This window comes from Spea bombifrons, chromosome 4 (assembly GCF_027358695.1).
Source record: "Spea bombifrons isolate aSpeBom1 chromosome 4, aSpeBom1.2.pri, whole genome shotgun sequence".
Classification (NCBI taxonomy): domain Eukaryota; kingdom Metazoa; phylum Chordata; class Amphibia; order Anura; family Pelobatidae; genus Spea; species Spea bombifrons.
The window spans coordinates 69,665,896-69,730,369 of record NC_071090.1 but is presented as its reverse complement, the minus strand read 5'-3'; the positions used below and the strand labels follow the sequence as shown (position 1 = coordinate 69,730,369).

Below are 64,474 nucleotides of genomic sequence, written 5' to 3'. Positions count from 1 at the left end.
TTCTTAATCATATTTTGCTTTAGCAATAGCTTATTTTTTTTTTCCTTCAATTTTTTTCCTTTGCTTCTAGGTAAGAGAGGGGAATTCTACACTGCAAACAATCCTTCTAAATTCATTTTTGTTTCCTGTAATTCAAACTTTTTTTTTTTTAATGGTATTACATAACTATATATAAACCTCTTCATGAATTAAAAGTCTAATACATGTAGAAATGTTTTATAGAAATACCAAAACCCTAGATTAATTTTCTGTAATATGGCTGTCTGACAGTGCTGGCAGCTGTCGCTGGGATTTTTTAGGGGTCTTTTTTTCACTTGACGATTTAACTAGTTTTAAAATATTCTTTGCACAGAGAAATATGGTTGGCTAACACAGGAAAAACAGTGCAACACGCACAAATAACCAATGTGATTTTCAGCCCCCTCCCAGTTACCAAATGTATGATCTCAATCATGAGATCCCTTTGACGTTGAGGCCTCATCCATGTAAATTAGTAAACCGGAACGTTAAAATCCCTTACATTCGATATTACTAGTCTGACACCAAAGGGTTTTCCAAAACTTCAATTTAAATGACAAAGCCAGCATTCCCTACAGCTAGACAGCAGAAATGCCACACGGCGAATACTGGTTTTATCTTCCACAGCATGATGTAAATTTACATGAAAACTTGTCGTGTTAAAGCTTTTAAGAGGTGAAAATTTTATTGTAAAATATCTGAAGTGCAATATTCTATGTCAATGTTCATGCATGGTACATGCATTGTATAACTGTCAATGTTTTTTTTTTTATTTTTTTTTTTAATTTTCCATTAAACTGAAATTAAATTTATTTCAAGGTCAAAAGTTTTTTTGTTTTTTTCTTTGTTTGCCTGTGAGTTTTAAGTGTAGAACTGTTTCTCATTCACATAGTTTTCAGTGAGTGAGATATTCTTCCCACCAGTCACAAAGTTCTTTTAATATGCCTTCTTCTTTAGGATGGCTGCCGGACAGTAGACTTTCCTTTTTAATGCAGATGCCTCAGTTACTTTCTTACCTGAAGTAATAGTACTAATAGGTGAATTATCTCATTTAAACTTTGGTGCTGGGTTAAATACTTCAAAGTATCACCTCTGCTGCACCCATCTAAATGTGTACAATATCAGAGTACTAGAGAGAGTGTTTTCTGTTTTTGTTGCTACAGTATACTGGGCTTTATATTTGTTGCATGTTCCTTTTAGCATGTGTAGTGTCGTGTCCACAAGGAAAGTGTAATGGAGGATAAAATATAACAGTGATTATGGTGCAAAGTTTTACTAGTAGCATAACCATAATTGATTTGATATGGCAGTAAACCAGGTCGTTTGTTTGATGCCAGAGTAGCATCCTGCCGGGCGTTGGGTACGTACCCAACTTTCCCAGATTCCTCTAGGGTTGGATAATTTATAAGGTTCTAAATGTTTTCAAGATAAAACAGGAGATGATTAAGAACACTAACTTCTACTTAAGGCTGCCACAGGACTGGGATCAAATAAACAAGTCGGTGGTAAAAAGCATAGTTCATAGCCAAAAAATAACTGTTTGGAGGCAATGCTTTGGCCAGAACCCTTTTATCCAGAAACAGTGGCCTCCTTTCATCTGGTTCAGGAGCATTGGGGATTTTTTGGTATGGGATATCTTAAGACCCAAATTGTTTCAATAATCTTGAGGGTCTTTATGAAATCCTGGAGATGGGGTGATAGTGGTCATTTTCGATTGGTTTATATTCTTCTTTATAACCATATGCTAAAGTTCACATGTAGGTAACAAGAGGCTCTTACATAAATTGCCATTCCATTGAGGTCAGAGCTGATGGAGGCCATCGTTGGACCACATTGGTGCTCGACTCGCTTATGAATATTCCGGAGGGTGTTATTCCTAAAGCTTAACTGGCCACCTACAAGGCCAAATCATTAGAGATACATTCACTTCAGTCTTTTTGGGTAGGAGTCTATTAGCATAGCACATCTTGACATGGCAATATTTGCCTTTTCTTCTTTGCAAAAATGCTCCAAATCCGTCTCCTGTGCACAGCCCTCTTCAGATCATCCAACAGATGTTCAATTGGATTCAGCTCTGATTAATCAGTCACTTTAAATGCAGGTGTGTAATGACTCCTATTTAACATGAGTTTGAATGTGATTGGTTAATTCTGAACACCAGGTTATGAGTTTTTTGGTCTCTCCCCCTCAAAGACTTCATTTTTGCAATTTAATTGTTCACGTTATAGGCCACATTAAAAGTTGACAATTTATCTGTCTCATTCTTTATCACAAGACCCTGGCATTTTAACAGAGGTATGTAGACTTTTTATATTCACTGTATATATTAATAGGAGTTACTCTGCAATGTATAGTGGTGGGAGTTATGCTGTACCATATCTGTTTGGTAAATACTTAAATTTAGTTTATTCCACTTTTACAGTTGACAGTTAAAAATTTGTACAATATTCCTGCCAACACCTGACGGGTACAAAAAACAAAATACTGTCTGCGCTTCTCACCCTAATAAAGTTGGCAACAAATATATAAACATAATATACATGAGAGGTTTTGGTTATATGAATTGGCCAAAGCATAATTAAGCTCACCCGCCACGTCAAGGCACACTCAATAGGGTGAGAACCTACTCTCACCTCCTACATAGGGGGCACACAAAGCAGTTTATACTGCTACCAAAACCAGATTAATGTGTTGGGGGAGGTGCAATTAAACCTTAATTATGCTTTGGCCAATTCATATAACCAAAACCTCTCATTTATATTATGTTTATATATTTGTTGCCAACTTTATTAGGGTGAGAAGCGCAGACAGTATTTTGTTTTTTTGTATACATTGTACAGCCAACACACTGTATTTGCAGCATGCTCACACTGTTTGGTAGGCCTCATATTATACATTTGTATTATTTGAGCCCGAGACTAGCTTAGCGCACCGACATTTTTTCTTTTCCCTGTTAACACCTGACGGGTGCAAAATTGTGTATCATTTCTGTGACCAGTGGGGTCCATAGCAGACAGCTGGGCCCTTAATACTGAAAGAAACAGACTAGAAATACATAGCATGTCCAAGAGGGCACATTATCAGGGCAATCATCTGTACAAAAAGGTCATGGAGCTACTACCAGATGGGACAGAATTCCAAGGTACTTACTATATTATATCCTTGGTTCCAGCAACAGACCAAAATATCAGACCCGTGTTGGATCCCCAATTTTTAAGTCCTTTTGTGGCAAAGGAACATTTTCAAATGGAATTGCTCACCTGTTCAGATTGTCGACAAGGACGGTTAGATGACACTTTTAGATCTAATAGTTGCTAATCTGCTCACACCAATTAGAGTGTGCAATAGATTGCTGCGTCTGGTGATTCAGACAAAAGGCGGTGCGCAAAACCACTGTGACGGGACCGACCTGTACCCCGACTGGGTACGCCCGCCGAACGTTGCTTCCTTCGCCCCATGGCCACCGGGGCACCAGAGATTAACCCCTTCACTGTCTGTGGCTAGCCGAAACTGAGCTACACAGGGTGGCTATCGTCCTGAAAAGGACAATACGCGATCATAGCAGAGAACACAGCTCTTCAGGAACCTCGGCCGTACTGTAGTATACCGAAGTATAGCAATACAGCACCCTACCGCCCTAATAAGGGCAGCACCGAGGCTTACCTCAATAACAAGACAGGACTCTTAGTGAGGTAAAACAGGAACTCTCTATTTGGGAACACAGGGGTATTTAAGCAGTACAAGGGATTGAGTTACGTCCAATAGACACACAAGGGAATTGCGTCCAATAGACACAAGGGAATTACATCCTGCCCTCCTTTGCATTTGACTGAGTATTAGCACTCAGCCCAGTAGGGGGTCTCTACTGTAGTCTGTGTAAGGAGGGAGGGGGCAGGACATGTGGCACCTGGACAGGGTAGCAAACAAGGGGAACAAAAGCACACACCATAATTACAACATATACTGGGAAATGCAGGTATCACAAACAATAACTATTACAGACGGTACCGATTAACCCGGGGGCCGTCACAACCACCACTTCAGGGCCCTATCTTTTGGCTTTTCCTCAGCACCTATGGGTTTACCAAGCCTCTGCTTTGCAGGAAGGAATTTTTATTATCCTTTATCTATATGACCTGTTCCTTAAGGCAGATTCCAAAGAAAGATTGCAGAAACATTTTGCAATAGTCATAAGCTCCCTACAATGGCATGGCTGAATAATAAATTATGCCAAGTCCCACAAGAGAAATTCAATTTTTGGGAATGTGTATCAATTCCTCAAGCATGAAAACATGTAATATTTGAAAGCAATGACCTAGCAAATCAGGCAACCTCCAAACCACCTATATGAATGCCCAGAGTTCATAGTATAGGGATTAGAGAAGCAGAGCATTAGTTGGCTAGATAGGTCAGTGGCTGTTTCAGGACTTTGCACATTTGTATTTTCCCACAGGACCTTTCCTTGGCGGTTTCTGAATGCAGTGGCTGCTAGCTCCTGGGTTCAGGACTGTATCAAGCCGTGACCTGCAAATGCCACTGGCAGGCTAACCCGCTAACATACTAATTCTGGCATGGCTATTGCCAATGCAAGTGTTTCACAGAAGTGCTAAACCTACCCGACACTTGAAAGTTGTGTTAGTCCACAAAACCTGTTATCTCATAGTATTTATTTACACAAAACAGCAGAAATAGTTTCAGGATATAGTTTATTTTTTTTTTATGGTGCATTTACAAAATAAGAAAGCAAACGCACAAAAATGTTAGATTTCAAATGTGTTTAATATTAGTAATAAACCCTTTCAACAGTCTGTCCACAAAACACATGAAAATAACATTTGTATATAAAAAAAACAAAAAAAACCTAATGATCGAAATCACTCAAGTGCTCATACTTTATTGAACACCTCGTGATAAGTTACAGTTTGAAAACATGTTTAAATGCATACGTCATAATTAAACATTTGTGGAACACAGTGACCATCTGTTCAAGGCATATTCTAAAGCAACGACCCAGCAAGTGATTTCATTATCGCAGATCAGGCAACCTGCAAACCTTTTATACCATCAGCTTTATGCATTTGCCACTCATATGAAAGATACACAAGAAACAAATAAAAACACACAAACAGGTTTACATGGTATATCTGAAAGCCTGGATATTTTGTCTTGCTTCGTACTGGCATCCATCCCTGTCCTTGCCAACAGGGTAGTAATGTCCAGTGGTTTACAGAGGCACAGATTTCACCCTGCCACTAGAGAGAAGGATGCGGGGGTTGTAGAGCTCATTACAATGTGATGTCTGGCCCCATCTCCACCTCGTAAAATCACAGGGTTTTGCAATTAATCATTTATGAAAACCTTCCAAAACACAGATCTCATCTTTAAACAAACAAGAAGATTGTGCTGTATTCTGTTGGAAGAAAATCCTACATACTGCTGCCCATTACTCACATGGAAGGAACAAACTTAGATGGTCTACTCCAAGATGATGAATCAGCATCCAACAGGAGAGGGAGCAAAGAAATACATGGCAAGCAGTATGAAGTAAACAATGACCAGGGCAGTGCCTACAAGAAGCAAAAGGTAGCACAGTTAGACTTCCGGTTACAATGCAGTGGCCCAGACAGACATTAAACTGGCCCTCATCCACACTATGGCAACTCTAAAGCAATTCGGGGGCAAAGTACAGAATTCAGAACAAGCAGAAGTAGTATTGCTTCCCTCCTTATGAAAGTATTGGATCATCCTACTGCCGTTTCACTCATGTGCATATTGTGTTGGCAGTGTCTTAAATGGACTCTGTCATAACATAGCACCATCTGAACAGGTTCTCTAGAGTGTTTTGCGCTCTCATAATGCATTACAGCAGCACTGGTGAAGGGACAATTGCTAGTACATAACAGACAACTCTTGACAGAACGGGCAAGGTTTGTTATCAATCATGTTCTACATCAACATATAGATCTATATGTATGTTTTCAAACTTAAAGCTAAAAAATGCTCAGATTTAATGTAAGGATGATTTACTTTACTAAAAGCCTGGCGGTTTTTCCACTTGTCTACTAAAGTGGTAGAGGGTAATGCAAAATGAGAATTTAAATATGCCGTACATGGGATGGGCATAAGAGTATACTGTATGGAAGATGAGACCAAGGACTGATTAAAATCAGAATCATAACAGGGAAAAAAAAGCCAAGTTACATGGGCTGAATGGTTCTTATCCATGTTTATTATTGAAGTCTCACTGTAAATATGATTAATGTATGTATCCTATTATACTGAAAAAGCACTCTAGGTTCTCCGGCAGGAGGCCTTACCTTGGAAGTAGTCACACTTTCCGTCCATGAAGATGTAGTTCATTAGGATCACACTAAACATGCTTGCCCACAGGTGGAGGTCACTGAATATCAAAGTGAATCCTGTGGGCTAGAGGAAAGGAAAACAAAAAAAATATATGAAAGCTTTCCTTTGGGACTAAGAAAGAAACCCTAAGAAAGGAACAGGTTCCTTGCAATTAGGACATCCGCAAGGGAATAATCCAATAAATAAAATTAGATCAGTTCCAACAATACATACAAGAATAAATGCCAGATGAAAAATCTTACATTAAATACGTACTCAATTACCCATGAATTTATTTGTACTTTTCTTTATATACAATGCAGAATTTTCTGTTGCTTAGCCTGTCCAATGTAAGAGTGAGCTGTGGGACCAATGTCCCACGGCTCGCATACGTGTCAGTTCTTGCCAATTCTATAGCTTCCTAGTATCTGTTATGTAAGATGAGATAAATCTCGCATTGGCCAGGATTTTTGCATAGCCCAGTTTGAGCCAAGGAACTCAATTGGAGATTTGTGAAGGTGATCAAGTCAGAATGAACTCTTTGTTGGGCCATTGAGGACAGGAATATAACACCACTGACATGGAAGATGAACAGATTTATATAAAGCTGTATATGCTGTGGGTTGCATGCATCAGCAGACAGACAAGCGTACTTACGTAGAACACAGAAAACAGGACCAGGATGGGTATCTGAAGCATACACACTTGTACTGCAATGCAGCTTCCAATTTCTATACTGAAGAAACAAAAAAGGCTGAAATGGCTTAGTCTGAAAACCATAAAAAGTCAAATAATTTTGATATATTTAATATTCAAACAGAATGCTACATGATTGTTGTTAACATTTTCTCCTATTTTTCTCTATCTTGTTGCGATCTGAGTGGAAATTTTACACCAGCTAGATAACAGATGTGATCTTGCTCTACAAAAGCATCTTGAAAGATACGATCTCTACAACCCGTTTTTTTATAACTACATTTTTAAGGTTCCTATTGCATGTGCTTTTAGTTTACACATTTAATTTAGTGAAGAGATCTGTGCCTTAATGTTGCGTAAACCAAACATTTAAATATACCATGGCAAACATTCCCTTCTGACACCAGTTATAATCAAACCACAATCAATGAAGGGCCAGAGGTAGACTGCCACTGAGCTTATAAAACCCACACCAGGGCTGAGCGCTCACTCATTAGAAATGGGTCCTCACATGCACACTAAAGGAAACGGCATGGATTCACTGCTGGAAAGGGAGAAAGCGCCCTTCAGATATGGGATTCAAGTCCATTACCCGATTGCCATGAGTGAGTGAGTGAACGTACACACACACACACACACACAGACAGACTTCTTCCTGTCACCTATCCATTTGCTTTACTAGTTTGAATCAGTTTGTAGGCCATTGAATTTCTTCAATATGTTAGCAGTGGATTTTTCAATATTGACGTCACAACTAGTGGGAATTGCGTTTTTGCAATTGACACAAAGCAGACTGACTATACATTACTCCAGTCACCTTATAAGCACCTCTGCTTGAAGACTTTGTATAGGTACTACTTTCCCTCAGAACGTTACAATTACACAAGATTTACCTTGTCCAAGGGTTATGGTCATAGAAGTCAGGAAATAAATGATCATGCCTTTGTAATACATATGATATTTAACATTGAATTATTACATTTACCGAGGAATTAGGTGATTATTTTGCTGTATACCAGTCTGCACTCATCTCAAGTGATACCAGTTTTGTTTATATAGTGTTCAAATGCACACAGAGTGGGAGAAAAGGCAGTCCGACGACACCACTCAATGTCAAAAGTCTCATGCCATTACTACTTACCTTAAGCTTAAATTGTTGAGGAGAGCAAACTGGATCCCATTGATAATCTCTGGGAGCTCTGGGATCAATGCAAGAACAGTCACTCCAATGAAATACTGCATCAAAGAAGGAAAGGCTGTATAAGATCTCATACATGATGTAGACAGAGAATAATAGATAAGGACTGTCTGCTCTTTAAAGAAAGCTAGCAAAAGATTTTTTAATGCTCAGTGAAGAGAAAGTTGTCTCACTTGTAAGGTACACAGCATATGTGTATGCTGTGCTGGAAAATGCACTTACTTGAGACACAGTGGCTCCAGACAGAATTGGGCTGATGTGTTCTGTGGCCAGATCTGCACAAGCAGACATTAGTAGGGTAGAGCCAATCAGTACGACCATTGCTCGCCATCGAGACCAGTGAACCACAGCATCATGGTGATGGCCGGGAACTATGGGGTAAAAAACAAGAACAAGCCAAACTTCCCTTGTTATCAGTGAAAACGTTTGTTTTCACTGAAGAGCAAACATGCCGTAGGGACCTCCTTCTCCTCTGTAGACGATCACTGGTGCAACACTACATTACTGGTTCTGACAATCTGTACCTGTGGAATACTACTAAACTATATAAGGTTCTACTGCATATATGCAGGTGGGCAATAAAGGCTCTATAAAACAGGTTATCAAGCAAAAGCAGGTCCCCTGTACTACACCGCTTAGAACTGTGTGATTACCCGAATCCACACTTATTTGAAAGTTATTTGAATTATTCAGTTCAGTTACCAGCTGAAAACCTAAACCAAATTTAGGGTTCTATACCTGCCTGCCGAGGACTAGCCCCCATGTGAGTAACAAGACCTTGGGTGCTACATATACAGTTTTATTAATTTATACAGAAATACCACTGTTAAAGCAACAGGTTAGCTTAGTTTCTTGTGCAGCTCTCCCACCCTTGTAACACATTGTCTCCTAAGCCTGGAAGTGTCTTCACCTCACATTCATGCGCCAGAGTTTTGCTGTCAAAGAGGGAGCTGAGTAGTGAACTTAGTCTGTCTGGGGCAAGTGGGAAGGATCAGCTCACTGGTAAGTGAACAAGGTAAAAATAAAGATACAGATTATCTTGATTTTTACCTTATGCTGCAAGGTGTTATTGACCTGCTGGTTTCTGCCTGCGAACCTTTAGCAGAGACACACAAGCTGCTGCAGTACATTTTCCTGCCTATAATAATATATATGCTCGATGTGCCGACAGCAGAGGTTGTTTACGCGCATCGACGCACCCGGTGAACACCTGCACGATGCGCTTAGACAATCTCCCGTGCCGGCACCAGAAGTTGTCTACGCGTATTGCGTAGGTGTCTCCTGCCGGCCCCGCAAGACACACGGGAGTCTGCTTTGGTAAGTCGTGGAGGGGGGCACAGTGGCAGCGTATCTCGGGGGGGGGGATGAGGGCAGAGTGGCAGTATATATCGGGTGGAGGGCAGAATCGCAGTATATATCGGGTGGAGGGCAGAGTGGCAGCATATCTCGGGGGGGGATGAGGGCAGAGTGGCAGTATATATAGGGTGGAGGGCAGAGTGGCAGCATATCTCAGGGGGGGGAATGAGGGCAGAGTGGCAGTATATATAGGGTAGAGGGCAGAGTGGCAGCATATCTCGGGGGGGGGGCAGAGTGGCAGCATATCTATTCTACTTTTTATTTTATACTACGAAAATTTTTTCCTTAGAAAAGCACCTAACTTTTAGGGTGCGGCCTATATTTGGGTGCGACCTATAACCGAGCCAATACGGTATGTACACTTTTTAAGGAGATTTATTTTGCGGTTTGGATTTCAGTTCCACATTTAGGTAAAATGATACTCGCTCTGCATATCCCTTTTGTGGCGGCATTTTCACATTCATAAACTAAACAAAAAACAACCACCAGTATGTGTAAATGCAGTAAAGTGTTCTTCTGATAGTGTCTGTCAACGTTGCGAGTTGTATTCATGTGTGTGTCTGCCTCTGAGTGCCGTGTTCCTATACATGGTGTGAGTGCTGTGAAATGCAAGTACTGTTTTGATCTTGTGTCTGGGTTGTGCTCATATGGGAGTAATGCTAGTTGTGTTCGTGTGTGTGTGTGTGTGTGTGTGTGTGTGTGTGTGTGTGTGTGTGTGTGTTCTTGTATTTGCCCATTTCTGATTTTTGTGACAGCTGTGAGTTGTTTGAGAGGTCATTATTTTATTTGTTTTATAAATCTGTAAGCCCACCCACACCCAAGACTTTGAAAGGTATAACCATTTATTTCTCACATTCTGTAGTAAATGGGATTTTGAATGATAGTTTTAGATTTAACTTTGGTCTCTTTTGGTCTCAAAAGTTGGGTGCGAGACACAAAGGGCCCTTTTTGTATTACTGCCCCAAGACCCAAAGCTCCTTAATCTGGCTTTGCTGGTTAGTTATAGGGGAAGGGGTGCTGAAGAAATGCTGCACCCAGGCCCACTAACCCTAAGCATGCTCTTAAAAGGTGTTCTTATGAGAGGATCATAAGATGGGGCAATGGGGCCCAGGCTTTAGCTCTTCACCAGGCTCGAGATTTGATTGAGGTCCTAGCTGCCCGGTCAGTCACGTGATAAATACCAACATCGAGAGAACCATCCACAATTTTTATAAGATCTTCCGTGTACTTACCATGACAGTCACTGATGTGAATATCGTATATGTGAGAGTGGGTCTTAAGGGTGAAGATGAGCCCTATAATATATGCAGCAGGCAGAAGGAGCGACACTGTGTACACCAATGGCCTGCAACAATAAGAGAAAGCAAATCAAGCGTCATATCTAAGGGTGTTTTGTATGGTTCACATGTTACATGTCACAGTCAGGGCCGGCCTTAAGGGTGTGCGACCGCACAGGGCGCCATGGTAGCAGGGGCGCCTGCCCAGGACTTAACTTAAAACATCGTTTTTTTTTTTTAAATTTAACATCATTCATGTTAAATAAAGTTTAAAAAAAAACAAAAAACGATGCTTTAATCTAAGTCCTGGGCAGGGGCGCCGAGTGGTTGCTCGTGAAGTTCTCAGCAACCGCTCAGCGCTCCTTACTCTCCGTGACTCAGTCGCGGTGCCGGCATCTCATGTTGAGCGCCGGCACCGCGGCAGAGCGAGAAGACGGATGCCTCCCGCTCTCACCGCAGGACTCCGGCAACAAGGTAAGTGTGTGGGGGGGTATAGTTTGAAGGGGCAGGGGGGGTGTAGTTTGAAGGGGCAGGGGGGGTAGTTTGAAGGGGCAGAGGGGAGGGGTAGTTTGAGGGGTTTGCACAGGATCATGAATTTCAGATTTTTGTTTGCCGGCACGGGAGGTTGTCTAAGCGTATTGTGCAGACGTTCACCGGCAGTGGCGATGAGCGTAAACGGCCTCCGCTGCCGGCACCAGAAGTCGAATACGCGTTATGCGTAGATGTCCCCAGATGGCCCCGCAAGACCCCGTGGAATCTGTCCGGTAAGTCTGGCGGGGGAGGGGCAGAATTTATTTTCTTAAAGAAAAAAAAAAAAAACAAAAAAAAAAAAAAAACCACCTAACTTTTAGGGTGCGGCCTATATTCGAGCCATATATACGGTATATAATTATTTATTATACACAGTGCAGCCATTAACAAAGCCATGTACAAGGAATTTACCGATTGAAAGCAAAATACTCACTTAACATCATTGTAGAAGGCAGTGCTGTTGCTTCCCATCTGAAATAAAATGATAGACACCGTTCGGTCATTACCTAAATTAAAAAGGATTGTATTCTTTATTTACACCAGGTTATCATATATTCTATAAAATTAAATCCTGTATATAGGGAGAAGCCATGTTTTAAAAAGTACACCTTATGATGTTGTAGATTTTCTGGTGTGCTTGGGATCATTGTCCTGTTGCATGACCCAATTGCGGGCAAGCTTTAGCAGCCGTGCTGCCATGTTCTTGGGGAGAATAGGCGTTCTCTTGTCAACACTTCCAAACAAACCAATCTTGTTCAGTCTTGTTTTCCTAATTGTAGTATACTGTAATTGTCATGAAGTTTAACATTTAACATAATGTGGCCTGTAGAGCGAGGGGTTTTATTTAGTTTTTTTGTTTTGTTTTCTTACACAATTTCTCTGAGCATTGCATAGTCTTGGGGTGAATTTGCTGGGAAGATTGGCAACTGTATTGAATGTTTTCAACTTTTGAATAATCTTTCTCACTGTAGAATGATGGACTTTACATTTTTTGTAAATGGCCTTATAACCCTTCCCAGATTGATGGGCAGAAACAATTGCTTCTAAGATCATTGATGACTTTTCTCCTTGGCATTGTGTTAAAAACACACCTGAATGCTCCAGACCAGCAAACTGCTAAAGCGTCGGGTATTATAGGAGGTGGTCCCGCTTGCCGATGACCCATTAATCAAGAGCATTTGGTTAGCAGCACCAGTCTGCTACTTAGCATCTTAATTACTATGGAAGCAGTAAGGGTGTACTTCGTTTTCCATACATGGCTTCTCCATTTTGGCTTTATTTTTCTTGAATAACTCATGACACTCTATTATGTCATGTGTCATTCATCATCCATAAAATCCAAAGACTGTGTACTTTTTCACACAACTGTATAATGAGATAAGTCTGAGATTCACAAGTTTAGTAGTAGTTTGGCGTCTTGTTATTCGTGAATCCGGTGTGATGAGAATCAGATTCTCAATGTGTAGCTTCAATATTTGTTAAACAGAGAATGCTTTGCAGAAACCAGTCAGCCTCACAATTCACATGCTCTGATAGTTCCAATTAAAAACAATTTCAAAAGATGTACTATAAATTACTAATGGGCTATAATTATTATATACTATATATACTATATATATATACTATATATTATATACTATAATTATATATACTATTCATTAATGAATGTTGCCTGTATCATATTATCTATATATATATATATATATATATATATATATATATATATATATAGATAATATGATACAGGCAACATTCATTAATGAATAGTCCACTCAGAATTCTAAGGTGAGATACTAAAGGAGCTATCAATGTATGTTGCCAAGATATCTTTTGTTAGACCACAAAATTGGTGAAAATACCCAAGGTGACAACTCTGATTTCACCCAAGAATTCAAAATTTAACAAGCAGTTAAAAGAGAATTAATGTTAGGTACACTTTTCCTGCATGCATAAGTCACCAGTGCTAAGATGTACAGTCCATTTTACTCACATACAATGTAAATTACCTTTATAGTGTCCCATAAGTACATGTTACACAGCTGTATACACAATTATGTTGAGTGTTAAACCTAAAAACGTGTCCAGGACAAACCTTGGGCGGTAGGAATCCAAAAAGCCCATGTACAATGGTATACTGTTCTCTACAGATAATACCTTTCTGACTTCTGACCTAAATGTGAAATACATTTGCCCACCTCTGAAAGAACAAATGTGCCACACTCTCAATACAGAAACACAAAAAGAAGAACAGTGTTTCCTAGAAAATCAGTGCAAACAAAACATTCACAAGACGAGAAACCTATTAAAACAAATCACCAGACAGACCTCTTCCAAGTCAAATAGCTCTATCATGATTTCTAGTGAATAAAACCACTTACCACATCAGTTTGGCAGTTCTGGCAAATATATCTCTCTGAGACATTATGGCCGAAGTTCATACACTCTCCACAGATCATTTTCCCATATACTTTGGAGAACAATGTAGGAGCAAAAACACCTGATGGATGGATCATGTAAATGTTACAGCAATGGATCTGTTTTATCAATAACTGAAGTATACATAAATAAAGGTTAACCTATCAAGCACTTTCAAGCTAAATTAACAAGACAAAGAGGGAATACATTTGGAGCTCCTCTTTGATTAGCCAAGCTACTAATCCACAGCAAAATAATTTCCTGATAGGAAAATGAAAGGGTCAGCTTTGTGAAATGGGAAAGACAAAAACATGCTACCAAATAGAAAAGAGTTATTGCAGGCACATAACCTGCTATTAGAAAATGTAGAATGCAATCTACCATTTACAAGGGCTACTGGGGCATATTTCTGTTTGTTTTTTTAATAAACCTAAAACATAATACATATAAATGTAAACCTGGATGACATTTAGATATATTAAACAAATGCAGTACAATAAAATAAAAATAATAAAAGTTAAGATTATTTTTTCACTTTTGATGTTTCAAGAAGTGAAGTAAAGATATGTTTACTATTCTGATTTCATCCAGTGGTCAAGATCAATGAAAGACCATACACCAAAAGAAAACAAATTCAGGTATCAGCCTCATTTAAATTTTTGCTTGCTTCATTCATCTAAATGCAAAAGGTTAACGGACATCAAATGGATTACTTAATCCTTAGTCTTTTTTTTTCTAATGAAATAATCTTTATTTTAATCTACAGATCCACCGTATAATGGTATACATTACAATTATATAGTAAATTGGGATGACAAATATAAGGATTTTAAGATAGAACTATTTACATGAGAATGAATTCACATAATGTGTCCAAGAACTAAAGGAACATACATTCATCATATGCAAACTTACAGCGCAACATAGTCATTGTGATGCCATCACAGGTCATCTGCGAATATCCTAAGAATCAAGAATGTGTGGAGGATAGTATCCCATTGGGAGATATACATTGATTTATAATAAATTTGTCCACTTTTACTTTTTTTCGATACATTACAAATTTAGACCGATGCATAGAAAAAAAAAAAATGTATCCGTGTCTGCTTGATATTTGATTAACTATTTAGGATATTGAGGGAATAGTGGCTGGCTATGGAGATCTTGAATGCTGCGAGAATATTCACAGCCAGGGCAGACTAAAACCATTTCCCGGTAATTCATTAAAAATACAGTTATTTCCCTTTCAAAAACAGAACTAAATATATTTACAAATCTAGTTTATAGGATGTATATGCTGACATTCATCGATGTCGTACATAGTGCCCTTCACTCTATTACAATCGCCAACATAAATTAGAGGAAGAATGACAAAACCTATGCATATGGGACCGTATCCATGTAGGACTTTATGAAAACTATCTTCCTAGTTGTTAAATCATGAGTTAAGCCATGTATCAACCTAAAGAGTTTACCTAAATCATTCTCTCATTTTTCAAATGTCAAAGTAGTATTTACACCAAGGTTGATTGCAGTAAAGACATACGTTTGGATATAAGTTTTAATATCCAGGGGACCTGGATCCTCCTGGCATTTCTGGAGGCAGAGTGGCACATAGGGGGTCAAGAGGCATATCATGGAACACAGTGGCATATAGGGGATATGAGGCATTTCTGGGACAGAGTGGCAAGCCTGGGAGCAGATGTGCATAACTGGAGGGGCAGGTTGGTTAAATAAAAGGAAATTAAAACAAAATCTTTCTCAATCATAGCTTTTATTTAAAAAAAAAAAAAAAGATAGTTTACATGAATTAACATTTACTGGTAAAACTTTTTTCCTATAGGGTCGTCTTATATTCAGGCTCTCTTTTTTTCCACTAAATTAATATTCAGATTTGGGGGGGGGGTCATCCTATAATTGAGCAAATACGGTATATAGGCGTTTTTGGTCGCTTCCCTCCAAGGTAGGACAACATTAAGACTGGGGAGGGGGGGAGAGAAAGTGAACAAGAATGAGAGTGTAAGTGAGGGCGAATGTACCTGAATTAAAAATGCCCCTGCACATGGTAACATTGTGTAACTTTTAAAGGACAAGGTAACCTAAGCTAGCTTGTCTAATATCTCTTCTCAATATACTTACACTCTGCTTCGATCTCCTTGAGCCCCGCACACGTATAGAACTTTATTCAACTTGGTCAGTTAAATGGAATAGTTCTAATGGACCACATTAATTTTCCCAAACCAAGGGCCTTTCAAAGCTTGGACCATATTAATTCAAACCTGCTTAACTCTGTATATTTGTATTCTCAAATCAGAAATTAAATACAAATAGTTAAGCCACCAAGTCTGCTATAGGTCAAACATAATTTTAATACCTAAATAATGTATTACTTTATTTGAGCAGTTAAATTGGTAGGATGTTCTAAGAGAGCTAAGATGACCCAGAGATACGTGAATATTACCTGGGTTTTGTTAAAATCAACTAATAACTTGAATTAAGTTCAAATTAACTAATAATAAAGTAGAGATTGTGTATTAGAATAGAAAGTGAAATCCATATCCAAAGGGATGGTGGGAATTCCAAATACCATGCAAGTGTTTTTTTTTTTTTTTAAATAAAATTTACAATTTTGGATCAATATTCTTCCGCTTTGAAAAAGACTTCGCTAAAGTGTCAACTATATAATTCAACTTGCATATAAGAAATATATCCCCCTTTCACATCAGCTTCACGGTACATATAATCAAATCCGAGTGTGCATAACGACGGCTACACCCCATTTCTTACCTTCAATGGCAAGTTATTTAATATTGGATATTTTCGATATCTCCAGTAGAGTGGTCCCTTAAGATCCAGATGAGTCTCCTGGACAAAGCAAACATGTATCCTGATGGGTAGCAACATATCGTATAGAGAAGCTCTTTTTTTGTGGAGAATTCAGCCCCTGTGTATTAATCGTAGCCTATTTTATCTTCATGGATATTTATAACTATCCTCATGTTTCTCCAAATACTACTACATATCAACAATGATCCATATCAACGACCCATGATGGCATACACAATCCACAACACGCACAAACTATCCATATTTGAGAATATTACAAAGATAGATCTGCCAGGAATCAACCAGAGCTAAACCAGGTGTCAGTTCTGCCAGGGACCAGCGAAATAAAAAGCAAAAAAAATTAAATTCACCAAAGTGAAAGAAAATCCTGGTGCTACTTAAATATATTGGACAAATGCAGTACATAATAAAGCACACAATTTAAACAATGATAAAAGTGAGTTAAGAGGGTTTTTTTCCTTTAATGTTTCATGAAGTGAAAGTAAAGAGATGTTCACTATTCTGATTTCATCCAGTACTCAAGATTGATGAATGCACCGAATGGAAACAAATCCATGTATTAGACTCATTTAAATTAAAGTTTTTGTTGACTTCATCTAAACGCAAAAGGCCAATGATCACCAAACTGATTACTTTATTCCTTATCGTCATTTTTTCCCTACTATAGACCCACTCAACACCAAAAGAGGTTTCTGCTATTCAGGAATATCATTTAGCACTCAATGCTTATGGCCAACTAAAAAGGTGCCTTGATCTCACTTGGCATTGGCCTATAACTTTTACCTACCCTTCACATACAAGCTGTATTGAGTATATTCTTACCTCCCACAGATATGAAGAGCAGTGCAGAACCTACTCCAGCTGACCTGCTGTTAAACCTCTGCTCCTGGTGTTTGATTCCACCAATGACCATGCACAAGCCCTACAAGAAAAACACTGCTACGATCTCATACAAATATGTAGTCATGGACTTTTGCAACTATAATAGCATTCGAAAGCAGAGCAACTGAATATGCTTAAAAAGGGCATTTCAAAATTCATTGTAACTATTATGGATGCTTGCATCTAAAAGTATATTTAACAGCTCAAGTTAGATCAGAATAAGCATCTCAAAAAATGGTACATTATGGTGAGATACCGTAAGCAGATGCAGGGCCACGCAAGAAATGCAAGAACAGTTATTACCCTCTGTGGACACTGGTCGGCACAGCTCTTTCACCAAGCCATACAGATCATGTTAGAGCAATGATAGCCTTGCAGGCATTAGCCTCATTTATAAAAGGGATGGACAGGGCTAGGAAGCTAGTTACCATGAGTAACGAGGATTCTACTGCTTAAAGCACAATCTGCGGAGCAGATGACTTGGGGACAAGGACTGGGATATAAAAATAATGACTTACTGGAACAAAGAGGACACACCCCAGTAAAGTGCCCGTGAGGGCCGACTTCACTACTTCTTCGTAGCACTTGTTCTCCTCCCGAGCTCCTTTTATTAATGCTGTGATATAAAAGGTGAGCTCGATGATGGAACCAAAGGTAGCATTTACCACAGCACCTAAAGCAAAGTTACTCTGAGCTGAAATACTGCCAAAGTCAGCAAAGTTGCAGAGGAAAGAGAGAAAGACAAATCAGTTAAACTACATAACAGCAACTTTACTACAAAAGTATCGTTATTGGAGAGACGGGCAAGTATACATTGTGTCATCGTGACACCAGGTAGTGCGTCTGGATATTTAATTTGAGTCATTTACTAAAGGTTTCAAATGGCTTTGCTGCAGATCTTATAAAAAGGTATCTATAACCATTGCTAGTAAAGTGGCTCTAGTGACTGATCATCTAAAATTTGCTTGCAAAAAAATGCATAAATCTAAATTCTTGGTTCAGATGGTCCTTGTGGTTTCACCTGTAGTAGGACCATCATGCTATTCTGCTAGATTGCTCACGTGTGTTTATGGAAAGGGACCAAGCATTTCTTTATTACCTCAGCCATATAGAAAGACTAGGCACAACTAATTCATTGAAGATAGTTATAAACTAGCATTATGAACTTGTGCATGTGAAGTACTCCTTCTTCCACCACCACCACACAAAAAAATGCCAATACTATACAACTTCCACATCCATCTAAAGGACAGGAGGAAGGTTTTACACGCCCCGTGAGCAGGGGCATTTGGCAACAGTCTGCACACGTCTGAAGCGTGCAATATATACCATTAAGGTATATTAACCGATATTTCTAGAGGGCAACAAAGTCCTCGAGCCTGTAAGACTTACCTTGCAATCGCCATACCAATATAGTATGACAGAGGCATTATGGAGAGCAGAGATAGTGTGAACTTCACAGGAGAGCTTGTGTAATGGTTGTGGTCGTCTGCATATCCCAGGGCCAGTGACACAATGACCAACACTATTAGATCTAAGTGGTATGAGGCTAAGGATGAGTTCTTCACTTAAGTAAATAATCATGTTTTAGCTTTAAACGAGGGGAAAGCACAGAAAATACATTTCTTAATAAATGGGGTAAGAGAAGCACTTCAAAAATAAAACAATATATATCTATAAAGAAAAATAAATTATCAGATCTAAGACAATAATGCAGGGAGGGGGGAAAAATACCTGCCATACATTTCTTAAAGCTACCAGCATTTACTTTTTGCACACAGAGAAAACTGAAAAACCTCTGATCTGGGACATCATTTTCATGATAGAGGAACACATAAAAGCCATTTATAACTGGTAACTAGTTCCTACTATGTAAAAGGGAAATGAGAAGTACATGCCAACCAGATTACACTGAATGTAAAATGAAAAGGATACTGACAGCAAACACATTGAGCCCATCCACCGTGTACTTGTAGTAATAAAGGTTTACGGCATGATAGCAGCATAGAACAACCTCCGCCTCATAGGTCTCTTCCATCTAACACAATGCAGATAAAGTTATAGATGTTAATAGCAGATAATGCCACACCACACACAAAGCTATTATATTCCACATAATGCTGCGGTTCAGAAGTAAAGATCACAAAAGGCCAACCTTGCTTGCGCTACGTAGGTGAACATGTTCAGGAGGCATCAGCAATACTTTGGACATAGTTCTGGCATTCATCTTGGAGATGGGGATGAAGAAAACCAGGATCCATGAGATAAGGCAGACTAGTCCGTGGGCTATGGCAAGCAAGGGAAATCCCAGCATAAGCCAGATGTAAGTGCTAATTCGCCACTGGAAGAAAGATGGAGGCAAAGAAGGTTACAAAGTAAGCCTGCATGAACTACTCACTATATATATATATATATTGGTTAGCTAGATTACCTATTGTTTTAGTAAAGAAAGATACCCGCAACCATCAGTAGCATCATTTGTTACTAACATAAGTCATAAAATTTGCCATTAATTACAAAAAAAAAAGTGGCCAGGAAGGATAACATTGTTTAAAGGGAATACAGCACCATTATTTCTGATAATTCCTTATTGCATTGTTTAATCTAAGCAACAAAAAGTCACACTGTATTTCAATTATTGATCTACCTGCTACTATTTTTCCCTTCTATCAAGCAAAGTTACAAGAGGCAAAACCTGTCAAGGGCCCTGCTCACTGGAGCTTACAATCTAAAGAGTTAAATCCATTCGCCTTCAAAACATGTCACTTATTGAGTGGTGAGGCAATGTGGTAGGGGTAAATAGGGTCTTACCCAGTAGGCAACCTCTGAGGGTTGGAAATCAGTATGGAGTCTCTCACATCCAATAAGGGGTGTTTTCTCCATTTCATCCACCTCTGGTATAGCTTCACATTTTGAGAATCGCACGCAGCACTTTTTGGTATGTATGATGCCACTCTTGCAAAATAAGACAGAAATTCAACAACATATGCCCGCTCTGCTCTGGAAGCCAAGAGTGGCAGACATGCAGAAGATAGTCGCTCATTTCAAGTAGTGAGGTCGCTTAACATTTTACTAAATAAGAAATATGTTAGTGGTCTTACAGTTATAGAACAAGATGTAGAGTGATATGTGATAAGTCTTATTAGAGGCCTTGACCGCTTGCAAAAAGGAAAATAAACATAAAACCTAACCCTAACCTTTAAGATCACTTTTCCAAATGGCCAAATGAAATACCCAGACAGCTTCCAGCAAAGAATTCCTGCAACAACGAGGAGGAGAACAATATTTTTATTGGGGGGCATAATACACAAAAGATAGTTCACTAATCTGTACATCCTAGCTTTTCAGCTACCTATACGTCCTACCTATTAATTCTATAAAATAGCTTAATGGGCATCGCAAACAATGGTTACACTGGTAGCGAAAGTCCCGATCTAGCACCTTCTTGAAATTATTTTTGTGTCTCAGTGTGTCTCATCAAGGTTCGTCTATTGTCAGATTTGCTTGCTTGGGATATGAAACAGACACCATCTATCAGAGCTTGCATGACTATGCTTTGCATGCATGATGTGCGCGAAGAAAAAAAAATTAATCTGCTCCACTAACCGTATAAAATCTACCAGAAAACATGAGACCAAAGACAACATTTGTCTTGTAAATATCTTTTCATGCCAACCATTGCTGTACCTGCCCACTGCTCTTAAATATTGGTTCAAGCTTCATTTTGGTTAGCAGCGAGACGCGTGAAGTTGCCAATGCTAGCCACACTCTAAGGGGGAACAGCTTTTACACTGAACAAAGACACGTATAGTGCTTACTGTACAAAATAATTTAGTGATGTCATACCTAGCAAGGCCATGCATAGACACATTATGTACTTAACAAGTATATGGAAAAATATTTTGCCACCCTGACTTACCATATGGAGCTCCCAGTATAGACAAGAACATAAGGACAGATACCAAGAAATACAGAAGGGCAACCCACCATCCAAAGGCTAGGAGATAAAGGACGTTCCCTATTGTTATACCAGACTCTATAGAGGGAGAAATAAAATCGTTAATATTTAAACTGGTAGGATAAGGGCAAAAGAGGTATCTGAAATGATTATGCATTATAACGTTTGCGCTTTTGTTGATGAGATACATGGTAAAACTGTTATATGTCATTAGAAATTGATCCCTACCAACTGTGCTTTTCACCACATTTAACTCGGAATACAGCTCCTTTACTATATCAGACCGATCTTCCCATGGCCGCTCTGTCACATGACTCTTCCATTTCTTGAAGCCAAACTGGTGAAAACACAAAAAGGTACTAATAATTACATTCCATTTATAGAGTCGCGCCAGATAATACTGATACTTTTACAATGGAGGGAAAGTGAAAGTTAATAACATGCACACATTAGGACATACTGGTATAGATGACAAATGTTGGCCTGAGCTTACAGACAATCCTTTGTGAAAAGAGACATGGACAGCCATACCCGACAACTGACTTAAAAGCAATTATCAACTTTGCAGTTTAACAGGTTTACAATACAATCATTTATAATGTGCTGCAAGATCCCAAATGTATGACGTTCAATTTGCTATGGCCAAAGGGCCGGCAGATGTTATCTCCTTTGAACATTACTAGTACTGTATTTTCATACAAAGCAATATATTTTTGTTACTGCACATTTGAGATACAATACAGAATACTGAATTGTCTTAATGGATAGAGATTACTAGTAGCACTGCTATCCTGAACAGCATTTGAGTAATGTTTAGTAAAGTCGCAGACAAATTTTTCTTGACAAGTCTTTGGATCCCAAGATGCACTGTAATGTCTGACAAACCACAAGCAGGAATCCCCATACATTTACTACTGGAGCCGTCATACTGCCAAGAAAATAGATTTAAACCCCCCAAAGATTTACTTTGTGGAAGACAGTACATCAAAAGAATATGATTGACGAGTTTGAGTATTCGGAGGATATAGAAGAGTGGTTGGAGTCTTGATAGGATGAACAGAGCTTCTGTGACAACTTGGATAGACAACTGGCTTGCCTTCTAGCATGAAGAAAAACACCGACTTAACTGTACATCAACACAAGGAAAGAATAAAATGCCAATTACCTTGTAATTGTTTGACAGTTTTAGTGCCTCTACTTCATTTTCAGCGGTGATAGTGGTTTTAACTAAGCAGACATCGCAAGGCTGAACTTCCCCAGAATGATGAGGACAGCAGCTTGGGGTAGATGATACCACTATAAAACAATACCACAATTTCACATTAAGATTTCTGAAAAATATTTTGGGGTAAAGCCTTTTTTGCACATGTAATCTGCGCAGAGACCTCTCTCTTTCTTTCTATACATGTATGGGGGCAGAAATTTGGGCATTTTTGCCTCATTCTTATGAATCCTGAACATGGCTTGGAGTTCACCTGGCAGATGTTACTTCCACAGAAACACACATTTAAAAAGGTGAAATACGAGAATAATCTCCATGCATCCAACATCTGAATTCGGCACGGCATCCAATTGAGGTGGTGTTTGGGGCAGTTCTTTCTTTTTATGGGTAAAGCCTATGCAACAGTTGCTGTCAGGGGAAATTTGAAGGAAATACTGTGATACTTTCCTGCCATTATCACCAAAATAATTTCAGCAGATTTAGAGAATCAGCAGTTGATCTGCATACCTTCTCTGGGCACAATAAAATAAACTACTTGTAACATTGCGGTAATTACCGTTAGCGTGAAATGTGTAGATTCTTTTTATCAACCTCTTTTTGCTCAGGAGCAGGAAGAACTAACACAAAGGTAAAGTGTCTCTTGTGGAAAATCATAATAGAGAAAATTGATATAGCACAAGAGAAAATGGAGTTGTTTGTCAAAGTTCACTATGCCAGAGAAATAAAAAACAGAACATCCGTTAGATCAGCAGCTAATCTAATAGTTTCTCCCTCTAGGTGCAAGCTTACCTGGCAAAAGCCTTGGCGTGAGCAAACTGTGTTGATGAGATCCAGAATGTGTGTCCCCAAAATCTGCTTGGATAGTTACACCACAGTGGCGGTCACAGAGGGATCCCCTTCTGTGGTGAATGTCAGGCCTGTGCTCAAATTCTCGAGGGAAATCTGGAGTATCGAGAGAGATATCAAGTGAAACGATTACCTCCGGTGTGTTAAATAAAAAAATAAAAATAAAAGAAGATTAGCGGAGTCTATTCAAGGTTTTCGGTAAAGGAGGGTTTTCAGTTAAATCACATTTCTTACAGTTTTACAATAGTATGTATTAAAATAAATAAAAACCTTCACACGTAAGACCAACAAGAAGCGTTATTGGTCAATTTGACTTTAAATATGAGAGATACTTCAAAAAGGTTATATAGAATTGGGAAAGAAGAATAGCAAGGCATCATGAATGGAGATTGGAACCTTCCCCATGATTAAAACTTAACCTTTATTTCTTTATTGAGTTAGGAGTTAGTTTAGATATTTACGGTAAGTTTTAATCTCGGGGAAGGGCCCCATCTCCAATTCTTACAGTTTTGGTGGAGGGGTAGGATGAATAGACTCATATAGAGTTTTGTGTATCATAAAACTCTCTCCTATCTCGCCATGGCATACTCTGGATAGACTATATATCATATATTCACACACTCCACACATATGTAGGTGTTGCACGACCATACCCCATCCCCATATCAGTAATTAAGCATGAATGTACCATTTTGGCAGCATTTCCTTGTAACTATGAACGGTAAAGTAAGGGTGTGCATGTGTCCATTTCTTGGACAAAGTTTGATGGGTTGCCCTCAGGGTGTAGCCAGGGGTATAGCTTTATAGTTAACAAAAACGGTTTTGTATTTTGTTTAGTTACATCTAAACTTTTGGGTCACTCTTCCCTGAATTTGGACAAATACCAGATGAATACGTTTCATGAAATACAATTTCACGTCTAGATCACAAGGTAGACAGTGACAATTCATTCATGCAGAAAAATGACGGCTTTTTATATTACAACAAGTCAAAAGCAACAGGCCAAAGCATTTAATCTATTGGTTCTGCAACAGATAGCCACATCACATGAAGAAGAACAAGCTCCATCATGCGCTCTTCCATATCTTCACACTATTCAGACAATAGAATCGAAATTAAATGATTAATGTATAATTAGACCACCTTCCGGAGCATTCCCTAACAAGATGCAGAGCAAACTGGTGATAACTATATATCAAGTCAAGTCGCATCCCTGAATTAAGGACACCCATACAAAATCTTTTAGGCAAGTTGTCCCACTTTGTTTGCGAAAACAAGTAGCAGGAACCTCAAGAACCTTCAAGATACAAAAAAAAACTAAATGGATAATCGGTAAAGAAAAAGCTCAGGGGGGTAAACGTGAAGATTACAAGCTATGACAAAAGGCAGCTTAAAAGCCACAGAACAGTCCAATGTTACTTGTTTCATTGGGCTGTTCTGTGGCTTTTAAGCTGTCCTATATTATGGTGACTTATAGGGTTTACAGTAACTTAATGATTTATACTGAGCCATTAAAATATTTATGTATCTATTATATAACGTCTGTTTCTCCGGAACACCATACATTAGAAAACCTTAAACTTTTTATTCTGAAGGTATACTAAATATGTGAAAAATGGAAGAACGCAAGGTTTTATTTAAAAAATGACACAATGTTGCAAAGTAAAGAACATGCAGAGTTTCAGACACTATGAAAACGCACTCATCCTAGTTGAAGATCCAGTTTTGCTACTGCAAATGAAACATTATGACTATGGTTTTCTGAATTCATAACAAACGTAATGAGCCCTTTGTTTAGTAAATAATAGGAGCGAAGTACCAGCGGAGGTAGTGGAGAAATCAGCAGACAAGCTGATGAATGATGAGGGCACCAGTACAAACGGCATTGTTTGAGCCAGAAGAATGTCACACAGTGTAGAAATGGGACGGTTTGGGTTATTATTATTATTTATGGTTTTATATAGCGCCATCAAATTCCGTAGCGATGTACAATGGTTAATGGAGAATAGTCACCACTACGACATTAACCTTCATTTAATTTACGGCTATTCTTTGTGTTCTGCTTTTAACTTGTTTATTGTTTTGGAAATATTTGGAATAAAAGCGTAGCTGAGATCTATTGCACAATTTGCATTATTTATGGTTTATTATACAGACAGGAGGCTGTTTAGAATGGGTTTCTCTCGGTGATGGCACCAACCAAATATTACTGTAGTATTACTTCCTATTTTAACAAGTCCATTTCCGCAGATAAAGCAGATGTGGTACCAACGTTTATACGATGGAAAAAAGAGAAACACCTACTCATCGACACTGATAACGATGCATATGTACAAGGAATAAGAAAAGCGAACCTATGTAGAAACTTAGGTGTTTTCTGATACATGTAAGGGGCCACCTCTTAATCGCTTCACACCCGGCGTGATTTATACCTGCGACACAAGATGCCACCCATTACGCTTCTGCTCCCAAGCCAGGCTGGAGGCTGCATCCAGCACTTTCAATGGAAGAGGTGGGCACCGGCACATATAGCAACGATACTGACTCCCAAGCAACCATTACATGCTATATACAATAAGAGTAAATTATATATTATACACACACATCTCATTGTAAAGCCATCACAAATGATAGAACATGAATCGATTACTAATCCTTTCACTTATCATACAAACCTCACAAAGTTAAATAACAGGAGTTTTAAGAGCAGCTAGAAAACATTCATACACGGAACGAGCTTAATGGATGCAATCAAATAACGCACAGCAACAGTTAATGGTAAAACGAATCAGACTGCACGTTTGGATGCTTAGGAAATGCATTTTGTTTATATTTTAATGAATAACTTTGCATTAGACTCATTTTATAGGTTGTGTTTGAGTCATATCCAAATCCGTACTTATATTAAGCACATGTTCATTTAATATATCCGTTTGGTCGAAAAGCTGCTCACTTTAATAAACAGGTGTATGCTTACCGAAAGCGTCATGCGTGTACCTCCTGCGCCGGGTATACTCCACATCCAGAGACATCTCAGCTACGAGACTTCTATTCCGTTAGCATCTCAATCCCAATTGCTTTTACCTTACACAAGCTGCCCGCCACATGACAGGGCTTTAAGACGATGTAGCAGGAGCACGCATGCGCAAAGCTAAACTGCGCGCTGCATGACGGGGGTTGTAGTTTTTTCCGTGCAGGTTTGCTGCATGTGTGGCGAAGACACCGCTAACTACCTTTGTAAGCGTTGTATTACTTTGATCAAGCTATAATGATGCTTTATGGAATATTATGACATGGAATACAACTAGTTTGCTTTTTATAGCACACGATGTGCCATTGTGTTTTTATGAAATCCCCTTAATTACTGTATATTATGTGCTTCCCCGTACAAATTAATTTACATTTCATTTTACATATAAATTAGTCCGCCCTTGCTTGTACTCTTTTCTTTGACAGTGACGCTTGACTGGGGCCTTCGATCCCTAAATAAGACGAAAAAATATATATTTCCCCTATAAAGAGCTATATAATAGTGATAAAGATTAAGAGTGACGTAGCTTCTGGCTGCTGTGGACATATTTCATAAGCTGTATACATTGTCCTCCAGGCCAGCATGGCTCTGGCAACAACTATTTCCCCATGGGCTAGTGACTAGTCCAAAATAATTCAAACAGCGGCGGCCCAGCCCGCTCACGGGTGCAGGAGCACAGTGGGGTCACGTAATGCGATGTTACGTGACCCCCCCCCCCCCGTAATATCTAGATGGGCCGTTACTGGATAGAGCAGATGGTACCTAGGTGCTGTGATTTACAAGATACATCGCAGTTTGTGAGCAGCTGACGGGAGAGGCTCTGGACAAGGTCATATTGTACAGATGTTAGGCAACGTGTGATGATAGAGTGAGGATGTTTTAATGCGGTTGTTCGCGCATTATCAGGAATGGGGGCACTTGGCTATATCCGCCCCCCAGGCCAAAATGGTCCAGCTCTCACCTGATTGTTGAGATGGCATAGCCATGCCTTTGCTTGCTTCAGTTGCTAGTGTTGCAAAACATTGTGTCCAGTGTCACTTTAGGTGAACTTGTATTGGATATCAGCTGCCTCTGCTTACTTCTTGATGATCCCAACCATGATTGCTGGGCTAACCATCTGAGACTCAGATCTAGATTTTCCAAGCATAACTATCAGCACCTGGCGACACCCTGTCACAGTCCTAGGTATATACACACATGAACACAGCCTCTTCTTCAAGATGCACTTCATTGATACAAAAACATGTGATTAAAAAATATATTAACCGAGCTTTTTTTAACAAAAAAAACCAAAACACTGGTTGGGGATTTGGTGCCAGAGATGGCTGGGTTGATCTAGTGTATGATATAGATCTTCTACAACCAGTTACACAATCCAGATGACAAATGCTGGCCTACAAGAACATCTGCTAAGGATAACCCACATCAGTTCTGACTGACTGGTTTGATGTCACTTCAGACAATGATTAGAAGTTTAAAAGCCAGGATACCCAACTGTTATTAAAGCTGCTTCTACGTTAACTCTGTGAAAGTACAAGCTTACTTGTGAAGATTTAGCAAGGCATGCCTGGAAATCACCAGTATATTCAAGTCCAGCTCCCATTACATAAGCAAAAACTGAATACACACATTTTAATGCACAGAGAACACAAAACAAGTTCTATTGTTTTTGTTAAAAACATCTACATTTCCCAGCACTTAATTTTAACCCCATTACACATTTTTGTTTGTTCACATTGTGTTGATGGCATAACTTGTTTGCTCTTCAAAGAACATGTATACAATAAAGGTGAGGTTTGTCAATACAAAGACCGAAAGAAAAATGACTGTTTAAAAAAAAAAAGTGTTTATTTTAGGTACCACTTGATACAAGCCCCTAAACTCTCATCTTGAGAGGGAAACATTGCAATAAAAAATGCCACTAGCAACAAGTCAACAAACATTGACATTGCTAATTTTTAAGATAACTTTTTTTTTTTTTTTTTAGAAAAAAATCCATTCCCTGGAAACATATTACATATATGATATGGCAGAGATAAATAAAACCTGTAAAAAACCATTTGCCCGCAGCACTAAGTGTATGAATCCGTCTTATAAGTTTAAATACAGTTAAATGTATCAGATGTTGAAGTTGGATTTTGTGGCATGATTAAATACCAGGCAAACCGAATGATATCAATTACACGGAGTGATAAATACAAATAATTGAGCACGTCTTTGTGGAAATTGTTATGCATTGATGAAATGGCAATTAGAAGATAAACTGATGCTCGAGAAGACAGCATGTAGGGATTACTTTAAAATTTGTGATTATATTCATCCATTATAAGTTAGGAGTAGAGTCACAAAAGCTTTAAAGATCTCAGGTGTCTTCTACAGATACACTACCGTTCACAAGTTTGGGGTCATTTAGCGCTTTCATGGAAAACAAGGTCATTTTAAACTGGTATTAGCGAACACAATGTGCCGTTGGAACGCAGGAGTGACGGTTGCTGATAAAGGCCTTCTGTACGACAATGAAGATACTCCATAAAAAAAAAAAAAGCCGTTTCTGGATACAATAGTTATTTAGAACATTAATGTCTACAATGTATTTCTGATCTATTTGATGTTATTTTAATAATTAAAAAAAACGTTGAGTGAACCCCAAACTTTTGAGCAGTAGCGTAAGTGCCAGTCTTGAAAGTTTGTTATTGCATGAATATGTTGACCCTAGAACGCAATATCTTCTACAAGTTCAAACCAATAACAAGGGGAAAAAAAAACACAACCACAAACATAACTTTGAATGAAAGCACAGTTGCAGTTAGTGAAGTATCTTCCGCCAAATGAGTTACGAAGCAATTTTCTGGCATTAAAATTATCTGGGTGCAATGGAGGCCTTGGATCGATAACACATTTGAGGTCAAAATGTGACTTTTACAAAAAAAAAAAAAAAAAAGTATGCTCTGTGCCATTTTTTCCTCAAACTGCTGGTGGCTATACAACATAATGGCCTCGGAAATGTATTCTTCTGGCTTGTCCATAGCACAGGTTATCTAATTGTGAAGAAGTTCTCCAAACAAATTTGAAATTAGAAAAAGTCTTTAAAACTACTCATGAGAAACATGTATTTCTCCCAAAATGTCTCTCCAGATCTCCCACATTAAGAAGAAAAAAAAAAATTGTACACAAGGACAAAACCAAAACTCCACTTTAGTGGAGGGGGCAAATAATTTTTCATCTATTCTCAACCAAATGTCAGGTACGTCTATTGTCCGTATTCACCAAATATCCATAAAATGTTTACTCCCGATAAACCAAGATTGACTCTCCTAAAAGAAAAAAAAAAGCCATTGGTAAACATATTACGGATTATAATACGACAAGAACTTTTTTCCGAGTTTAACCATAATTGCACCCCTTTTTCATGTTAAGTCTACTCACGCATATTAAGCAGATAGAGATTTCCTATGATTCTATTTTGTATGAATAACCATACAAACCCAACATCAAAACCCAACTGACACTCAGAAACATCCACCCCACCAGTACAGCATCAGCCCCCGTTCATAGATTTTTATGTTTTCAAGGGAAATATTCCTCTCTAAACACTAAGCAAAGGACATTAAGGTACATCCTATCATTGTAAGGCGGTTGATATACATCCCTAATAATGGTATTTTTCTTTACATACGATTTTATAAAGGCTTTTGAAATTGTTCAAAAAATCAAGGCCTGTGACAGAGCAATAAAAAAACAAAACAAAAAACATTACAAAGAGCTTAATTTTTTGTATTTCTTAACAGATACAGAAGTCTGGTAATCCCAAATTAAAATAGATGCCAAAAGGAAATGTTTAATAAAATATCCTGCTCCACTTACCCAAGCATCCCGGATTCTTTAGTCTTTATGATGTACAGGAACATTAGTAAGGTATGGAAGAGGTTGTTTCTTCCCTAGAACATGCAAAAAAACAAAAAACCCAAACATTTAATCAGACACACCAGAACCAATTTCAATATGTTTCTACCAATCCCTATTCTTGTTTAGACTGTAAGCCGCTGTAAACAGGGTTTAGCCATTCCCACTTACGCAACTGCACACAAAATCTTCTCATTATCAAATATATTCACCTCAAAATGTATTTGCACTAGGGCTGAAACAACGAATCGATAAAATCGATAATAATCGATAACGGAAATCGTTGTCGACGATTTCCGTTATCGATTAATCGAGTGATCGATTCGTTGTTGGAGCACTCGGCTCCTTTTACTTACCTCCGCGAGCGTTCCCCGCTTCTGCTACACGCTCTGCAGTCTCCGCCTTCTAGCTACGTGACGGATGTGACGCGTTCCGGAGGTAAGTATTCTTCATGTCTATGTGCACAGATCGCACAGAGCCACTCGCACAGAGCGAATCGCTCTGTGCGAATGGAGCCACTCGCACAGAGCGGTTCGCTCTGTGCGAGTGGCTCCATTCGCACAGAGCGGTTCGCTCTGTGCGAGTGGCTCCATTCGCACAGAGCGGTTCGCTCTGTGCGAGTGGCTCCATTCGCACAGAGCGATTCGCGGGGGTGGGGGTCCACGGTGGGGTGGGGGTGGGGTTTCAGGGGATGCAGGGTGTGAGTGTGGGTGCAGGGCAGAGTGGGGGTGGGGGTGCAGGGAAGAGTGGGGGTGGGGGGTGCAGGGCAGAGTGGGGGTGGGGGGTGCAGGGCAGGAGACTGGGTGCAGGGCAGAGTGGGGGTGGGGATGCAGGGTGTGAGTGTGGGTGCAGGGCAGAGTGGGAGACTGGGTGCAGGGCAGAGTGGGGGTGGGGATGCAGGGCAGGGTGTGAGTGTGGGTGCAGGGCAGAGTGTAAGTGTGGGGGCAGGGCAGAATGTGGGGGCAGGGCTGGGTGCAGGGCAGAGTTGGAGACTGGGTGCAGGGGCACAGTGCAAAGTGCTGGGTGCAAAGTGCCAGTGCTGGGTACAAAGTGCCAGGGCTGGCTGCAAAGTGCCAGGGCTGGCTGCAAAGTGCCAGGGCTGGCTGCAAAGTGCCAGGGCTGGCTGCAAAGTGCCAGGGCTGGGTGCAACGTGCAAAGTGCTGGTGCAAAGTGCTGAGTGCTGGGTGCAAAGTGCTTGCTGGGTGCAAAGTGCCAGGGCTGGGGCAAAGTGCTGGGTGCAAAGTGCCAGGGCTGGGGCAAAGTGCTGGGTGCAAAGTGCTGAGTGCTGGGTACAAAGTGCTGGGTACAAAGTGCTGGGTGCAAAGTGCCAGGGCTGGGTGCAAAGTGCTGAGTGCTGGGTGCAAAGTGCTTGCTGGGTGCAAAGTGCCAGGGCTGGGGCAAAGTGCTGGGTGCAAAGTTCTGGGACAAAGTGCTGGGTGCAAAGTGCCAGGGCTGGGGCAAAGTTTCTTGAACAGTAATAGTCCACCTCTTTTCAGAATGTTTGGGGTTATTTTGTTTCATAAATAGTGTTTGGGTTCTTGTACTTTGAAAATATTGTTTTTTATTACATCATAACAAAATAAGAATGTTAATGTAAATTTTAAGTTGTTTTTTAACATCCAGTTCATTAAATTATTTTAAATAAACGAAAAATTTGCATATTGTTTTTTTTTATCCGATTAATCGATTAATCGAAAAAATAATCGGCCAACTAATCGATTATTAAAATAATCGTTAGTTGCAGCCCTAATTTGCACAAATGGTTTGAGAATAATACGGCCTCATATACATAAATAATAATTTGATTACCTTTGGCAAGTTGTAAATGTGCTTTAGATACACTAGCTCGTAATGCGGAGGAGTGACGCTGCTCTGATAGATGCAAAACACATTTTCCTTTGAGGTATCTGATGCAAAAAAGAGAAGAAAAAAAGTAGACAAATCATGCCTGTTATCACTTGGTACTAATGCAAATATTTATAAAAACAAACTCCCTATCACGCCGCAAAAGGTCAAAGCTAACTAAAAAGTAACAAACACTATTTGCTCAGAGATGTCCTCATCTCATTTAGTAAATGTACCAAATACACGGGGTCCACGTAGGTGACAGTACACAGCATATCGCTAGGTAGGTACACAATATGGGTGTTACAGCTCCCTAAAAACCCACCTTTTCCGAGAAGTGGGCAACCCTTGCTCCTAGCACTCTCAGCCATCAACCTTATCAAGCCATCTGAATGACCACAACTTCTACAGATCATCCGGGACCCCATCAACTCATCCCCATCCAAGCAGTCCTCTCCTATTGTCTCACTTCCCACTCAACCACCGACTAGATTGTTATCTTGCAAGAGCAGGGCTCTCTTCTCCTTTTGTACCAGCTTGTTATTGCGTGTGCAATTTAAAAATTATTCCACTGATTGTAACAGCGCTATGGAATCTGTTGGCGCTATATAAATAAATGTAATGGGTTCCATAACTTTACCAAAGACACAAAATAAGCATAAAATACACACCTTCCCAAGAAACATTTTTCTGTTTTTGATACTTACAGTTTAGGTAACTCCTATCACCCTGGTTTAGGGTCACGGTAGTGGTAGTCCACAAGCATGCTTTTTTTGTTGTTGTTTTTTTTTATTATATGGGGTAGACACTTACAAAAAATGTACCCTGCATGTAAGCAGGGATTAGACAATTTACTCTGTACACTGAGAAGGTGATCCAACCGGTCAGTCGCCAGCCTGGATGGACTTTCCAAATACCAATTGCTTCTTACAGAGATCAGAGTGTTTGCTTTACAAAGATGCCATCAATGCTAGATTTATATATTTCTTAAAATACATAAAACGTCTGGTGATTACAGCATGACAGCGAATACTATTAGATATGCAAGTGGCCCTCTGAGCCAACAACGCAAAGCACATTTCTGATATGTGGTATAATAAACTTTTGTGTTCCTTTCCCTTGGAGTTTAGATTCCCTGGCAGTAATATGCTCAGTTTTGTTCATATAGTAAATACGTGGTAGGCAGAGCAAAAGCTAGAGCTCAAGTACAATGGCTTTCAGTTAGAAAAAAACGCAAGTGTTATGGAAAGGGTGGGGTGAGGTCTCAAAAAATAGCATGACTATTCCTTTAATATCAAAGTAGGTTTTAATACATAAAGTTTGATAACAAACATCACTGTCCATGAACAGGATAAAATTTGTTAATGAAACACACAAACCTGGCTTATCAGGTGTCTGGACAAAATGCTGTGAAGTGAAGGTTTTTCCATCAGGATACTTGGGATGAGGAGGCAACCTGGAATCTAGGTATGTGCAGAACATATGCATGATGATCTGTAAAAGACAGCAGACAAAAGATCTGTCTGAGAGCTGGGCAGCATGTGTGCTTTACATTGTAATGAAAACAAAACAGTCACTAGTCAAATACATTCTCTGAAGATATCTATATAAATTTTTGTTAATTTACTTAATATCCAAGATCATTTTTAGATTACCGATATGTAGATATTGCAAAACACATTTCACAACTGCAAGGAATCCATTAAAACAAATACAGCTATAATCACTATATACTCAGAACAACAAATTGGATTACTCCATATGTATAAATTAGACCTGGTCCAAGAGGTTTGCATTTGCCTTTATAGTTAATACTAGAGCTGAAACAACGAATCGATAAAATCGATAATAATCGATAACGGAAATCATCGATAACGATTTCCGTTATCGATTAATCGAGTGATCAATTCGTTGTTGGAGCACTCGGCTCCTTTTACTTACCTCCGCGAGCGTTCCCCGCTTCTGCTACATGCTCTGCAGTCTCCGCCTTCTAGCTACGTGACGGATGTGACGCGTTCCGGAGGTAAGTATTCTGCACAGATCGCACAGAGCGAATCGCTCTGTGCGAATGGAGCCACTCGCACAGAGCGATTCGCACAGAGCGGTTCGCTCTGTGCGAGTGGCTCCATTCGCACAGAGCGATTCGCTCTGTGCGAGTGGCTCCATTCGCACAGAGCGGTTCGCTCTGTGCGAGTGGCTCCATTCGCACAGAGCGGTTCGCTCTGTGCGAGTGGCTCCATTCGCACAGAGCGGTTCGCTCTGTGCGAGTGGCTCCATTCGCACAGAGCGGTTCGCTCTGTGCGAGTGGCTCCATTCGCACAGAGCGGTTCGCTCTGTGCGAGTGGCTCCATTCGCACAGAGCGGTTCGCTCTGTGCGAGTGGCTCCATTCGCACAGAGCGGTTCGTGAGTGTGGGTGCAGGGCAGAGTGGGGGTGGGGGTGCAGGGCGGGGTGGGGGTGCAGGGCAGAGTGGGGGTGGGGGTGCAGGGCAGGAGACTGGGTGCAGGGCAGAGTGGGGGTGGGGATGCAGGGTGTGAGTGTGGGTGCAGAGCAGAGTGGGAGACTGGGTGCAGGGCAGAGTGGGGGTGGGGATGCAGGGCAGGGTGTGAGTGTGGGTGCAGGGCAGAGTGGGTGCAGGGCAGAGTGTGAGTGTGGGGGCAGGGCAGAATGTGGGGGCAGGGCTGGGTGCAGGGCAGAGTTAGAGACTGGGTGCAGGGGCACAGTGCAAAGTGCTGGGTGCAAAGTGCCAGTGCTGGGTGCAAAGTGCCAGGGCTGGGTGCAAAGTGCCAGGGCTGGGTGCAAAGTGCTGGGTGCAAAGTGCCAGGGCTGGGTGCAAAGTGCAAAGTGCTGGTGCAAAGTGCTGAATGCTGGGTGCAAAGTGCTGGATGCAAAGTGCCAGGGCTGGGGCAAAGTGCTGGGTGCAAAGTGCTGGGTGCAAAGTGCTGGGTGCAAAGTGCTGGGTGCAAAGTGCTGGGTGCAAAGTGCTGGGGCAAAGTTTCTTGAACAGTAATAGTCCACCTCTTTTCAGAATGTTTGGGGTTTTTTTGTTTCATAAATATTGTGTTTGGGTTCTTGTACTTTGAAAATATTGTTTTTTATTACATCATAACAAAATAAGAATGTTAATGTAAATTTTAAGTTGTTTTTTAACATCCAGTTCATTAAATTCTTTTAAATAAACGAAAAATTTGCATATTGTTTTTTTTATCCGATTAATCGATTAATCGAAAAAATAATCGGCCGATTAATCGATTATTAAAATAATCGTTAGTTGCAGCCCTAGTTAATACACACACAGCTTGCTGTCCAGGGGTGCCCACTATGTAGGAGGTGAGAGTAGGTTCTCACCCTATTGAGAGTGTGCCTTGACGTGGCGGGTGAGCTTAATTATGCTTTGGCCAATTCATATAACCAAAACCTCTCATTTATATTATGTTTATATATTTGTTGCCAACTTTATTAGAGTGAGAAGCGCAGACAGTTTGTTTTTTTGTATTGTCATCAGGAAAGCTGCCAGATTCAAGAAAATATAAGATGCAAAAAAGTTCTAACTTTAAATGGATAATTGGATAATGGAGATGTACTTCAATATGAAAATCACTTTAGGTCTACAAATGCTCAGTTTTTCTTTCTTTCTAATAATGGGTATTTTCTGGGTGGCACAACATACCGCTGAGTCAGTGGGAAGATCCGTGTCCCATTTACGACCTTTAAAGTCTCCTCCTGAATTCCATCGAAAGGCGCTCATACACCCTCCATGGGACAGTTCTGCAAGAAAGTAAATAACGCTTGTAAGAAAAAATAAAAATCATCTACGAATATATCTTCTATCTGTATTAAAGACTCACACGATTTTTGACACATTTGCATGGTCAAAGAAATAGAAACATCCCACAGTTTTCCAATTCATCTAGTAAACCAAGTGTTATATATTCATTTTGAATGAAAAATTCAACAATGTTTTGGAATCAGGTTTCAAAACAAAAACAAGATTAGCGTGTTCCCACTAACTAGTCTAACATATTAAAGCATTAATACAATTTTCAATCTCACAATAAAACAAAAACCAAAACAACCTTTAATGCGTTCAAAGAGGTACTCTTGATTTGGAGTGATGTCCAGATATTGCACAATGATATTAAATGAGGGAATAAGTGGAGCTTTTAAAAGAGCTGCTTGCTTCAAACTGCCGATGCTAGATTCTAAAAAAGCCAAGAGCACAGATACATTAATATTTTAGTTCACGGTTTAACATAAAAAAAGACTACTAAAAGTTAATGAAGCAACACTCCTGACGAACAAAAAAAAAAAATAAAATAAAAAAAAAAAATCACAATCACATATTTTTTCTGGGCTTAATATACTTTTTTTCAAATATCCAATACTCCTTACAAGCATTATTACTTTTTTGAAAGGCTTGCTCATGTTTAAATAGGTTATCCTTTCAAAGATATCACAGTAAAATCATATTGGTGCATACTGCACTGGCAACCTGTGCCAGGTACACCCCAACATTATAGAAACTATACACCTTTATCAGGGGAAAGTACATAGGGGAGTATCTCCTGCCCCAGGTTATAAAGATACGCACTAATCAATGTAAAAATAATTTAGGTCACATTTTGTGTTGCTGTGTGTTTCATTGTCTATAAAGATAAAACAAAACAAGCATATCAAGAACAAAGTTGTTTGGATTCCAAAAAGCATTTTTTCAGTACCTTTCCCTCTGTAAGCAAACATAAAATTTTACAGCAAAAAGGACCATTCAGCCCGTCTAGTATACACGTTTATTTCTGATCCTACTCAGTCTTTGATCTTGTCTTATATCCAGGATAGCTTTATGCCTATTCCATGCACGTTTTAATCCTCTTACTGTATTACCCTCTACAGCTTATAACAGGCTGTTGCCACTTGTATGCATGCCAACATTTCATACCAGTATTACACACAACTTGCCAAGTGGAATTTAACAGTTTTGTGGTTTAGGATGACTATGCTTCCATTTACCTCCGATTTGCAACTCTGGGCAACCTAGTCTTCTCATTTGTATGTTCACGGATTCCATCTCTTGAACCAAAGGAACTAAAATAGTTTCATTAACCCACTACAAAAAGAAATAAGAAGAGTTTTATACTGGGTTAAAGTGATTTTTGAAAGTTGACAATAGTAAAAGTCAGTCTATAGAAAATACAAGACACTAAATATTTTCAAAACCTATGAAAGAAAAAGCAAAACAAACTTGCCAAAGAACTTTTACTAATATCAATCACTTACAAGAAATCAGATATTTACACGTGTATTTGAAAGTATCTGTCCAGGAGAGAGACCATCTAAAAATATATATTGCAAAATAAGGGAGAAGGGCGACTAATATTAAAAAATTACAGCTACATCTGTACCATCTTTTCTTCACTGAACCGCTCCGTTTGAATGGCAGGAGCTGGGTCAGCTCACACTATTGACAAAACTAATGGGATAAGGAGCTGGCTGCAAATATCAAAACATAATTTGAAATCAGGTAAGTGCCATTCAGCTATTATCTACCTTCTTTTGATATGTAAAGATCATTTTTGTTTCCCCCCCGATATCCCATTCATGCTTAAATGCCCTCACCGTATCAACCAATTTAATAAAATTGTACTGGTGCCTCTACATACTGGAACAGAGCCACAGGATATGGCTGCTTTCAAAATAACTACATATATATATATTTCACACACACACACACATCTATACATACACTAAAACACTTTCACCTTGACATAAGAAAAAAGTGAGCTACCACACATTAAGTGTGATTTATCATCACACAGGAAACATTCTGCATGGATTTAATGCAATGTACACCTACATTTCGGAATTTTGCAGTCCACGAATCCATGTGCTCCAACAGCTGCCGATTCATTGTGACTCTCGCCCAAACCTGCAGTTTAAAAGATATTTTAACATCTAGACTGCCACCTATAAGAATGCAGCAGAAGCTCCCCTAACGAGGGAGCCAAAGATGACAGACGTATGGTAATTCTCAGATACGAGGCAGTTCAAGTTGCTGTAACGGCTTTAGGCAATATACTAAATACACACATAGGACCAACATCCATTGCGCACGCACAGACAAAAATAAATAAATCAGATGTTTACATTTTATAATAAAATGTTGTGTATGCAATCAATATACACATTTGTGTATTAATTAGCAAGCAAACTTGAGGCGCACAATATTATACATTTGCAGATTATTCCATCAATATGTCAAATGTCAGCCGGAATAATAATAATAAAAAAAAGCATGTTTATTAGTGAATGAGTAAGTTATACCTCTTCTGCTGCTTGTTTGGAGCTTAGGTCTACTTCATCCTTGTGGGCTGATGGAGCCTGGGAACGGCAGGCCAGCTGGTACTGGAACTTCCTGAGTGTGTGTGCATAATCCCCTATAGACCGACTGTAATTCCAAAATGTTGGACTGTTTGCTGGTGAAGTAGAATCAGGACTCCCTACATAAAGCATAGGTAGGTTAGGTTAAAACTCAAAAACAAGGTATCTTGAAATAAGAAATATTGAAATAAACGAAGCGTGGTGAAGGCTTGTACCATTGGATTTCATCAAATTATCCCATTGCCATATCACAGAAAAAAGTGCCAATTTGCTAGACAGTGTATAGCTGAAAAGAGAGGTATATTTCATCATCTGTAGTTCTGTCCCGTATAATTAAGTCACATTATAATTAACTTGCCCTCTACAGGAAGAATATAATGCCCCCAAACAGCCTTACCCAGAAAGATTGCATATTATAGTACTTTACGAATATGTTTGGCTGAACCCATCTCTCGCACAGAAAATACCAGGGGCACATCCATATAAGGAAGTCTACATAATTCCCCTTCACGCATTTGCAAGTAGGACACCATGATAGCTGAAAGTGCCCTTTAAAGTATCCCTTCCATTAAAGTGCATATAATGGTGGAGTGTCCCTTTAGCAAGGAAAAATGATATATTCATATTTTTCCAGGGCAAGTATAGGTCTCTATGATATTACTTTGGCGTACAAGTTCATAATATAGGCCATGGGTCTTCCAACCTGTGGCAGGACTACAGGTTGGATGCCCCTGATATAGGTGCACCTGGAGAAAACTGGAGCAATCGCACCCTGGGTATCTATGAAGCCAGCACTAACCTGCTGACAAGGCTTAAACCAGTAATGGTGAATGAAACACAGTAAACCAACGTAGCTGTAAAATCTAGCTTAATACCTATCTGAGTGCGCTGCAGCTTTTCCTCTTCAATTCGTAGAAACGTGCCCAGTATCTTAAGATCTGTCATATAGTCATCCTGTCTTGTAGGTGAGCTGTAGGCAGATGGTGAAGAACGGTATCGAGACCTCAGCCCACTACTATCCACTGGGCCAAGACTGCTTGGATACTGTGGTGAACCAGGAGTCGGACTGAAACTTTGCATCTAAAATCATTTTGCAAAGAAAAGGTAAAATGAGGTTCCATGAAGACTAACCAAGATTTAACCGTTTGAGAGGAAAAAATACATTTTACATCATTCTACTGCAGCATATGGTAAGACTTGTGGAATTTATAGGAGCTTTGATGTGTTGCCGACTAGGTCAAAATAAAATTATATTTTACAGTTAAACAATCAAATACCCATAGGAAAATGGATATGTAAATATACATGCAGCGCCTACTATTTACTACAACTTAACTTAGTATATTAACACTTAACCACTTTAATAGTACGTAGAAATAAGAATGGTTTTCTTCCCAATTAGATACAGTATATTAGAGACTGAAGAGATCATTGAAATTTCATACAGGCCATCCCCCCAAAAGGGATTTAATGTATCTTCCATTTACTAAATAGGCCAAAGCCATTGTAAGTGCTAATATTTTGGTCTACAAAGTTCCAGTTATACGATAGAATATACAAAAAACTACTGAAGAAAAAAAACTAAAGTTAAAAGGTTTCTTTATTCCTCTATGTTAACACTTGAATGTTGTGTATTTCTACATTATCCCAAGCACTTAGACATTGAGAAAGTATACAGTTTAAGAGGGAACAAGATCTACATTTATAAAGTTATTAACATTAAACTAACGTAATGAATTCACACTTTACCTGCTAGAAGAATGAGGGAGCTTAAAATATACACAATAACTGGCATTTTGGCAAAAGGCTAGATACTCACCTTAGAGAAGCTGCTGCTTGGCGAATACGCTATAGCTGAATTAAAAGAACTCCCACTGCTTGGTAATAAGGCCTGCATTTGAGGGCTGTATCCACTCATGCAGCTGCTGGAGAACTTTGGACTGGCACTGGGTGACCTGGATGGACTATAGCTCAACACGCTCTGCCCTTGCATACTGGGTGACGGAGTAGACGTTGAAACATTGCTTTTTACAACATCTTGAGGAGGAGTGGATTGTACACCTGAAACAAGACCACATTTTTACAGTTCTCACATAATAGGTCTTTTTCAATTATATATTTTATTAAGCCCACACTGTGGATACATATACAATTTAAGCAGCAAGTTCAATGGTTCATCCACTGTAATATGTTTTAATGATTTCTCGAACTAGAGACGCTGACAGTGCCTTACACAGCAGAAATACTGTTGTCACATTCAAAAAGAAATCTGAACAAGTTTAGAATTACAGGTGATTTAAAAATTTACGAGACGTGTCTGTGGTACTTTTATGATACCTAAAAGATGGATTTTGTTTCCTAATAAAAAAGGGAAACAGTTTGAAATGGTTTGGCCATTGACACTATCGACACCTGATTATAAGCCTCATCGGTCAGACAAAAATACATGCACCGATCTCTCACTCCCAGATACAAAAAGCCAAAATGAGTATTCAGGTACATGGTAAATATAGCATTTTTATGTTGAACTATTTAGCATTCCTATAATATTAATGACATTTAGTCTATTGCTAAAACAGACTGCCATGAATTGCTGACTTTTGGGTTTTCAATGTACTTACAGGTGTTTGGTACTCCAAGAAGCTTTTGCTGAAATGGACTCAGAGCAAGGCTTGGTGAAGTCATTGTGTATTTGAAATATCGCCAAAAATCAAACAGTGCATTTATACTAAAGAGAAATGCAAAGGCTAATTCTGGAACACAAAAAAGGGAGGGAATGTTAAATCATCTGAAGTATAAAAGTTAGTACAAAAACACAAATGCATACTATAAAACACTCAAACATACAGACATGAAAGACAATATAAAAACGTTTTCTTTTCAGGTGTAATGATAATTAATCTGTGGATAACTTACCAATATACCATAAGGGCCAGTCTGGAATGTTATAGTACGTACTTATCATTTTACCAGTCCTGCAGATGGGGGGAAAAATACAAAAAAATATGTAGTTTGTAATTATTTTATGGAGGAATCAAAACACTCTTAAATGGACATTTCAGCCATCATACACATTCTAATAAATGTGATAGCTGAGGGGTCTCTTTAAAAACTCTACATGTGGTCCCCATTGTAATTGCATAAGGTAAACTCTGCCTATGCCCATTTCCCATGCTTAAGATGTGTCGACTACACACATCTCTTGACACAAACACACACATGATATACTTAGCGCTAAGCAGTGGTGACCCTCAGAAAAAGCTTCCATTGATTTCAAGGACCAAAAATGCTTTTTTTTTATCTTTTAACCCCTTGGCTGCTAAGCCATTTCCCACCCTGGTGCTAAGCTGGTTTTTGGCATTTTGGTGCATCTCTCGTTTAAACGCGTTTAGAAGTACACTTCTTGGGAATAAACTTTACAAACCATATATTGTTTTTTTCAGCACACCCAGCAGATTCCAAATATACATTTTTATATGTGTATGTCTCATTAGGCTTGCAAAATAAAGCCAAAAATGGGAAAAGTATTTTTTCACTTCCGACTCAATAAAAACTAGTTTGTAATTTTATTTTTCTAAACTCTAATATCAAAACCTGTGTTGCTAAATATTTGTAGTAGGTAACCGGTCTAAAATAAACAGAAATTGAGAACAGTAGACCGTGTTTTTCTAATATTTTATAACTAAAAGTTAAATTTACCAGACTATCACAAAAGACATCTTTAAATTTAATGCGTGGCTGCCGTCAATTAAACAGCTCTAGCTGCCCGGGATGTTTAAATATGCCAACAAAACTATATATTTTTAGAAACTACACCGCCAGCTGCAGCAAATGAGGTCTTATTTGTATCTGTATCACAAATCTGATGTGCACAACAAATAAGTGAATATCACGCTTATAAAAATAAAAATTAAAAGCGACAAGTTCATTTATGTCTTGCGCACTCCAGTCTTGTGCTACTAATACATCCAGCCCCTCGTTTGATGCGCCAAGGGGTGTAGTTTAATATAATATCGTATTGGCTCGGATATAGGCCGCACCCGATATATATACTGCCACTCTGCCCTCCACCCGATATATATACTGCCACTCTGCCCTCCACCCGATATATATACTACCACTCTGCCCTCCACCCGATATATATACTGCCACTCTGCCCCCCAAGATGTGCCCCCCCCACGACTTACCAAAGACGACTCCCGTGTGTCTTGTGGGGCCGGCAGGGGACACCTACGCAATACGCGTAGACAACTTCCGGTGCCGGCACGGGAGATTGTCTAAGCGCATGGTGTAGACGTTCACCGGCTGCAGCGATGTGCGTAAACGACCTCCGCTGCCGGCACCTCTGCACGATGTGCTTTAACAATCTCCCTTGCCGGGACTCCCCCTCGTGGGAATTCCCGGCAAGGGAGATTGTTAAAGCACACCGAGCAGACGTGCCAGCAGCGGAGGTCGTTCACGCTCATCGTCGCAGCCGGTAAACGTCTGCAGGATGCGCTTAGACAATCTCCCGTGCCGGCAGGTGTATGAGCGTATCAGAGAATAGGATGCAGGTCCCCTGCACCGTTGCGGGGGATCTGTATCCTAAACCTGCTGCCTGCCTGGGGCCCGGAACTGCATGTCCCGGGCGTCGGGCGCTAGACCCCGAATATATATTCGAGCCAAAACGGTATATAGGTGTGTGTGTGTATATGTGTATATATACATATATATATACTTTATGTACCATAATTTAACTTTCCAGCTGTCTAGAGCTGTCTAAATGCAGCCATCACCCCTAAATGTTAAAAGACAATTTTGTTAACAAGATTCTCAAATCTGCCATATCTGAAGTTAAAGTGGTCTAGACATCTGGGAAGTTAAATTAGGGTACATAAAGTACACATTTCAAGAAACTACACCCCTTGGAGCTTCAAATGAGGGGTTACATGTATTTCCAGGACAAAAGTTGAGTGCACAAATAATGATGGAATATGTCGCTTTGGCTAGAAAATATGTTTTTTCTTACCATAGCCACATGTTCATTTGAGTCTTGCGCACTCCAGGTTTGTACTAGAAACACATGCAGCCCCTCATTTGATGTGTCAAGGTGTGTAGTTTTTGCAAACGTGTACTTTTTGTGCCATAATTTAACTTCTTATGTGAGCAGTAATGCCACATCAAGGCTTCAACCCTAATTACTGACCATTCACACGCCTTTCATATCTCCATTCACACGCAGAAGCACACACCATACTTTCCATACATTCACTCACTGAAGCACACACCATTCTTTCCCCTTACGATCCCAAATAAATGATGGTAAAGGGATAAAAAAAAAAAAAAAAAAAATCACTTTTACAGCAAAAATAAGTTAAACTAGTTTATGTTTAGATAATTTAATTTGGGGGTCTCTAGGCAATTTTGATCTTTATTTATCTTCCTTTAGAGACCCCCAAATAATTTTTTTTACTTTTTTTTTTTGTACATTTTTATTTTTTATTCTTTTTTAACAAGCATTAAAGGCCTTTCCAATGGTATATGTTGAGGGTCTGTAGCTGCTTAGATGCCTGAGATACAGGCATCTAAGCAGCATGCCCCCATACCGCTTTAACTGACAATTGTCAGTTATTAATAAAGTTGCGCAGTGACATCATCACGTCATTTCGCGTGCCGTCACCGGCCGGATCGGGTGGACCCGGTGATGCCCTTCAGCGTGAGGGGCAGATGGTGATGGGGGTCCACAGACCTCCATCAAGGTAGGGTAGTGCTAGCAACGGCATGGTGCCGTCGTTGGCACCTGACTGGGACTGCACCATGCCGTTGTTAGCAGTCAAGAGGTTAAAGAATGCTTATTAAAAGACTAATAAGCATTCTTTGATGAGGCGTAAGGAACATTCAAGTGTCCCTTTTAGCAGTCACTTCTTACAGAGCTAAAATAAATAATGAACTTTGACACAATTATTATTTTTACAAATAAACTCACATTTCTGAGTAAACCATCCCTGCCAATGACACATTCAGCAGACCCCAGGCCAAAATCACTCTCTTGTCATTTGCTTCTTTCCTCATCTTGATGGTTTGATCAATGAAGGACATGTTAGGATTCTGCTCTTCTGACTTCATTTCTAAAACAGAAATAGGGAGAAAAGTCACAAAAGAAAACATAGAGGACCACGTATTTCAGCCCTTATTACTTATACTATCCCTCCTAAAACACGCCAACATTCTGTTCTATGTACGCGTGCTTACCCATCGCTCATTTAAAAACATACTCTGATCACGCACTCTATAGCACGCCTGAGACTCAAGTTTCAGTGTCAGAAAGAATGTCCAAACTATACAAGGGCTCACTATTAGTAGCATTAACATTGAGTGACTGCTCCAGCAGGCCCTGCTGCTCTAAATTACACACTACCTGCTTTATGTATAAGCAGAACTCATGGCGCAAAGTAATAAAAGCGATAACTGCTCCATATAAACCAAGATAATGTTTCTCACGACTGGTGCAGAAGTGAAGTGAGATCGTGTCAGATATCCAATTGGTCACCATGGTGATTGCACATGGACATCTAGTTGCACTGCTGTATAAGCAAGCCGAGGCACCAGAGCTACATGATAAACATGCCGACAACATTTTGGGGAATTCACACACAAGTATTTAATAAAACAAAATAAAAATACCTGGCCACAGATGAAATAAAACGCAGTGACAGGGAAATTACTTAAAGGTTATAGTAACTCTACCATTGCCGAGCCCTGTGAGGCAGTTTCTGCTTTTCTGTGGCCCCCAATATCCCCAGCCTCAATTCACGTCCGGTCTAGACACGCGCCAACGGCTTTCACCAGCACGGAAATGCCTCTTTCCTACTTCCGGGAGCGTTTCAAGCCTCGCTCTGACAGACCGCTCATAAATGCAGGCAGGTGACCAGGCGGGTCGCTGTTTCCACATGATATTGCTGTATGTACTAGTTTCTAGCTCTGCTCAAGGGAAGAAGAAGAAGAAGAAGAAGAAGAAGAAGAAGAAGAAGAAGAAGAAGAAGAAGAAGAAGAAGAAGAAGAAGAAGAAGAAGAAGAAGAAGAAGAAGAAGAAGAAGAAGAAGAAGAAGAAGAAGAAGAAGAAGAAGAAGAAGAAGAAGAAGAAGAAGAAGAAGAAGAAGAAGAAGAAGAAGAAGGAGGAGGAGGAGGAGGAGGAGGAAGGAAGAAGGAAGAAGGAAGAAGCTGTCTGGGTGTGATGGGAGTGAGGTGTAATGTGTAATGGCTGGGTGTAATGGGCCTGATTCGTGATGCCTGTGTGTGATAGGAGTGAGTTGTGATGTGTGGTGGCTGGGTGTGATAAGAGTGAATTGTGATGTGTGGTGGCTGGGTGTGATAAGAGTGAGTTGTGCTGTGTGGGGCTCTCTGCCGGCGACCAATAGAGGCGCTATAAAAATAAAATATGTTCATTATTATTATTATCATACATATACACACACTAGATAAAAATATGCGATATATAAATGTGTTTTTCTATTATATTTTAAGACAGTTTATATAGTAATAGGTTATATATCAGTAAAGTAATATACGGCCTGGCAGCCCCACACAAACTGCACGCCTGTGGCTTTCAACACGTCAGGGTCCTGGAAGCCCCAGTTGCTGGATCCGGAGATACGATAATAACCGGGATTAACGGGTCTCCTGTTGGTGATCGGTAACCCCGATCAATAATCATGCAACTGGGTGAGCTTCATAACCCCCAAACAAGTGCTGTGGGTTTCAACTACTATCAGGCTCAGCCAGGAACCTGACATTGATTAATATGTATGTGTCCTCTATACTATATATATATACATATATACTAACACATGATAGTGACAACTCCTATCAGCCTCAGCCAGGAACCTGACATAATATGTATGTATATAATTATATACACTTTTTTATGAGCTGGACATGCGCGGCTCCCTTTCAGCGGCAGGGTTGGGGATAAATCCGTTTATATGTTTTGCGTGTTTTTTCCGCATTGCCAACGCCCATTTACATTATTATTTACATTACATTATACAATTATTAATAATATTTTAAATAATCAATAATTATGTTTAATAGTAATATGTTAATTATTTTTACACATTTCAATTATTATTTATTATAGTAACATATTTAATAATAATAACAACAATTAAATCATTATCCTAATAAAATTGCCAATATATCAAATGGCTGGAAGAACGTTGAACAAAAATGTGTTAGAATTTTGTTGTAAATGTAATAATTTACTAAATAATAATAATATTTAGTAAATCATTACATTCACAACAGACTTTTATTGTGAAATATGTCATTGTTTTCTTCTTTAAAAAAATAAATAAAATATACAGAAACAATAAAAAATGATCCGCATCCAATAAAATAACACAATTTACTGCATTGATGTGGGGGGAGGGGACTACCTTACATGATTCCCAATGCCCATGAGGGACTGTGGGGCAGTTACACGGGGCTGGTGAGAGGTATGCAGCCTGTTTCATTGGCTAGGATTTTCTGTGTGTAAATGTCTTGGAACAGGTAAGGGCTTCAGTGAGATCGGCGTGTAGTGGATTCCTGGACCTTCACCTGGTAACCCCGTCTTCCGGTTGGCATCAAAGTATTCCCTGCTGGGATCTGACGCCGTGACGAAGGAGAACCAGGAGGTGGACGTCGGTGGCCACCCACCTCCATTCTCAGTCTTCTACGGCAGCTCTGGCAAGAAGATCGGCCCAGAAGTGGTGGGGAACATCATGGAGATGTATTCTTCCTGGCTGGAACAAACTCGCAATTTCACCCACGCCAGCTGCAACCCAAAAGCCAGTGTCGGGGCTTCATACAACGGGAAATCGCCCTCAGAGCTAAGGAATGGGATTCGGGGGGCGTAGGGACAACACTGGCTTTGTGGAGTGGCCTACTGAAACTTGGACGACGGGGCTCTCTGTCCTGTTGGAGAATACACAGTCCTCCCGGGTCTGGATTGTACTTTCCCTGGGTGAGTTTCGGGCTGTGACCCCCAATGAGGGTGAGGGCCACCTGTGCTGACTCTATATTCCAGTTCTCGTAGATATCACGTGACTAAATGCATGAAACACTAAGTTATTATGTGACACGAAAGAAGGTACTGATAGGCTATTGCCATAGAAGATGAAAACAATGTGATCAGACCTTCAGTGTCAGATATGTAATATATGATCGACCAACTGCTTTGGTGGTAGATGACATGGGGTTCAAACTGGGCTGGGGGAGGGGGCTGGCTAGCGATGGGGATGGGTGGAACTGAGCCCAGCAGGTGCATGGCCAGACCCAGGAGGGATGTGGTTGGGGAGAGGAACACCGCCCACCTTACCTAAAGAGCCAACCAAAGATTTCATATTCTCCCCCTGCTCCCCATATAGATAGTGAGAAGAAGGGAGAGGGGGTAGATAGCAAGAAATGGGGGAGAGGGGGTAGATGGTGAGAATATTGAAATAAAGAGTGAGATTGAGTGAGAGAAAAAATGAATTCGTGTGTGGATAAATTCTGTGAATGAGGGAGAGAATTAATTGATTTGAAAGGCAAAGATGGCACAAGCAGGGTGCTTGAGCCTTGGGGACCAAGATGGCGCAGGCAGGATGTTTATGGGACAAGGATGGCATAGGACGGACTGTCTGGGGACAAAGTTGTCTTAAGTGTGTTATCTAGGTGCTGGTCAGGTTCTATGTGGGCAGTGTGGACTCCAGGGCTGGCTTTGGGGTGTACAACCTGTGATCTGTGCCTGTTATTTAGGGGGGTTTATCTAAACCTTTATTGCTGAGTTCTGCAGTGTTGTTTTCATGTGTTTATTTCATCTATACCATCAGTGCTGAGTTTACATGTGATTTCCAGTTGATCGATACCTGCCATGCTGGGCTTGTATGCTCTGTATCTATACCTGCAATGCTATGTTTCCATACATTATTATTGTATACCTGCAAATACAGGATTTGTTTGTCTGATTCTATGCCTTCAGTGTTGAGTTTGCATGTGAATTTCAATTAATCTAAACATCCAAAGCTGTGTTTGTGTGTTAATGTGTTGATCTATCCCTGCTATGCGATGTTTCCATAAATTATTTATGTACGTAGTTGTCTAGATTTCTATGTCTTATTCAGTTGATCTATACATGCAAGTGCTGTTTTATGTGTTGTTTATTTGATCTATACCTATTTTGTGGTACAGGAGCAGAGGGAGAGATTGCATGCTAGGGAGTGTGGAGCGAGGCCCAAAGAATTGCTTGCTTAGGGTCCAATTTTTTTATATAAAATGTGTTGGCAGCAGGGTCTAATATTTATATATTGACAGCAGGGGCTAATATTAATAAATATCGGCAACATGGGCTAATATTAAAGAAACTGCACAGTTCAGCTGTTATTTTGAAGTCATATTTCAATCATAGTCTTTACTTCAAAGAGATAAAAGACATATTATGTAGTTAAAAATGCATGTCTAACGCACATATATATATATATGCACACACACACCTCTGCATGTGATCTCATGGGCATCATACTGTGTCCCTGAATGGCAGAAATAAAATGTGGTCACTCTAGTCTGTATGTGTAAACGTGTGTGGGTTACAAGGTGAAGGGACAAGGGCCCGCTGTAGCCACTTGGCTTTAAATGTATACACATACATCGGATGTGACACTTTTTGTTACATTGTTGTGCGTCTTTTTCATTGACTCTTTTAGACGCTGTCTTGGTTTATACATTTTCACTCATTTTTAAATCTGTTATGCTTTTCGAAACAACCCACTATAAACATTTGTATCATTTTTTTAAGCGATAAAGAATAAAAAATAAATAATAATATTGTCAAGTCATTTGTATAGCTCCATCATAATCCACAACGCTGTACAACGAGTAAAGCGCACATAACAAGTAGTGCATCACTTACAGAGACAAAAGGCGAGGACGGCCACAATCTACAAGGAAACCAGCAGACCTTAAAAAGTGTAGTTTTTTTTAAAGGGGTGTGTGTGTGTGGGGGGTAATTTTCAGTTTCGGCCAAGTGAATGCTGAATTTTCAGTTTCAGTCCAGAATTTTCATTTCGGTGCATCTCTACTATATACTAAGCAAGACACTGGAGTGGTAGGCCTACATGACATCAATGTTTGGCTTACTATATAGTGATAGGGGTTATGCTGCTTTATTGTCAATGTCTGGCTCAATGTATACTGATAGATGTTACGCTGTACCACCGTCAATGTGTGCCTCAGAATATATATTAAGAGGTGTTATGCTGTACCACCTGTATATACTGTATACAGTAATAACCCTCAGCGCTGTATAAAGTAATAACCCTCAGCGCTGTATACAGTAATATAACCCCCAGGGCTGTATACAGTAATATACCCACAGAGCGTTATACAGTTATATAATCCCCAGGATTGTATTCAGTAATATAACCCCCAGCACTGTATACAATAATAACCCCTGTGCTGTATACAATAATAACCTTTCAGCGCTGTATACCGTAATATAACATATATAGTAATAAGTGTTATGCTGTACCACCTGTATATGCTGTATACAGTAATAACCCTCAGCGCTGTATACAGTAATAACCCCCCAGGTTATTATATTCGGGGTTTAGCGCAGGAATGCGCAATTCAAATCGCCCGACGCCCGGGACATGCAGTTCCGGGCGCCAGGCAGGCAGCAGGGTTAGGATACAGATCCCCCGCAGCGGTGCAGGGGACCTGGATTCTACTCTCCGATAAGCTCAGACAGCCTCCCCTGCCAGCACTTCCCACGGGGGGAGTGCCGGCACAGGAGATTGTCTAAGCCCATCGCGCAGACGTTCTCCGGCTGCAGCTGGTGAAGGTCCGCACGATGTGTTTTACCTCTGCCCCCCCGGCTTACCAGAGCAGACTGCCAGGTGTCTTGCGGGGCCGGCGGGGGACATCTACGCAATACGCGTATACAACTTCCGGTGCCGGCACTTCCGCTGAGTGCCGGCACCGGAAGTTGTATACACGTATTACGTAGATGTCCCCCGCCGGGCCCCACAAGACACCCGGGAGTCTGCTCTGGTAAGTCGAGGGGGACGGGGGCAGAGTGGCAGCATATTTCAAGGGGGACAGGGACAGAGTGGCAGCATATTTCGAGGGGGACGCGGACAGAGTGGCAGCATATCTTGAGGGGGACGGGGACAGAGTGGCAGCATATCTCGGGGGTGGGGGGGACAGAGTGGAAGCATATCTCGGGGGGGAGGACAGAGTGGCAGCATATCTCGGGGGTGGGGGGGACAGAGTGGCAGCATATCTCTGGGGGGGGCAGAGTGGCAGCATATCTATTACAAAACTTTTTCTTTAAAAAAGCACCTAACATTTAGGGTGCGGCCTATATTCAGGTGCGGCCTATATCCGAGCCCATAGCAGTAATATAACCCTTAGCGCTGTATACAATAATAACCTTCCAGAGCTGTATACAGTAATATAACCCCCCAGCGCTGTATACAATAATATAACCCCTAGCGCTGTATACAGTAATAACCTTCCAGTGCTGTATATAGTAATATAACCCCTAGCGCTGTATACAGTAAACGCCCAGTGTTGTATAGTCGATTAGATTGGGATCAGATCACATAGCAAGAACTCATAATGCCTTCAGGCAGCTGCATATTAACCATTTGTATATTATGGGGCAAACAACAACTGGTTTTAAAAAAAACACAAAATACATATTAATAAAAACAAAACATTTTAAAAAGCGGACGGCGCAATATTTTGAACATGTAATTTCGATGTGATAAAAAAGGGGAGTTCCCCTTTAAAATAAAATTCCCAAGTCACTGTTGGCTCCTATAGCTGTTGGATTACCGTTATTTCCGTTTATTAATAAACATGAAGGATGCAGCTTTGGTCGCCTGTCCTTGGAGTCACACTTGGCTAGAAAGCAGCTGCCCCAATGTATTCTGCCCTAGTGGCTCTGTTCACAAGTCACATATAATAATGTAAGATGTTTTATTAAATGCTGGAATTAATCCTAGTCTCATCGCAGATATGGCAGTTCCCCATCAAACGGTAAAGTGCGACTTAAACATTAATGTATGTATTTGTAAAATATTTGTTGACATAATTTTATAAAAAACGAGATATGAATAAAAAAATATATTATTATTTCTTTATAAATCTGTTGTTTCTTTATTAAAAAAAGACAAGGTGTCTGTGATTTATCTATGCAAAGGAGGAGATGCCTCCAAACAGGAGTGTAGAGACTTATACAGTGAGGGTATTTAAACCATTAATTGTTGCCATGTAAAATGTATCTTCTCTTTTCTTTGCTGCTCTATCACTTCACTATGAGACGTTAATAACTGAAGTATCTCTGCCCTGTGCTGATGGTAATGTGTGAATAATGTGATACCCGCAAAATGCTGCTTACAGAAGACCCTTCAAAGGTTAAATTAGTGAATAAATGAAGATTATCTTCCGTTGGAGAATGACAGTAGAAAGCGAATAAGCAGTTTTACTATTTGGAAGAAAAATGCACAGACAATGATTATGAGAATAATACAAGTTTATTATATAATCATTTTTTTTTCTATACAATCGACCATAAAGCAGGTTGAGAGGGGGCCACCTCTGGACTCACAAAGAGTCATTCTCCAGCCCGCAGGAAAGGAAAAACCCCAGCGTTGGAGGAAACCTTTAGAGAAGCCATGGCTGGAAGAATTGCCCTTCCCTCTGGGCATTAAGAGGCTAATTCTATCTTGTGGATGGGGAAAAATGAAATTCAAAATAAAATACAAATAATTGATCATAAACGTCGCTCTGCGGGTTACAATCTTCAGACCTCTGCTGGGACCTCGACACTCTGCGAATCTCTTTGCCGGAGAGCCGACACTCCGCAGATCACTTTGTCAGGCGGCCAGCAGTTTTGACGTTTCTTCAGACTTCTTTGCTGCAGTAGATGGAGATGCTCCAGAGTGACGGCTTCGCTCCTGTGTGGAGATCTGTGCATCTTCTGTTATGACATCACAATGGAGAAAAAAAAAACAAAACTTTATTTACACACACATTTACACAAAACATTGCAGATTTTATAACAGGAACTGGGCATGGAAATGAATATATGCAATATGAATGATATAATGTAAAGGGACATATAGCAATACAATTCCTGTCCGTTGTGTGATATGTTTCTGGGTAATGAATGCTGCATGTTGTCACATAGCAGGGAAGTCTCTTTTTCAATAAAGGGTGCTTAGCAGTGACAGGGGTGGAATATGGCGCCGATCCTTCAAGTATAAAAAAAGTGTCATCGGGTGCAAGTACAATCCTGGTCGCATTTAATGCGAAGCAAAAGGGGCCTCGGGTGCAGTTAATATAGAAACATAGAAAGTGACGGCAGATAAGAACCAGTAGGCCCATCCAGTCTGCCCAACCTCTGAGTACTTTCCTTTAGTACTTGGCCTTATCCTATATCTAGCTTGGCCTTATGCCTATCCCATGCTTGCTTAAATGACTTTACTGTATTAACATCTACCACTTCTGCTGGAAGGCTATTCCATGCGTCCACTACCCTTTCCGTAAAGTAATATTTTCTGATGTTACCATTAAACCTTTGCCCCTCTAGTTTATGGCTGTGTCCTCTTGTTGTGGTAGTATTTCTCCTTTTAAATAAACTATCTTCTTTTACCTTGTTGATTCCCTTTAAGTATTTAAATGTTTCTATCATATCCCCCCTGTCCCATCTTTTTTCCAGGCTATATAGGTTAAGATCCTTTAACCTGTCCTGGTAGGGTTTATCTTGTAATCCATAAACCATTTTAGTAGCCCTTCTCTGCACTTTCTCCAACATTTCTATATCCTTCTGGAGATACGGTCTCCAGTACTGTACACAATACTCCAAGTGAGGTCTCACCAGTGATCTGTACAGCAGCATGAGCACTTCCCTCTTTCTACTGCTAATACCTCTCGCTATACAACCAAGCATTCTGCTAGCATTACCCGCTGCTCTACTACATTGTCTGCCTACCTTTAAATCCTCAGAAATAATTACCCCTAAATCCCTTTCCTCACACGTTGAGGTTAGGACAGTATCAAATATTCTATACTCTGCCCTTGGGTTTTTATGCCCCAGGTGCATTACTTTGCATTTATCCACATTAAATGCCAATTGCCACAGCTCTGACCATTTTTCCAGTTTACCTAGATCGTTTGCCATTTGGCTTCTTCCTCCAGGAACATCAACCCTGTTGCAAATTTTTGTATCGTCAGAAAATAAACATACCTGTCCCTCAAGACCATCTGCAATATCACTAATAAAAATATTAAAGAGAATGGGTCCAAGTACAGATCCCTGAGGTATCCCACTGGTAACAAGACCTTGTTCTGAATATACGCCATTGACTACAACACTCTGTTTTCTGTCACTCAGCCACTCCTTAATCCATTCAACAACATTGGGATCTAAACCCAGAGATTGCAGTTTATTTATAAGTCTTCTATGTGGCACAGTGTCAAAGGCCTTACTGAATCCCAGATACGCAATGTCTACTGCACCACCTTGATCGATTACTTTAGTCACCCAATCAAAGAAATCAATAAGATTTGTTAGGCATGATCTTCCTGAGGAAAACCCATCTTGTTTTTGATCTTGAAACCCATGTGACTTCAGATGTTCAACAATCCTTTCCTTTAACATTGTTTCCATTAATTTCCCCACTACAGATGTAAGGCCTGTAGTTGCCCGACTCCTCCCTACTGCCTTTTTTGTGAATGGGCACAACATTCGCTACTTTCCAATCCCCAGGGACAACTCCCGTTACCAATGATTCGTTAAATATATCAGTTAACGGTTTTGCTAGTTCACCCCCGAGCTCTTTTAATAACTTGGGGTGTATCCCATCAGGCCGCATCGACTTATTTGTCTTTACCTTAGACAGCTGAAGTAGAACCTCCGCCTCGATAAACTCACATATTTCAAATGATTCAGTCTTTTTTCCCAACTGAGGTCCCATTCCATCATTTTCATCTGTAAAAACTGAACAGAAATATTCATTGAGGCAGTCAGCTAAACCTTTATCATCTTCTACATATATTCCTTTTGTTTTTAGTCTAACTAATCCTTGTTTACCTTTCCTTTTCTCATTTATATATCTAAAAAATGTTTTATCTCCATTTTTTACTGAGAGGGCAATTAGGGATTAAACTAGCCTTGGTGCAGTATTAATCTAAATTTTATTAAAGACAGGAGGCGAGTATTTTGCATTAAACCTTCTTTACTGTTAACCTCCAGCAGCAAAACAGTTAACAGAAACAATAACAACAACCAATAGGAACACAGTAACAAGTCTAAAAAAAATGTCTGCACATCTTGGCGCTCCTCCTCTTTCTTTGCCCAGAAGCTGAACCGACAGCCCGGAACAATCCAGAAGAAACACAGGAACTCAAAACCACGCTGAGAAGGACAACTGCAGCGTCAAAACCTCAGACAACCGGAGGACGACCTGGGAAAAAACAAAGAGTCATGAAAGTACCCCGCAACCACATGTCACACATGACAGAAAAACACCAACTACGGTAGAGGTACAACATGACAATAAGAACAATAACCCGACAACAATCCCCCCAATAAACCCCAAAACAGAAGGGAAGGGGAAGGGCGGGAAAATACTCGCCTCCTGTCTTTAATAAAATTTAGATTAATACTGCACCAAGGCTAGTTTAATCCCTAATTTTATAGCAAGACAGGAGGCTTCGTATTTTGCAATTTTAACGCCCCTAAATCAGCGCCAAAGCAGCGTGAACCGGGGCCCGAAAATAAAAGGTCCGGAAGGTAGATTCTCTGGACCAATCTGCCGCCGACAAAAGGTCCGAGAGAGAACAGCCAGCCGACAACGCCGCGGAGGCGGCCGCGCCACGAACTGAGTGCGCTCCAAAGGAGCCCTCAACGCCAGCCAAAAGGAGAAGCCAACGAATCCACCTGGAAAGCGTGGGGACAGAGACAGGGCGAAAAGGAGGGACGTAGGAGATGAAGAGAGGACCAGAGAGAGACGAGCGGAAAGGAGCCGACCTGGCGAGATAAGAATGTACACAACGCGCCACGCAAAGGCGTGGCCGCTCGGGAAAGTAAGGGTAAGACACCGAAGAGGAATTGGACTTAGTCCTCCGAAACACGGACACCGAGACACCCTCGGGGGAAAAAGTAAAAGAGGACACGTCAAACGCACAAATATCAGACACCCACCGAAAAGAAACCAGACACAGAAGCAGAGCCGTCTTGGCGGAAAGCTGTCGAAAAGACAACCCATCGTTGTCCGGCCAATTCTCCAAAAATTGGAGCACCCGGGAGACGTCCCAAAAGGACTCGTAACGAGCCTTCGGGGGCCTCGCGAGCCTAATAGCCCGTAGGAGACGACAGACCGCCGGATCCTTACCGACTCCCAAGCCCTGCACCGGAACGTGAGCCGCCGAAATGGCCGAGCGGACCAAATTAATAGTGCGATAGGACTTGCCGATGGAAAAGAGATGAGCCAGAAAATTAAGGACCGACGTCACAGGTGCCGTAAGGGGATCAAGGTGTCGAACCAGACACCAGCGACTCCAGGCGTTCCAAGCCTGGAGATAAGATCTCCTGGTGCCCGGGGCCCAAGAGCCCCAGAGCAGGTCTCTAGCTGCCTCCGATAAATCCGGCACATGCCAGGATCCCCGGAAACCGACCAAGCCACCAACGTTAGCCGATCCTGGAGGATAAGAGGATGAGGGTTCCCCTCCGGATCCTGAAGCAGATCCCAGGTCGAAGGAAGGATCAGGGGATCCGCGCACGACAGTTCCAGAAGCAACGGGAACCACGGCTGAGTCCTCCACAGGGGTGCTATCAAGAGGATTGAGACACCCTGGCGACTGACGGAATGAAGAGTCCGAAGGATCATGTTGAATGGGGGAAAGGCATACGCTCCCTGGGGAGGCCATGGCTGCAGGAAGGCGTCCACCGCCGAGAACAACGGGTCCGGGAGCCAGCTGAAGAACGCCTCGGTCTGACGGTTCGACCTGGACGCAAACAGATCCAGATGGAGAGGGCCCCGACAAAGGTGGAGAGAGTGGAACACGCTCGGAAGAAGACGCCAGTCGCTGACGTCCCTCCAATGACGGGAGAACCAGTCTGCCACCAGATTTTCCCTGCCCGGCAGATACTCTGCCCGTATGGACAAATGATTGTCCAGGCAGAACTGGTAGAGCTCCTTGGTGAGCTCTGTGAGAAGCCTGGATCTTGAGCCCCCTAGCCTGTTGATATAATGGACGGCTGAAACATTGTCCATGCGCAGCACCAGGGAACAATGAGTGACGCCCCTCATGAAGCTGCGAACCCCGAATGATCCAGCGATGAGCTCCAGGCAATTGATATGAAGACTGCGCTCCTCCGCAGTCCAAGGACCCCCCGTAGCCACGTCTCCGCAAACTGCTCCCCAGCCAGATAGGCTTGCGTCGGAGTCTAAGACAAAATCCGGGCTTGACCCGAAAATGGCACGGCCGTTCCACGCGTCCATGTGGACCAACCACCAATGGAGTTCTAGCCGGGCCTCGTCCGACAGAGAGACCATCGTGTCGTAGGAGGCCGACTCGCGAAGATGCTTCGTCTTCAGGCGCTGCAGGGCCCTGTAGTGGAGCGGGGCCGGGAAGATCGCCTGAATGGACGCCGACAGCAGGCCAATGACTCTGGCGAGGTTCCGGAGTGAAACCAAGCCACCGCGCAGGAGCCTGCGAATCTCCTTTTTGATGACCAGGACCTTGTCACGGGGAAGCCTGAGGACGGACGCCACGGAATCCACCGAGAACCCAAGGAACTGAACGGTCTGCGTCGGAACTAAGACCGACTTGGCCTCGTTGATGACAAAACCCAGGTCCTGAAGTAGATGGACTGCGAGGTAAGTATCGCGACGCAGGGATTCGACGTCCTGGGCCATAAGGAGGATATCGTCCAAATAAATGATGGATCGAACCCCGCGACCCCGAAGGAACTCCATGACCGGCTTCAACAGCTTGGTGAAGCACCACGGAGCGGAGCTGAGGCCGAAAGGAAGGCAGGTGAACTGCCAGTGGAGGCCACGCCAACGAAACCGCAGAAACCTCCGATCGTCGCGATGGACTGGGACGGTGAGGTAAGCGTCCTTGAGGTCGAGGCGAGAGAACCAATCGTTCTCCCTGAGAAGGTCGCGAAGGAGGTGAATACCCTCAAGCCGACCCCCGACAGGAATGTGAGGGAGAATAGGAAATAGTCTTACCTGAAGCCAATCTGCCCCTGGTGGACGAGAGTCCTCTGCCCCTGGAGCCACCTCTGGTGAATGGAAGCCGGTAATGGGAGCGGTAGGTGGTGGAAGCATCCGGGAACCGGGGTCTGGAGCCAAAAGAGGCCGTTCTGCTGGCAGCACGACCCCGCTGCCGGCCAGCTCTGGAGGAAAAACGACTTCCTGACTGGAAAACACGCCTCATGTTAGCCTGGGCCTTGTTGAGGGAGGTGAACAAGTTCACATGCTGGCTCAGGTCTTTGATAAATTTTTCTCCAAAGAGGAGACTCTTGGCTTCCGCGCCCAGCTCTTTAGGGGCCAACTCGGCCAACTTGGCATCCAGCTTGAACAACGCCGCCTTGCATCGCTCGGTGGAGATAGCGCAATTGGCGTTTCCCAGATGACATAAGGCACGCTGAGTCCAATCGCGCACCAACTGGGGATCCAAAGGCGAGCCGTCAGTTATGGCCTCGTCTGCCATCTGGAAGACCTGTGTCAAAGGACCCGCAACGTCCAAAAGCTTGTCTTGCGCGGAGCGCAACCCCAGCTCAATGCCCTTACGAGGGTCTTTACCGTTCTTTGTCAGGAAAGTTACAAAAGTCTGGTCGAACTTTGGAGTATTGAGGACCTTATCCTTGACGGTAGGTCGAGGGCACTCTGAGCGGAGCCTTTGACGTACGTCCTTGCCCAGAGGGCGGCGGATCCAAAATCGTAAAAACTCGGCAATATGAGCCGAAGGAGTCCACTCCGAAGAGCGAGGGTGACGAAGGGCCCTGGGGTCAAACAACGGAGTGCCGAGGTCATCCACAACTTCAAACGGTTGGTCGGGAGCGCTGGATGGATTGAGTGGGAGCTTGGGAGGATCGGGAACGAAGTCTTGCTCCCGGGCAGGAGAGGCGAAACCCGAAGAACCAGCGCAGTATTCATCCAACACCTCGTAATCCGTGAGGTCCTCAGTTGGGGGCACCATGGGAAGGACTGAACTGCGGACCTTCTTTAACGGAGCCTTTCCTTTTGCCGATGTAGAAGGCAAATCGCTCCAGGCACGTTTCTGTGAAGCCGCCGTGCCCGCGGGGGAAGACGAACCGCCTGCGTCTGACTCCTCAACCTTGACAGGGCAAGTGACAGAAGGAGCTGGGCGCGCAGACTGGAGCCCTTCCAGGGCGGTAGGGAACGATGCAGCCAGAGCGGATAGGAGCCATGCCTGAACGGCCGCTGGAATCTGGTTTTGTAAGTCTTCGGACTTTATACTCCAAGTGTGTCTAATGGGAACACAAACAACAAGGAGTGAGTAGGGGCAATCCAGACACAGGCCAAATCAAACGGGGTTCGCCCGTACAGTAAAATGCAACCAACGTTAGGTGCAGTATCCCCAAGAACGTGCCCAGAGGAGTGGGGTTCACCACGCCTGATGGCTGCATGGGGCCTACCCGAGCAGAGATATGGAGGGGTCACCCTAGGAGCAGATCCTGGCAAGGGGGTCACCCCAGAGAAACAGGGCTGAAGGGGTTCACCCAAAGTGCACAGAGGCAAGGCCAGTAACCGTGAGAGGCAGTGGGGGTTCACCCATGGGGATTAACAGAAGATGACAACATCCATAAGTGTAAAAAGTATATGAAGTACCTAAAAATGAAGGAAAAAACAACCTAAAAGAAAAACACACCATGCAGGCGATAAGGCCCGAACCGCAACGGACGGCGCGCAGCGTGGGGAAGGCCAGCGGGAAAACCGGGGCCACCACCACGCCGCGGGCGAGATAAACGAGAAAAATCCCCGCCGGGCGAAGCAACACAGGGACCACAGCGCGGTAAAATAATAGGCCGCGGCACGGCAAAGTAAAAAAGGCCGCGGTGCGGACACGGGCGCCGCGCGGGCAAAAGAAAAAGGACAGAAGGCGCGCGGGAAAGACGAACCCGCCGCCTCAGAGGCAGCCGCGAACCAGCGCGGCAAAGTAAATCAACGCGGCAGGCCGCCGCTACTAAGCGTGGCAGGCCGCCGCACAACCACGCGGCAGGCCGCCGCACGACCACGCGGCAGGCCGCCGCAAATCACGCGGCGGGCCGCCGCACAAGCACGCGGCAGGCCGCCAAACGGGAGACACGGCAAATGCAGCCGCGTGAGGGAGAAAAAACCAGCTCGCCGCGCGGGAAGAAGATAACAAACCGCGCAGGCGGAGGAACAAACAAAGAATGCCGAAGGGCGGAGGGAAAACCGCCGCCCCGGGTAAAGAGGGGCCTACCCCACGTGATCAGACAGGCAAACAGCCTGAGGGGAAAAGGAAAGAGACCCCGGGGACACGGAGACAGCAAGGAGAGGCAGGAGAAAAAAACCCACCAACAGCAGAAAAAAGGTACTAGTGAATACAATTGCAATAACCCATAGACAATAAACAGCAATAAAATGGAATGTTCTCACCTGGAGGTTAAGCAGCAAAGAAAGAGGAGGAGCGCCAAGATGTGCAGACTTTTATAGACTTGTTACTGTGTTCCTATTGGTTGTTGTTATTGTTTCTGTTAACTGTTTTGCTGCTGGAGGTTAACAGTAAAGAAGGTTTAATGCAAAATACGAAGCCTCCTGTCTTGCTATAAAATTCGCTCTTCTGCATGTGATTTGGCAGCTCTTATAACTTTCTTTGCCTCTTTCTGCCTAATTTTATAGATCTGTCTATCTTCCTCACTTTGGGTATTTTTGTATTTACTAAAGGCTAACTTCTTGTCTTTTTTTACGATTTTGGCCACTTCTGCACAGTACCACAGCGGTTTCTTAATTTCTTTACTCTTGCTGGCCAGCCTAATACAATTTTCTGTTATCTTCACTAATACAGCTTTTACAAAATCCCATTTCTCCTGAACGCCATTTAAATTGTCCCAGTCTGATAATGACTCCTCTATACATATTCTCATTTTAGAAAAGTCAGCTTTTCTAAAATCTAAAACTTTCGTTTTTGTGTGGTGTGACCCAGTGGGGGGCCAAAGCAGCTGCCCCATGAGTTTACAACTACCGCCCCTCCCTCGCCCCGGTAATCAGCCCTTTGAAGCCGGTATTTTGGTTTATGTGACAGGGGACCGGCAGCAGACTTACTCAAAAGGACGGAGCTTCTCCTGCAGCAGCCAGCACCAATAGCGAGACTAGTGACGTCCGGATCATGAACGGGTTAATATAGGGGCAGCAATGGTTAATGGGGTCTTTAGGGTTAATTTAGGGGCAGTTATGGTTAATGTTGTCTTTGGGGTTAATTTAATGCTGAGGACTGAGGGTTAATTTAATAAAGTTAACTTAAGGTGCAGTTAGAGGTAAAGGGGGGCAAACTAAGGGGAATTCAAATCCTGGGTGTAGTGAAGATTATTAATGTACTTATTTATAAAATTATTGTGTCAGTGAGATTCTCTGAAGTATTCGATCTCTGTGAATTAATGAGCTGTAACCTGATCCCAGAGTCTGTGTCTGAGTGCTGTGCAGATGACTCACTCTAGGATCAGGTTACAACTGCATGATTCACAGACTGAACTGTTACAAATGAATCGTTCAGTATACTGAACCGATTCATCCGGATCACTGAAAAGAATTGTATCAAAAGGATGATTCGTTCATGATCTGGACATCACTAATATGAATTTTTCACTGGTTAAATAGAAACGAAACATGTGTCATGCGAAGCGATGCTGGCGTTACATACAGAGTTTATGCTCTGGAATGTGATGATGATCTGGATGTAAAATTCGGAATCATTTTGGAACATTCAGTGAAAAACAATAACGTGACTGATACATACCCCTAATACGTCAAGTTCCCTAGTGGGCATCTTTGTTGTGCGTTGTGTTTCCAGGAGGGTCTGTCATGTCCGTCTAGTAATGTCTTGAAGCCGAGTTCAACACATTAATGAAAATGCATGGAAAGGAAATTGATTTTTTGAAGTTGTTGAGATCAAGATAAATTATCTAGAAGTAGCAATTAAGCTTGGAACCACATTAGCTGGAATCCAGTAATGTTTGAAATATCTTCTTTAAATTTTCTCTATTTATCTAACAACAGTATTTGCTAGTCATCCTTGAAGATCCTATCACAAATTAGAACACACCTGATATCATCACATGACACCTTTTAATCTTTCTGATGAAGTCAATGTAAGCTTTACATTTATTGTGAGTGTTTGGACAGCCTTCAAGAAATAGTTATATTGAACAATTGAAAACATATCTTTTCTAATATTCGTGTTTTTGGTTTGAGATCTGGGAGAATTTGGGCTTTATAATTTTAATATGCCACTTTATTTTAGGGTATTCTGCTGGTCAATTGTATGGCTTTAAACTACGCTCTTACTGGTTGATATACAAAGATGGTAAACAATTCCCAGCCCAATACACAATAAGACCTATGATGGAATACACCACCAAACTTAACACAACTTGTGATAAAAAAGGGGAGTTCCCCTTTAAAATAAAATTCCCAAGTCACTGTTGGCTCCTATAGCTGTTGGATTACCGTTATTTCCGTTTATTAATAAACATGAAGGATGCAGCTTTGGTCGCCTGTCCTTGGAGTCACATTTGGCTAGAAAGCAGCTGCCCCCCAATGTATTCTGCCCTAGTGGCTCTGTTCACAAGTCACATATAATAATGTAAGATGTTTTTATTAAATGCTGGAATTAATCCTAGTCTCATCGCAGATATGGCAGTTCCCCATCAAACGGTAAAGTGCGACTTAAACATTAATGTATGTATTTGTAAAATATTTGTTGACATAATTTTATAAAAAACGAGATATGAATAAAAAAATATATTATTATTTCTTTATAAATCTGTTGTTTCTTTATTAAAAAAAGACAAGGTGTCTGTGATTTATCTATGCAAAGGAGGAGATGCCTCCAAACAGGAGTGTAGAGACTTATACAGTGAGGGTATTTAAACCATTAATTGTTGCCATGTAAAATGTATCTTCTCTTTTATTTGCTGCTCTATCACTTCACTATGAGACGTTAATAACTGAAGTATCTCTGCCCTGTGCTGATGGTAATGTGTGAATAATGTGATACCCGCAAAATGCTGCTTACAGAAGACCCTTCAAAGGTTAAATTAGTGAATAAATGAAGTTTATCTTCCGTTGGAGAATGACAGTAGAAAGAGAATAAGCAGTTTTACTATTTGGAAGAAAAATGCACAGACAATGATTATGAGAATAATACAAGTTTATTATATAATAATTTTTTTTTCTATACAATCGACCATAAAACAGGTCGAGAGGGGGCCACCTCTGGACTCACAAAGAGTCATTCTCCAGCCCGCAGGAAAGGAAAAACCCCAGCGTTGGAGGAAACCTTTAGAGAAGCCATGGCTGGAAGAATTGCCCTTCCCTCTGGGCATTAAGAGGCTAATTCTATCTTGTGGATGGGGAAAAATGAAATTCAAAATAAAATACAAATAATTGATCATAAACGTCGCTCTGCGGGTTACAATCTTCAGACCTCTGCTGGGACCCCGACACTCTGCGAATCTCTTTGCCGGAGAGCCGACACTCCGCAGATCACTTTGTCAGGCGGCCAGCAGTTTTGACGTTTCTTCAGACTTCTTTGCTGCAGTAGATGGAGATGCTCCAGAGTGATGGCTTCGCTCCTGTGTGGAGATCTGTGCATCTTCTGTTATGACATCACAATGGAGAAAAAAAAAAACAAACTTTATTTACACACACATTTACACAAAACATTGCAGATTTTATAACAGGAACTGGGCATGGAAATGAATATATGCAATGTGAATGATATAATGTAAAGGGACATATAGCAATACAATTCCTGTCCGTTGTGTGATATGTTTCTGGGTAATGAATGCTGCATGTTGTCACGTAGCAGGGAAGTCTCTTTTTCAATAAAGGGTGCTTAGCAGTGACAGGGGTGGAATATGGCGCCGATCCTTCAAGTATAAAAAAAGTGTCACCGGGTGCAAGTATAATCCTGGTCGCATTTAATGCGAAGCAAAAGGGGCCTCGGGTGCAGCTAATATAGAAACATAGAAAATGACGGCAGATAAGAACCAGTAGGCCCATCCAGTCTGCCCAACCTCTGAGTACTTTCCTTTAGTACTTGGCCTTATCCTATATCTAGCTTGGCCTTATGCCTATCCCATGCTTGCTTAAATGACTTTACTGTATTAACATCTACCACTTCTGCTGGAAGGCTATTCCGTGCGTCCACTACCCTTTCCGTAAAGTAATATTTTCTGATGTTACCATTAAACCTTTGCCCCTCTAGTTTATGGCTGTGTCCTCTTGTTGTGGTAGTATTTCTCCTTTTAAATAAACTATCTTCCTTTACCTTGTTGATTCCCTTTAAGTATTTAAATGTTTCTATCATATCCCCCCTGTCCCGTCTTTTTTCCAGGCTATATAGGTTAAGATCCTTTAACCTGTCCTGGTAGGGTTTATCTTGTAATCCATAAACCATTTTAGTAGCCCTTCTCTGCACTTTCTCCAACATTTTTATATCCTTCTGGA

General features: G+C 41.2%; 2 protein-coding genes and 1 pseudogene across 3 annotated transcripts; 1 reads left to right on the top strand and 2 right to left on the bottom strand.

The window, feature by feature from the left end:
- Positions 1 to 4,744: 4,744 nt before the first annotated feature.
- On the bottom strand, positions 4,745 to 26,664 carry LOC128490587 (uncharacterized). The gene is made up of 20 exons (XM_053462535.1): positions 26,566 to 26,664; positions 23,532 to 23,684; positions 22,686 to 22,816; positions 21,749 to 21,857; positions 21,482 to 21,598; positions 20,760 to 20,821; positions 20,374 to 20,517; positions 19,718 to 19,903; positions 19,498 to 19,600; positions 18,955 to 19,096; positions 18,081 to 18,264; positions 17,503 to 17,602; positions 13,797 to 13,915; positions 11,852 to 11,889; positions 10,843 to 10,955; positions 8,477 to 8,625; positions 8,198 to 8,292; positions 7,018 to 7,096; positions 6,336 to 6,444; positions 4,745 to 5,585 (listed from the first exon to the last, which is right to left on the bottom strand). Exons 1-20 carry the CDS (start codon positions 26,618 to 26,620, stop codon positions 5,512 to 5,514), a joined length of 2,262 nt encoding a protein of 753 aa, XP_053318510.1. The 5' UTR covers positions 26,621 to 26,664; the 3' UTR covers positions 4,745 to 5,511.
- Positions 26,665 to 29,685: 3,021 nt separating this feature from the next.
- Positions 29,686 to 45,564, bottom strand: TMEM209 (transmembrane protein 209). 2 transcript variants are annotated; one of them, XM_053462539.1, is made up of 15 exons: positions 45,405 to 45,564; positions 44,707 to 44,848; positions 41,658 to 41,716; positions 41,363 to 41,494; positions 40,561 to 40,802; positions 39,617 to 39,821; positions 38,685 to 38,860; positions 38,218 to 38,289; positions 37,374 to 37,470; positions 36,443 to 36,568; positions 36,037 to 36,134; positions 33,747 to 33,861; positions 32,332 to 32,429; positions 30,484 to 30,557; positions 29,686 to 29,933 (listed from the first exon to the last, which is right to left on the bottom strand). In XM_053462539.1, exons 2-15 carry the CDS (start codon positions 44,844 to 44,846, stop codon positions 29,870 to 29,872), a joined length of 1,698 nt encoding a protein of 565 aa, XP_053318514.1. In that variant the 5' UTR covers positions 44,847 to 44,848; positions 45,405 to 45,564; the 3' UTR covers positions 29,686 to 29,869. The 2 variants fall into 2 exon arrangements, with proteins under 2 accessions (XP_053318514.1, XP_053318513.1); XM_053462538.1 differs by having other exon boundaries at positions 45,468 to 45,564.
- A 1,596-nt stretch (positions 45,565 to 47,160) lies between these two features.
- Positions 47,161 to 47,728, top strand: LOC128491390 (peroxisomal N(1)-acetyl-spermine/spermidine oxidase-like; annotated as a pseudogene).
- The last annotated feature ends 16,746 nt before the right edge of the window (positions 47,729 to 64,474 follow it).

Coding starts and splice junctions, on each gene's coding strand:
- LOC128490587 (XM_053462535.1), bottom strand. CDS start 26,620: ATGTCTCTGGATGTGGAGTATACCCGGCGCAGGAGGTACACGCATGAC. Junction 8,293..8,476: donor CTGGAGCCACTGTGTCTCAA/GTAAGTGCATTT, acceptor TCTTTGATGCAG/TATTTCATTGGAGTGACTGT. Junction 7,097..8,197: donor CTCAACAATTTAAGCTTAAG/GTAAGTAGTAAT, acceptor TTGTTTCTTCAG/TATAGAAATTGGAAGCTGCA.
- TMEM209 (XM_053462539.1), bottom strand. CDS start 44,846: ATGAAGTCAGAAGAGCAGAATCCTAACATGTCCTTCATTGATCAAACC. Junction 36,135..36,442: donor CCTCTTTGAACGCATTAAAG/GTTGTTTTGGTT, acceptor ACTTTCTTGCAG/AACTGTCCCATGGAGGGTGT. Junction 29,934..30,483: donor AAAGAATCCGGGATGCTTGG/GTAAGTGGAGCA, acceptor TTTTTCTTTTAG/GAGAGTCAATCTTGGTTTAT.